At 41.7% G+C, this 72,089-nt stretch overlaps 2 protein-coding genes across 3 annotated transcripts; one reads left to right on the top strand and one right to left on the bottom strand.

Annotated features, from left to right (window-relative positions):
* Positions 1 to 30,380: 30,380 nt before the first annotated feature.
* Positions 30,381 to 33,069, bottom strand: zic3 (zic family member 3 heterotaxy 1 (odd-paired homolog, Drosophila)). 2 transcript variants are annotated; one of them, XM_070913121.1, is made up of 3 exons: positions 32,079 to 33,069; positions 31,127 to 31,299; positions 30,381 to 30,563 (listed from the first exon to the last, which is right to left on the bottom strand). In XM_070913121.1, exons 1-3 carry the CDS (start codon positions 33,067 to 33,069, stop codon positions 30,381 to 30,383), a joined length of 1,347 nt encoding a protein of 448 aa, XP_070769222.1. The 2 variants fall into 2 exon arrangements, with proteins under 2 accessions (XP_070769222.1, XP_070769223.1); XM_070913122.1 differs by having other exon boundaries at positions 31,136 to 31,299.
* A 7,785-nt stretch (positions 33,070 to 40,854) lies between these two features.
* Positions 40,855 to 44,385, top strand: zic6 (zic family member 6). Its single transcript, XM_070913728.1, has 2 exons — positions 40,855 to 41,812; positions 43,760 to 44,385. The coding sequence occupies exons 1-2, from the start codon at positions 40,855 to 40,857 to the stop codon at positions 44,383 to 44,385; spliced, it is 1,584 nt and encodes a 527-aa protein (XP_070769829.1).
* The last annotated feature ends 27,704 nt before the right edge of the window (positions 44,386 to 72,089 follow it).

Here is a 72,089-nt window from a genome sequence, read left to right as displayed (position 1 = left end):
ATTCTCCTCAAGATAAAGTGTTCTAGATCTAGATAGATGTGGTCATTCTTTCCCTGTGAGACTGAGCAAAGTTGCTCCATTTCTGAATCTCAGCAATTACTTTGGAAAATACAATGTCATCCTAGCTAATAAAAATGATGGCCAAAGCTATGCAAAAAAATCTTTTTAAGGTATTTTGTCCTTTACCCTAACAGACACTGGCCGGAGCTGACTAACACATACAGTAGCATTGAAAAGGCCCTCTGTACTCCTGATTAGTCCTGTCCACACTGTAAACGGACCACATCCTGGACAATTTATTCCAGTTTTCCCCATTTCTCCCATGGACGTTGGTAGTTAACCCCACAGGCACTGCCCATCTGCCTTTTCTGTAACATACACCTCTTTATCTCCGATTTGGGACATTTGAGTGACCTCCACGTCACTCCAGCGTACTTCCCAAAAGTTCTTGTGTGTGTTTCTGATCTATTGCTCTGCTAACAGATAGTTCCATTGTCAGAGGTGACTTTGTAGAAGTGGCAGAGAGTCAGAGGAGAATCAGGATACTTCCAAGTCTCTCAGCCGGAGTGTAATCCTCTTCCTTTATCTCTCTGGCTGATCTGGGCCAAAGCGCTGTGTGTGAGAATGATTCAGTGAGCGCCTGCTTTTCCGTAGCTCTCAAGTCACGTGTTCTTATTGTCTTATTGTCTTGTTCTCTAATTCTCACTTGTATGTGTGTTGTTCTGTCATCTTGCAGAGTGACCCGTGCTCTTTCAGTGTTCACCTCCTTTCTGTTTCGCGCGTTGGCAACAATGATCGCTGATATGACGCTGCTCTCTTTTTATGATAGAAGATGATCTCTCTCGCACACACAGCTGCCACCTTCCGCTGCACACCAGACAGGCGACTTGGATTATGTCCAAGACTCACAGCTGGATCGATGTGTGTGCATGTGTGTGTACTGTAGATATTTGTGTGTTTCCGTGGGGGGTTGGGGAGTGGGCTGCATCTGGGGCATCTGATTGGCCCACTGGCACGGGAGCCAGGCAAAATGCTGATTGGATAGATGTATGGAGACTAGCGTGCAGGTTTCTGTGTGCCATGTAGCTTCGCCTCCCAGAGCGCTGGCCAATAGCTCCACGTATTGGATGCATTACCGATTAGAGGCAATGCAACTGTGTGCACATAAATGTGTGCGCGTGCCTGTATGTGCGATTGTGTGTCTACACAGCTCATCTGTGCAAGAGCCCTTTTATCCTCTTTGAACAAATCTGCACCGTCTCTGTTCACCGAAGTGATCACGAAATGCATTTGCCTCTCCCAGACCAATCATTAATTATTAATGGCAGATTTGACTTGGCATCCCAGATCGATGTGGTAGCTACCCGCCGTTAGACAATTAAGACTGCTCTTAAATACAATTTCAAACAATCAAAATGTGAGAATTTGTTGACAATTCCTTATGGCAGCGGTAGGCAATTACTACATGATTAACTGCAGAGTTTGTGGGCTCATCTGGCTCAAAGTGAGCCACATTTTCAACATCACGGTACAATCAGATGAGAAAAGATGCACTGATGCAGGATTTTTTGCCAGTTTGAAATCTGTGCTGGTATTGAATCTGGTCAATAGTCACAGCTTGGATATTCCAAACTAAAAGATATCCCATATTTACTGTTGTTCATGTGATTTTTTTTTGTCTGCACCAGTTTGTCCTTTGATTGAATTATACATCAAAGTGTAGGAATATTTCATATTTTTCTTTACCAAAAAAATAATAAAAATATAAAAATATTTTTTTACCAAATGAAATCCCATTTTTTTTCCATTTTGATATTCAACATCAATGTGAAACATAAAGTGAAATGATTAAAACCCCAACCCACAATCTGTATACACAGAACGTCTTCAGTCTACATGGTTGGTTCCAGATCAGGACTTTAAAAGAGAAAAGTTTGGCTTCATTCTTGACGTTGGGACAATTTGATTTAAACAAATGTGGCAATAGCTTTGACGAGCTCATCAAGCCTTGAATTGAATCCCAATTCTCCACAACAAAAATCTTAATAGGAGCAAAATATGTAATTTGTTTCTTACAGAGACAAAAAAGATGGACACTCAAGTGTCACGACCAAACCATACTGTAGTCGTTTTGAATATGTAGGTATTGAACTTAAATCTGAATGGAGTTGTTCAGTTTAGTACAATCAGGAGTTGCCTCTTCTCCTCTGTTCTCACCAGCTGTGACCTTTCTAACCTGACAACAGAGGAAAAGCAAAAATAGAGGCCTAGAGTGGAAAAGACGAGAGGGATAAGTAAGAATAGCACACAGAGTGCTGAAAACAGTAGCTTATGCTCCTCTCCGTGGCAGGATCTGGCCTATTAGAGGCCCTAACTCTGTCATTACACTTGTCAACACCATCCTCTGTAATTGATGCAAGTGCAGGGCTAAACCACCAAGGCTTACCATACATGAGACACACACACACACACACACACACACACACACACACACACACACACACACACACGCATTACAAAATAAACAAAATGTGACCATACATGCACACATACCGCCCATATGGACACGCAGAAACAGAGTAACAGACACACATACATATTCACATACAAAAACAGTCGCACCATCAGCACGGCTGCACATGCCACACGGTAAGACACACACATACGCAGCACTGCTTATTGAAAACATGGCAGCACAGTCAACCCCAGACGGCTCTTCTCTGCCCACCTGTCAAAAAAAAAAAAAAAATTTGAGAGGAGAAATTCACCTGGCTGGTATCTCAATCTTCTTCGGCGCTTAGCTTAGCTTAGACCAACCATCTGGCTCAGCAGCTCTGCTTCCCTCCCTCCCTCTTCACCAACTCTCACTCGCTCTTAGTCTTTTTAAAGCATGTCAGCAGTTACCCGGCACAGCGGTCTTAGTAAGGCTGCTAACGTGGCTAAGTGTCCCTGGGCCTCTTAGTTAGTGGGTGCCGTTTTTCTTTATATGTGTGCGTGTGTGTGTGCGTGTGTGCTTCACAGATGGCAACGGGAGGGGAGGGGGAGTTGGAGGGGGTGATGGAGAGAGCTGTCTGAGGCTCCGGCAGCTCTCGTGTCTCTCAGGCAAGGCGGTCTGTCTGCGGGCATCTGCACTGGCAGCCCCTCCACTCCTCCCCCCTTCCCCCGTCCACCGTCGCCACGGCCACCTCACCATCCAGCGCCGCGGCCTGGCACGGTGCCCCCACAGCGCAGAGCGGTCCCTGAAAGATGATTCCTCATGACCTCAGATGTGCCACTCCGCCGCCAAGCTTCTGCGTTTGCCCCAGCGGATGATTATTTTGATAAATGATAGGGGTGAATTATACATTATGGTTACGTTGGGAGAAGAACAGGCTGTGACTGAGGCTAAAAGTTGCTCGGGGAGGAGTCTGTGTGCACATCTCCATATGTGTGCGCGTACATGGACACACACGTGGGCTGTCTTGTGTCTGCTTGGTTGTTGGAGATAGTCTTTGATTCAGAGCTGGTCTCAGGGTTTGCATTGGGCTGCGAAACTTTGAAGATGATTAGATGAGTCGTGTTAGTAGTGCACCCTGTGAGATTGCTTCGGCCTTTCTGCTGCTGGCTTATTGATCACAGCGCAGAGTCGCAACATTATATTTAACGACATGGCTCCTCAACATAGGCAGATAAGTCAAGATACATTTTTTTTTTCTTCATACATTTTTTCTTTGAACTTGTAGTTTTAAGTATCTCTCACATTTTCCTGTCCATCTGCTCTTCCTCTGATTTGTTGGATACAAAAGAAGCTGCTTGATGTGGAATTTTCTACAGGAACCTAATGAAATATTTAGGGGGGTTTGACACACGTACAGTTCAGATTTTGTGCATGTTTGACCTCTTTGTCTCCAGGTGGCACTTGCACAAAGACGAGAGAGGTTATGAAGCGATAGCAGACTTTACCTGCTTCGCTGACTGCAGAAAATACTGGAGTTGTCCTTTTTTTGTTTCAACTGACAATCATTTATGCAACCATTCTCTTTGAGTGACGCAGTCCTGATTGTCTCAGACACTGCAGCGGCACAGTGTAGGGGCAGACACAGTTGACACATCTGTTCCTGAGAAATTCATGGAGGTTTGGGCGCTGGAGGTGTTGGTATGCACTGATTAGCGCAAGGCTGTCTTTACCAAACTGCCGGGTTTCCTACTGGGCTTCCATAAACTGTTTACTAAGAAGTCTGTTGCCATGGTTTTCAGCCATGTTCCAATCAGTCTTTTTTTTTTTTTTTGACCATTCAGCTTTATTTATTCCTCAAAAAAGCCCATGCCTTCTGCATCAACCAACTGTTGTTCCCCTCAGACCAATTGTTCTAAATCATGTATATACTGAATTTCATTTATCTGCAGGATAGGAGGCTTGGATGATGATTCGAGCCTGATTGAGCTTTGGAGAGAGAGTCTTTACAAGCTGACACCTTTGGCTCACGGGTGGATTTGAAACAGAGGCTTTGATGAGAGAAAGAGAACACTATCATAATAACCTAATAACACCAAGTCCTGTGCGTGTGCTGGGGTTCTGCTTAGAAACACATGCTAGCCATACCTTTTGACCTCCCTTGATAACATTTTCCAAAAAACCTGGGCAAGATATGATAAAAGTGAGATAAGACAGTTTTTTTACAACCAGAATTGTCTTCTGTGTACCCTTTCTCTTTCATTTCTTCATCCTTTCAACCCCCCCCCCCCCTCTCTCTGTCTCTCTTCCTATTTTCTCTTCTTTAATAACGAGGAAAAACTCTGTCATAGATCTGAAAAAGCTAAAGCAGCACAAACATGAAGCAGCTCCCGGAGGTCAGATCACAGCAGAGGAGTGGACTGCTGCTGAGTGTGCCAGTGAGGTCAGGGGTTTGTCCTCCTATAGGCTGTAGGCTGCATCTTTAGTGTTTAATAGTCTTGTAAGCTGTTTATTTCGACCCTTTGCACCTCTCTTAACAGGAAGCCGTATCCCTCAATTGGATTACAGCTAATTAAATACAACACACGTGTAGAGTAAACAGACAGAGGTGTCATACACCCCCATCCCATGCCTTTGTCTTACCATTCCTCCACAGGAGTTACAGCTCTGCTTTGAGTTGTTCTTTCAACTTAAACATTCTGCCCGAGTATCATTAATTTTTAAACATTTACCCCACTTATCTCTTCAAAGGAGGTTAAATCTTCATCTCTTATTTTTCTCTGTTTTATTAGTAGACTTCTGTGAAGTTTGGTTATGGTCTTCTCAAGGAACAATATATAAAATGTTTGTGGTGTTTTTTAGCCATACAGAAAATAAATAAGGCAAAGTGTCATTTCCAAATCTCACTATGTAGCAGGGCCATGAAATTATGTTAAAGGTGTAGTTCAGCGTTTTGGCAAATGTGCCTGTTCTCTTTCTTGCTTAGAGTTAGATTACGTCGAGCGATGGTTGGCAAGTAATAGATATAGCACTTATGTAATCACACAAAAAAACTAACTTAAAAAGGGGCTAATTAGCGAGCTTTAGAGGTGCAGCATATTTTTTAACTTAGGAGTATGTTGGCCCAGTTGTTTCCTCCTGCTTTCAGTCTTGATGAAAAGCTCCCAATTTAGCTCCATTGTTAACGCACAGACATGAGTGATATCGATCTTCTGAGTCTTGGCAAGAAACTGAATGACCGTATTTCCAAAACTGTTGAACTATTCCTTTAATCTTGATTTACACGGTTCTTTGGGTAACATTAGATTGAGGATTGTTGCCTGGGGTTAAGTAGGTTAGTGTTTACAGTGCAGCCGTTCTACTCTTTGACCTCCTCCTGATCTATAGAGCATCTACTTTCAATCATTGGCTTTATCAAGTTATTTCAGTGACCAACAGAATCTGCATTTTTGTAATCAACCTGCCCCGGCTCCTCCCTTCCAAACCAGCCTTTCATCGGCCACTTTGTCGTCTCTGTGGTGACACAAGGTGACGTGTGACTGTTTGCAGAGTGTAAAGATAATTATTGGGCAATTAATGGGCACCAAAAGGGAGCCATTAGTGAAGTGTTAATTTGCGATACCTGCGTGGTGTATGATGAGGGCCTGGAGGAGGAGAACTCGGAAGAAAAACAAACTTGGAATTTAAATTGCACCATGCAAATGCAATGAATTGAGATATAAAGTTCATTGGCCTCTGGGACATGTTTATTTTACTGTATGACATGTATTTATCTGCTGAATGAGAGCAGCTGTAGACGTCTGTGTGAACTGTGGTGCCAGCTGTTGCACTGATTTGACCATTGTTATTTTTGTGTCTTCAAAATGTGCAAGGTCAAATACAAATGCATGTATTTGAGATGCAGTTTCCCTTTGGAAGCCTCTACTCTCTTCCAGCTTTCCTGCAGCTCACTTGCTCTCCTTTTCTTTTCTCAGCAACATCCCTCTCTCATTATTCAGTCAGTCAGTCAATCAGTCAGCTAACTCATTTGTTCACTGTTTCAACTCCTACTTCTTCCATCTTGGAAAAGGAGAAAATAAAATGACAGGAAAGAGGTGAAATAATGGACTTCAACAATCTGTTTTCCATAGCAACAGGCAGCTGCCACTCCTTAATCTTTGCCCTCCTGTGTGATAACATAGTTGTTGTTGTTGTTGTTGTTGTTGTTGTTATTAGTGGTTTGAATGTAGTAAAATACAAATTTTGCCTGAATGGAGGGAAGAAGTGAGTGACAGTAGGATCCAGTAATCACTGAGGTGGAGCACTGAATATGAGAACTTCAAGGATGCAGGAAGCATAAAGAGTCTTATCATCCTTGCAAAAACCCTCCACTGGATTCAGGACTTGCCTAGAACCATATACGTGCACACAAGTGGTCATGTGATTTCACAAACTTCCTCACTCGCATGCATACACACAGACACACTCTCACAGACAAAGCCTTTGAAAGACTCAAGAGAGTTGTTCTTTTTTAAGTCTTAAATCTTTTTATTTCCATCGCTGTTTCAGTATAGTACTCGTGTGTGTGTGTGTGTGTGTGTGTGTGTGTGTGTGTGTGTGTGTGTGTTCTTCTACAATCAAAGGCCTCTGTTACTACTGCCCTACATATCCTTGCTTAGGTGGAGACCCATCAAGGGGGATGTTCTAATTAACAATGCTGCCATTCTCGCTGACACCTATCCCCGGCAATATCTCTTCAACTTCCAGCATCCTCAACTCAAAAGCATCCATTCAACAGGGAACGCACAAAACACACACACAGAGGATTATGTGTATTCTTTGCTGCGAGGAATATCCTGAACAGTGATCTAGACAGGAGTCATTTTGCTTCAAATAGGACAGTAAGAGGGGGGGTGGGGGGTGCAGGCAGGCAGGTTGCCACGAAGGGGAAATACACACAGATGGCCTGACAGACTGACAGACAGAGGATGAGAAAAAAGTAGACTAACGAAGAGACAGACACAAAGACACATACGTACAGGATGTATATGCATGCAGATACCTGCGTGAAAGTGTGAGCACACCTGTGTGCTGCAATGAATGCACACCAGGATTGTGCATTCACATGTATGCACTTGAGGATTAGACCTGTATGTTGGACCGCTATTGGCTTTTTATTAAATCACTGTCATCCAGATATAATGTCCTGGTCACAATCTGTGTAGTCTGCAATGATATGGTCTCTTCTTTTCTATTAATTTTTAAATTGTCCTCTCTGAGGTAATTTGACATTTATCAAGCAAAAGTCTTGAACATCTGCTGCTTCCAGCTTCTCAAATGTGAGAACTTTTCTACCTTTTCTCTGTTTCATGTCATTGTAAATTGAATATTTTTTTGTTTTGGACTGTCGGTGAGACAAAGCAAGAAGTCACCCTGGGCTCTGGGAATTTTTTTCATTTTATAAACTAAGCAATTAATCAAACAAATAATTTGCAGAATAATGTTCACTGTCAACGTATTTAATTCCTTTTCCTACAATATCTGCTTGTAGCATGTAGAACATGACTAACTTATTTCATGGTTATGTTGAGGCCCTAAAAGCACTTTTCTGAGGTTAGTGAAAGATCCTGGTCTTTGTTAAATATTTAAAAAATCAACAGTGACTTGAAGCACGAGACAGGACTTTGTTGTAACTTATAACTGAAACTACAAGCTCAAGTTTCAAGTTCTATTTGTCACATACTCAACATATTTCTACGTTGTGCAGTGAAATGTTTTGTTGCCCCCTCCAGTGCTGTGCTTGACATTGAAAACGTCAAATATTCAAAGTGCAATTTATACAACTGGAAATATTTCCCTAACCTTAACCAAAGTGCTTTTGTTGCCTAAACCATATGGAGGACTCTGGATGCAAACCCTGGTCTTCGGTGCAAAGCACATTTCCATTAAAATTATATTTTTGCAAGACAAGCAAGTCATATATAAATGTAATTTTCTAGGATACACGGTTGCACTACAATCCCATCTCCATAACAACCAAGCAAGAAATCTCTGGAAAATTTCCAGTTAGTGGATTCATACCTTTTTGTTAAATTGTGTACTTTACCTTAAATGGACACATTTTTCAGGATTTAAATGGAGCCTTTTCTCTGACATAATGTTCTAAATGCAGACATCTTCAGATTGTTTGATATGAATATAAACGTATTGAATATTGACACAAAACATCACCGTTCAGAAGCTTCAGTAGAAAAGCGCCGGTATGAGTTACATCTATGATAACCCAAGGACACATAGACACAGCTTGGTGGAAGCAGACAGGCCTCTGCTTGTGGTGGCTGATGTTGTGTCGGGGTTGGGGGATGCTGGTCTGGATCCTGCTGCGTCTTTTGTCACCCCTGCTAATTGAGTGATCCTGGTGACCCTGTCGCTGCCGCCTGGTAACACGTCAGCAGGAGCCGGTGTCGCTGCCCTCCACTTAAAATCATAACTACATGTCTGGCACCATGATGGGTGGTGGTTGTAGGACTTACTGGTACGTTGACGGATGAAATGATGGACGGATGGATAATAGACGAAGGGTGGATGTACTGGCTATACCACGGGCCCTGTTTACACCTGGCATTAACATGTCTTGGGTGATCCGATCAGAGGTGGACAGCTCCAAGTATGTGAGTTCACACCTGCCATCCTGAACACACCTTGGGTGACCTCTTGTGATCGGATCTTACTTTGCCACTCTATATGCAAATAAACGCGTAAATCATTTCGGTTTGCAAAGACCAAATGCATTGTTGTTGTTTCTAACTTGAATTTGATCAATTTACTGTTCATTTACTGTGCAAGAATTAGGTAGGAAAAGCAATGGATGATAGTGTTTCTGGGGAGAGGGCCTCACCGATTACTGTACAAAAAAATGGTCAGGAAGCAAGGTTACGTGCAGTTCAGTGGCTCAGCATTGACGCTGTTAACGTTTCTGCTTTTTTTCCTTGCAGGGCTGACAGGGCTAGAATTGATTGAAATCACAGAGCTTTAAGGCATATTGAATAAAAGCATCCAACTACTGGCCCGTGACTTTATGAAAGTGTGGGTGGATGCTTACAGGAGGCGTAGGGAGAAATAAATGGTTTATTTTTCCTTGAGGAATTTTTCTTGCTGCAGGTATACAGGCATAATGAAGAGGATGAAGGGATGGAGGGACTGTTGGACCGTTTTGAAATTATGCTACGAACATATGAGAATAACACTTGACAGATGCTCACAGGGTGATATCATGCCCCATCTTATGATTTTTCATTAAGTATGCTATAACAGCTGCACTTGTACATCTCACTCAGTGGCGACAGCCATAGCATGCCAAGTCTTCAAAAAAAAAAAAAAAAATCACTCATATTTCAATGCATGCCTTTGGAATCTCTTTCAGTGAACATGTGACACTTTTCAGATAAGTGTTTTTGTGTTAACAAAATGGAAATCTTAATTTTGCTAAGCTAATTATAGCTTGTAGCTCGTTGCTAAGCAACCTAATGACAGGAGACAGCGGGGAGTCAAGAATCTAACCTTTGGCTGGATAGAGGCAAGAGGTGACATTTCCTTCATATCATCCTCTATTGATGCACTGCGTTCTGACTGTGGCTGGATTGCACTTTACAGTTCAAATAAATGTGCTTTAAAGTAACTGTATTTTTTTAAATATAATAAGGAAGAAAAACTGTTCAAACTCCAGTGAGAAAATTGAAAGCTTTCAATCAATGTCTGGCAGTTTTAACACGATGCTGTTATGAAAATGACAGTCCTTATGTGGATGTGCATGAGTCATTCTGCACTGTAGAAATGTGCATTTAGTTGTGACATCGGTGGCTTTATATTTCTACTCTCAGGGCATAAAACACTTGGTTAATCAGAAAATGTATACATCATGATTTTTCCCGTAATACAAAACGGGAGCGGACTAGTGGGCTGAGTTATGAGGCTGAGGCTCCTCTGTTGTTTTCAACACCAGGTCGTACTGTTGGATTAAATCCCTTCCGTGTGCAATAGTAGCAACAAGATTCTTTACCCTGACTCTGTGTTAGAATAATACAACATTACAAAATCTTCTCTTTTGAAGGAATGGAGCAATAATGCACACAGAATGTAAATAGGGACTACTGTTAGCTTCATATATAGTCATGAGTGTATGTATGTATGTCTTACTAGTATTTTTGATCCATGTATAATGCAACACATGCACAATCTTTCCATCTGAGATCCCCCAAAGACGAGGGCTGTATGCTCTGAAAATTTCTTTGTGGGTGTCTGATTTTTCGAGGGGGAGTATTTGGAGGGGGGGGGTGTCCATGGCTCCGCGCCAAAATAGTTTTGAAGTATCTGTGAAAAGACTTCTCTTAATCCGTTTTATTTGCTCTGCTACCTCCGAACCATTTGTCCACGCAGAGCTCCCAAACCCTCCACTCCACCCAGCCATCCCAGGGATTTAGTGTGGTAGAGCAGAGGTGCAAGAGCCCACAGACAGTTAAAAAAAAAAGCCATCTGGCCGGAGGGGGGTGGGGGTGGGGGGGGGGGGGTGGGGTGTAGCGAGGTGGGGGTGTTGGGAGGTTTGGGGCGGAGGAGTCGTGCTGGGCAATCAAAATGACGGACAGCAGTGAGAAGTGTTTTGCGGGCTCCCATGTACATGCAAAGTAGCCCGACTTGTGAGCTTTCACAGCTCCCTCTGGTCTTCAGGTAAACACTGACCGGCCGAGGTATGCGTGGTCTTTCCCCACCTCAGTGTGAGTGTGTGTATTTTTGTTTGTGTATGGTAATAATGTGTTTGTTGGCTTGCTTGCGAGAGGAAAGAGCGAACTTTCATGTGTTTACGTCCATGTCAGTGGCTCGTGTATTTGTGTGTTTCTACAAGAAGGGCTGCCAAGTTTATTTCTGTACTTTTTCTTCTTTTTTTGCCAGTGATAGTGTTTTGCCAGTGGAAGGTGTTTGACCAGAGAAGTCAGGGTTAGCAGGTGAAATAAACAGCATCCATATTTCATGAACCATCAAAAAAAAAATCCCTTCTTGGATTCGACACAGACTCAGTTCTAAGGACACTGTGAAATGGGCGCACAATTGCTCCTCTTCGCTCTGAGCAAATATTATAATCCTATTCTCTTATGCTTTCCATCTTGCCCTCTCTCCCTAATGTTCACCCCAATGGCGGCCCCTTTGCCTGAGTGAAAACCCCTCCGAATGTGTGGAGGCTTCATTTTTCACTCTCCCTTTGGGGCTCTGTTGTCAGAGAGCAGCCCTTAGGAAGTCTTTATTTCTGCCAGGCAGGGCCTCTTGCGTTCCTCCACCCTCTCCCTCCGTTCTCATGGCTGTCCCCCCCACCTGCTGGGATCCTGATCCCAGCCGGGGCAGGGCTTCAGCGGGGGACAATTACTGCTGCTCCCCAGCTTTGATCATCTGACCACATGGAAGCATAACAGCTGACCACATGTTTCAACAGACAAGAAGAAGAAGTAAAGAGAGAAAAGAAGAAGAGTTAGAATAGGGTGAGAAGAAGAAAAGAAATCCCCTTTTCATTTAAGTTGAGCCCAAAGTTCCATTCCACTTCGGGAGCTTTTCGGAGAGAGTTAGCCAGAATGGTCAAATCTGTGTTTCAGGCCGTCTCCTTTGATGGTGATTATTTATTTGGATCAGGGCAACCATACTTACTGCGGACTATGTCTGGCTACAGCCTCTAATAAAGTTCAGTTTCAATTTGCCACTCTCTCTTTTTTTTGCGAGTGCCGCAGAGAGAGAAAGAGAGAAGCAATTTGAGGCAGCCCTTGTAAAAAGTGAGTGCTAAGTCTGCTGGTATTGTCGGCCAAATTGTCAGGAGGCCAACTGGGCTCTGCTGTCGTGTTCTGAGCACTGTCTGGCTTTTTTGCAACCTAGGCCACATCCACACCACGGATAATAAATAACACAGGGGAAATGGCTACCAAGACAGTGAGAGAAGCGGCAGATAGAAAGGTTGAGAGAAATGTGTGTCAGTCAGCCAAAGACTGATTCAGCTCCATTCAGAATATAAGTTGCTGAACAAAATACAACTTGCTATTCTGAAAGTTTCCATGTGTTTTGTGCCAATGAGTGCATAAAATAAATAAGAGTACTGGTCAAATATTTTTTGTTTGGAAAATTGTTTTTTTTGTTTTTTTTGCTCTATGGACGTTTAAGTCTCCCCTGTTGGGGGATATCTAGTCGCAGGACCGTGCCAAGGGGGTTAGATGGAAACTGACTAGGCTGAGGGAGAGGGGAGGGAGTTTGCTTTGCTCTGGTTGTCAGGGATGGCCTCTTGGAGTGTCCCAATTGTGGAGGAGATCACTTTACCACATTAAGGGTCCCTCAAAAGAACCTCTTCAACAGCACTTTGGCCCAGCCTGGAAGAACAGGGCTTGTTTTGACTGGTCTGCCACCTTTTATTGTCACAGCTCGGCCGACCAACAGCTTGCTCCTGCCTGGGCTATACTGCCACTGTGGCTCTTTGAGAGACTCACACAACATATGCGCGTGCACTTGCGCACAAACACGCGCATGCATCGCAAGCGGTAGTGCAAATGTGCGCTTACACACATGCCCATGGGTATGCGCACACTCCCACATACACTTGTGTGCACAAACCCACACACATGAAAACCCCAGGGCATACTGAAGAGATTGGAATCTGCTTTGATGATAGCACTGGTCAAATAAAGCAGATGAGCATAATAAATGTACTAAGGGTGTGTAAGAGAGGGAGACCCACATGTTAACTTATCCATGTATCAAACAAAAGAATCACAAGTTCATATATCATCAAAAAACTGCAGAGCAAATTTTGAGTATCCCAAAATTTTCCCTCTGATGTGCCTGATTAATGCTTCGTACCAATTACTATTACATGATATCAGCAGAGAGAGACACGTCAGCAGAATAATAGATTGAGATAAGTGTACACAGATCTTTAGCATTTAACAGTCCGTTAGTCAGCAGCAGCTATGATGAATTGTAGATGTCAATGAATATCTGCATTTTCAGTGAGGTGAAAATGGTCAGAGTTAATATTTTTTGACTAGTGGTGACAACTATTTCTAAAAATGTCTTTTGATCAATGCATTTATGCAAGAGAAAAAGCATGAAAACTGTTGCAGCAGGGGCTGCAACACACACACACACACACACACACACACACACACACACACACACACTGATATTTCTCAGAAGCAGTCTCTGTCTGAAGGAGAGAATCACTTAATTAAATGCTTGCTTATTAAATTGAAAAGACAATTGGGATGAATAATTTCACTTTCTGCTGTAATTAATACGACATGTCAGAATAAATTGAAAATATGGTGTGAACTCAATGTAATGCATTTTTCATTACCATCCATTTTTATTCATGTGATTTTTATTTTTTTTTCCAGACACAAGCTTGAAAGATCAGGTGTGCACTCTTGAAGACAAAATACATTTGCTTTACTTTACTTTCTAATCAAACAGGAAAAAAAACTAAGTGAGGTAAAACTAAAGTTAGCTTTCCCTCCAAAGACAGGGGGTCACTTTATGATGTGGCCTCGGCCATTTGTGTATCCTGCCTTACTTCATAATCATTTTTATCCGGCAGTTAAAAATAATTAACAAGTCATGCTCTTTTGTCGTCCACCATTTTAGGTCCTCGCTCCAGCAATGAAAGGCCTTTCCATCAACATGGTCGCGTAATAGTGTCAGGATGCATTTTAAAGTGCAGTAATTCAGTGGTTTACACGGCCTCATAAAATACCGACATGCCCCGATAATGAGAAGCATGAATGGAAACTTGGAGTTCCCTGTGGCCCCTGTGTGTGTGCGTGTGTGTGCGTGTGTGTGCGTGTGTGTGCGTGTGTGTGTGTGTGTGTGTGTGTGTGTGTGTGTTTGTTTGAGTGAGAAGGGAGACGTAGATTGAAGGAAGAAAGAAAGAAAGAAAGAAAAGACATTTTTCAAGCCACACAGCTGCCTCTCTGTCCTTCTTTATGGCAAAAGAAAATGAGATGACTGGAGGACTATGCTCCCTAGATGGATGCATGTGCTTCCCAAAATGCAGATAGTCTGACGTTGGTATGCAGGTTCAGAGTGGCAGGATTGTTCCCTCCTCTGAGTGATATCATATGGACAAACAGCAAAGGTCACAGACAGCTCAAGCACATAACTCCTCAACTTTCAGCCTGCTCTGACACTGTGGTGCCTTGACCTACTGACTGTGTGTGTGTGTGCGCGCGCTTATGTGTACTGTACAAGGATAAATGTGACTAAATCTGAATATTTACAAGCAGTGGGTGTAGAGGCTGAGTGTGCGTGTGTGCTTAAATGTTTATCTACATGTCTTCCTCCACCAGGTGATCAGTGTCAGGTATCTTGCAGAACGCGTCTTAATCTCACAGTCCCAACGTCTCGCTGTCATGGAATAAATCATGATGCAGCGTGGAGGTGGCGGCAGGCAGCGTGAGTCAGAGAAGCAGTCTGCTTGACTTCACACTCGCTGGGGATCTGGTAACTCAGCAGGTAGTCCGAGTACAGATTGAAACTAACTCTGCCTTTCTGCGCTCAACACACACCCCGAGAGCTCTATTCAAGAGCACGACTGTTCCTTTATTGTAGAATAAATTGCAGAAGTTCCTTTTTTTTTTTTTTTATTGTGTACAGATGGGATAGGTTCAGGGTTGCTCAGTTCCCAGTCATTTTCTCACAAGGTGAGAGTGTGTCAAAGACTTGATGTAATTCAGATTTTACTGGAATAACCTGTGAGACTTTGTGCGATTTCATGATTAAAAGAAAAAGAAATGCCTGTGTTTAAGTGATACTTGTTTAAAGGGATCAAGAAGGAGAACTGAAGTCAAGGCCGGGCCAGTGATTTGTTAGTCTCAGATGGTCGCCGGGCACTAGTGAGTTAAATCCTTGAATCAGCCTACGACCTCTCGGTGAGGTTACCACCACAAGGGCTGTTTTTCATCTCCCTTGTGTTTTTGTTAGCTCTAACAAGATTGACTTATAGCAGATTTGCACTACTGTGCATGCCGTAACCGCTTACTAACTAGCAGTTATTCATACGCCAGGCAGTATAGTACTGTCACAAATGGGGATGTCTGATTTATATTAACAGCTCAGCAGTCACATCTGTGTTTATCAGGCAACGAACGTGACTCAGCCAATCAAAACTATCTGTTTTCTAAGATCTTCTATTGCTGAGGTAGTGTGTAAATCAGTATTTCTGTATAGCAAGGCAGTTGCTGGGGCCGGTGCCAATGAGTGTGTGAATTACACCCATGCATAAAGCTGTCCTTGTGTCCCGCTGGCCAAGAGCTACAGGGAAGCTGGAAATGATCGTAAATTAAGCAGCACTTGGCTGAAGAAATCATACAAAATCTGGGATTGAAAGGAACATTTGGAAAGATTACTGGAGGACCATAAGAGGAGTTCCCAATAAAGGGAGGAAGGCCGACAGAGGTGGGGCACGGGATGTACAGTACTAGGGTGCTAGACTACATAACAGACTGGTGGAAGAGATGGAGGACAGGTCAGATTTGGGATGCGTCTCTCATAGTAACAGTAGTAGTCGTAAACGGCCATCCCAGCTGATGCCTGCCACAAGAGATGAATTATTCACTCACTTGTCAAATCAATAATGACCCGGTCTTTAGTGGCCTTCTCTCCCCATGCCCTACTTATCGGTTTTGGGGGGAGAGGACACATCATTTTGATATTTTAGCGGTTTGCATTCTTTGTAGTGGACACGCGGCCCCTCGCTGAGGTAAATTGGCTGTCATTTGTTGTCATTTTAAGGATTGTTTCTGGAAAATTGGAACTTTGAGCAGCGTTTTACAAAAAAACCCCGCTGAAGCTGTATTGAAGTGAGCACACATGATTAATATGGCAGTTTCGTTGAAATGGAATGTGGCAAATGGAGTTGGGGGGGGGGGGGGCTGGAGGGAGGGGGGGTCTGGCAGGATGGGGGGATGTTGCCATGGCTTTTAAGGGCATGGGCATGTTTGGATGGCACGGCCCACCCCCTGCCCCTCTGCCTCTGTTCATGTGTCACTCACTGTCTTCCAGCCTGTAATTTTCCATCTACTGTAACAGTCTGGGCACATCGCCACCCAGGGAACTTTTAAAATAAATAAAGAATTCATTAAATAATTAGTATCTCCACAACAATCTCTTTTGTTCTGTCAATCTCGGAGCGCTCAAAAGTCACCCTGAGAGATGGAGAGAGAAAGAGGGTGAGCAGACGAGAGAGTGAGAAAGAGAGAGAGAGAAATTAGTGGAAAAATCAATTCAAAAAAATTAAAAGCATTGAATTTTTTGAAATGCTCTTTACTTATCTGCCATTGATTACATCTAATTGGACCTCATTTCCTGAAAAAAAATAGTCTGTGTGTGTGTGTGTGTGTGTGTGTGTGTGTGTGTGCGTGCGTGCGTGTGCGTGCGTGTGTGTGTGTGTGTCAGCTTGTGTGTTTGTGACATTTTCTAATGGTTGGGTGCATAGATGATAACCACTTGGCTTGGAGACAGACAGATATGAAAGTCTGTCACTCTGAGCAGAGACAGCTATAATGGCCCCATGTGTGTGTGTGTGTGTGTGTGTGTGTGTGTGTGTGTGTGTGTGTATTCATGAAAGGGTGATGATAGGGGCCCACACTTGGGGCCTGGCCATGCTTCCTAATCAAAACCCATCCGCTCGCTGGGTGCTCGTGCACCAGTGTACTTGCTGTATGGTGTTTACATTGGGAGAGATGGAGCAGAACCACCTCTTTGTCCCCTCAGAGATTTGACATTGCCCCCCCACCCCCCCACCTCTACCCCCACCTCCTGCCTGGCACCCTGCTGTATGAGAGGTTAGCAGCCTGAACATCCTTGTATTCATAAACATCTTGCACAGGGGCTACAAAGAATAACGTAAAGCTGTCATAGAAACAGGACTTTAACTCTTGAGGTAACTTAATCACAAAGTCTCCTCCATGGTGCGTCATAACAGGCTGATTTTCATATTGTTTATCACATTAGCAAAATAATAAGTCTGGCCATTAGCACTTTTAATATTTGAGACTTCAAAGGAATATGACATAACTTTGAATCACCTGTGCCCATGCTGCAGGTGAATTGGTGACAAAAACCTGTCACTAAAATGACTTAATGTGTCCAGAGGAGCAGTCACCAACATCACATGACAAACACAGACAAACTGCACTGACAGAAAAACACAAGTAGCCAACAGGGTGGCCTCAACAAACGTGATAGAAACAGGAGTAAGCAGCTGAATGTGGTCAGAGTCAGAGTTAAAGACCTTTTTACATTATTTGGTTTACTCTCTGAAAAATGGGACATGCTTGTTGGCTTGTGTTTGAATATAAATGTATGCATCAAACCAAGTGTGATTATGCACTTGGTGTCATCCTTTTCCAAACTTAAAAGTTGCTGCATTGTGGGACTACACTTACTGACCTCTGAAGTATCTTTATGTATCGGCCCCAAACAGACACTACACCTCCTTAAGTGCTTCAATAAAAAAGTGCCTTTTTAAATGCAATTTTTAAAAGAAAATCTATTTGTCGAGCATTGTTACGAAACTAATGAACGTTCCCTAAAACCCAGAAAGATATCAGCTTTTATCAAATTGGTTAAAATCACAAGTCGTGTTCCTGTTCACCCATGAATGAGACTTCTACAGCCTGCATTTTCTGTATTCTAGTTAAATTGAATGTGAAACTTCACATTATGGTGTTTTTCTTTCTAAACAGATATGCAGAGTTTTGGAATGTAGCCCTTCAACACTTCTTGGGCAACCAAAAGCACTTGTCGCTCCTGTCTGTCATTTTGTCGAAGACACTACATCGAGTCGACATTTAGTTTTTTTTCTGAAATTAATGGGGAATTAATGATTCCGTTATTCCCCCGCTGTGCGAGGAAGGGGGGGTTTGGGATTCTTTTTTTAATCGCCCAACCTCTAGAAACTGATTGGAGCAGAAAAAATACGCCCAGTCCCCTTCTGCCAGGCCTCACAATGGAGGCGCTGATTTTTTTGATAGGGTTCTATGCTGCCAGGGGGCCAGCTGGAATTAGAAGTGGATTAATAATTTTAAACAAGGCTAAACCGCTTGGACTGTCTGTCTGTCTGCTCTTTCCAATGCTTAGCCAATGGTCCGTCTGCTCCCCGACCACATCAAAACAATCTAAAAACACTATATCTTCCTAATGAAGAGGGGCTGGGTTTAGTTTATGGGCTTGAGAGTACATGAAAACATGCTTATTTAGACAGATTTCATGAGGTTCTGAGTCTGAGAACAAGCCCGGATTACCGTGAACATTTTTACATCACCAGAACAACATCCTTAAAAGAAGCATTACTTTGACTTTACTGTGAGCGTATGAGCTCTGTTTACACAAGTTTTCTTCTTCTTTCTGCTTTTGATTAAGCAAATATTCAGGCTTTTAGCATTATTACTTTTACTACTAGTTTGTGGTGAAATACGTGATAAATCCTCACACTCATCTCCCTGATCGCTGCGCTTCTGACGCCCTGCCTTGTTAATACATGTATGAAAACAAATGAGTACTGTCCGATGTGTGCTTTGATGTGAGACAGACTGTGGACTGAGTTGGTAGGAGTTGGTCCAGTGGCTGGAAGGCTAAGACCACCAGAATGGTGACCCCAGTCAGAGGAAAGATTAGGTTTAGCACCAGTGGGAGTGTTAAATGGTGAGTCGCAGGGATTTGGGGGGCTATTTGGAATGATCTAAAAGCAGACGTATTACCAGCCGAATTTGGGTATAGTAAAGCCAGACAAATCAGGCCCTGCTGGTGACATCTCTCCCAGAACAGAACCATGTCTCAATAATCCCCCATGTAATTTATGTGTGTGTTGGAGTACAAGTCTGTGTGCGTCTGTGTGTGTGTGTGTGTGTGTGTGTGTTACATGGGCAGACAGAGAAGGAAGAGGTTTGAAAGTGTATGTGTGCCCTCCCTGTGGTCGTGTATGAGCGTCTTTGGAGGGACGAGGGAGCAGAAACAGCCCTCAATCATATTAATTCTTCCAACTGGTCGTCCTTTGACAAAGGAGGATGAGAGAGAGGAGGGTCCTAAAGGGCCCAGATGAGAGCCAGGAAAGGCCAGACTGCACTGCACAGGTTATTTCCATTTTACAAATGAGCATTTTGGATCTAAATCTATTTACAGGCTTAATCCAAACAGGACAAATGCACCTACATAAAGCTAAAGCACAGATCAAGATGGAAAAAAAACAGACTATAGCATAAATCTATACTTTCTTCCCTTTTAATTCAGTCATTATAAAAATGTCCTGTGAATGTAGCAGGGACATTAGCCCCCTTCTGAGCTATTATCCTGGCTGTCTAGTGTTACAATTTCACACTCCACTGACTCCGACAAGCAGTAGAGAGTCTGCATGCCCCAGATTTCACCTTATTTAGGTAATACAGACAAAATCATTCCCAAGACAAGGTAAATTAAACTGGGTACTGGGCTGACACACTGTCGCCAGTTTCAACAGAATATCAAGTGTCACACAGTGAGGGGAGAGCTCTACCACATAAAGTTTGACTGTAAAACGCTGGAAATGAATTTGAGCTCCACACGGATTTTTTTCCACTTCATAAACCTGCAGGTTTTGAGTTATTTTACTACTGAAACGATCTGTTGTAAAAATCCACTCTCTCAGAAACTTCCAAGTTTGTTTGTTCACTTATTTATTAATATTGTATTTTTTTTTTCCTCTGTCAAGTTCTTTATCTCCTCGAGGTGTGAACTTTGTCGTTGAAGGTTGAGCCAGTTCCCAATGTCACGTCTTATAATATCACCTTTTTACAACAGCTTCCACCGCCTTCATGTCTAATGCATGAACGACGGCAGATTAAATGTAACTGACAGACAGGAGAGGTTATACATTATTTATGCCCCGCAAGAATGAAAACAAACTGCCTGCGTGGTAACGTTTCTCAGTATTAAACTGTATCCTGACCTGCGCACAGCGTGAGTTACAGCCCCTCAGCCTTTTGTTTTATTTAGGGGAGACATCTATCTAAATTGGGCCACGTTATCTTTATTTGGCAGAGAATAAAAACATCGCGCTGAAACGATCCATTAACTGTACAAATACAAATTAAAGAGCCGATGGTGGTCGAGTTTTCAAACCCTGATATTTTTTTTTTCCAAGAAAAGTCGAGTGAGTTTCGTTTCTGCCGACGCAACACGGTTATTAATTCAACGTAAAAAGGGATTTCCTCACTGCTGCACCGGCACTTAAAGAGTTCCCCTCTTTAGAAACTGGCCCTGTTTGGATTGAACTCTGTTTCCTTGACTTCATTGCGCCCAAAACCTTTTCAAGGACAAGACAAGTGGGTCGTTAATAATTAGAAGGAGCGCACGTTTTCTTTTTCTGTTATTTTGAGTTGTGCGAGGCGGCGAGAGGAAGGTTACTGCTGCTGGAAATACTGGGGCCTTGTAGGTTTCTTTTAACTTTAAATGCGCCACATCAAGCCATGAAATTAACAAGAATTTGAAAAAAAATATATTGAATTAAAAGAAGAATAAATAAAAGAATAAAGTTGACTTCAGCAGGATTTTTACAAACATCTGATTTCAAAAGAAAAAGTAATAATAATGGTAATAATATGCAAATGTTATCAACTTGAAAATAGCAGTATTAATATTTGTCTAATTACTATATAATATTTTAATTAGTAAATATGTTCATATCATAGAGGTTAGGCAGCTGGGCACTGAGGGAAAAAAATGAAAAAATAAAGGGGGAACAGCTTATTTAGAAAAATGAGAAGACTTTTTAAATTTTAAATCTGTTATTGTTAGAGCAACAACAAAGTCAAACTTTCCACTGACTCTTTGGGGGGGGCGGTGGAGAGAGGTTTTAGGTTTCACCGGCCCGCCGAGCCTCCACTCCCTCCATCAGGAGAGAAATATGTCATCGGTCATCATAGCAGAGGATGGATAGAGTGTCTCAGGGATGCAAATGAAAATATTTGACTATGTTACTTTTTAACAAACAGAAGATTAGTTACAACCTCCGAAGGTCTCCTGAAGGAAAATGTGCAGCACATTAGGGAGAGATCTGCCAATCACGCAGCCATGTACAAACTTTGAAAGCAAACACTCTCAGTCCTGCTGGATGTGTCTTTTGTGGTATTATTTAAAATTCAAAGCCAGTGCTCATGGTGTTTTTACATAACGCACTAAGATAAATTCCTCTTTAGAACTATATGGTGACTAAGAATGGGTCTGAATACAATACACCACGCACTCTTGCAATGGTTGTGAGAAACAAAGTCCCTTCTCTTTTGTTACTGGCCCTCAGAACAGAATTGAAACAGGAAAAGCAATTATTGGAGAGATTGTCCCACAGGCATTGAAAAGCTATCAGCATGAGGGTTGGGATTGGCTTGGGGGACACCTATGGCCCCATGCATTATCCTGGCATGAGGTCGCTTTGGCAATCGGCTGCCAATTTCCACCAGCACCTGGCTTTCCAACCCCCCCCCTCCGTCGCCAGGCCCTCCTACCTGGTTCCCCTTTTCTCCTCCTACACCTCCTCCTCCCTCTCCAAACCCTGCTCGCCTGTAATTGTCCCAGGATGGTGACCATTAATGGAAAGAAAAAAAAAATCTGTACTGTCCAGTGAGTGTGGCACAAAGTTGAGCGTGTGCAATCACACTGTATTGTTTCCCATCATGATGGAACTGATTGTTGATCCTTCGAGGGGAGAAAATGTCTTTGACGCTGCTCTGTTGGTCTGGTTGAAGACAGAATCGTAAACCCAAAGACTGAAAGCCGCAGAATAATAGTATGTCTAATGCTGTGAAAATGTGAGCCGGCCGTGTGCTGTTTGGGCCAAAAGGCACAGTGGGAGAGTCGAGTCTAGATTAGTGGAAAAGTGGGAAGAAAATAACTGGTGCTATGTCTAACACTTTTTATTATGGCTGTTGAAAACCTGTATAACACAGCTGTTGAATATCACTCTCCTTTAGCAGCAGAACCCCCGCCACCCATCCACAAACCTGGTCCTTTATCTAAACCATTTTATTACAGGATCACCTCTGATCACGGGCTGACAAGAGTACAACCAGGCATTTCATAGGGAAAATCCAGGCTGCGTTGTTGTTGTTGTTGTTGTTGTTGTTGTTGTTGTTGTTGTTGTTGTGATGGATTTGGGCTCCTGTTTGCTATTATGTGTCATGCTTCCGCACTACTCATAGTCATCCATACAGTGGTGCCTGAGGCCATTTAGTGCAGATGTTAACTCACACAGAAATATTTCTTAAGTGGTTCCTAGCCTTGGTAATCCCATCAAAAGATGCTGAAAATGCTCAAAGGGACACTCGTTTGTTTAAAAAGAAATTATTCTTTAAGGGTTTTCAGCGGTTCTTTAAATTACAGAGGAACACTGAGAAATGTTGTCAATGAACTAGGAAATGTCCCCATGAAACAAAAAAAGATTATATAAGGAAACATTTTCATTGAATGTCACTTATGTTTGTCAAGGTATTTTCAAAGTCAAAGTAACACAAAGTCCTGCATAAAGTAAATGTGAACAACAAAACATGTATTTATTTATATGTTTTTCACACATGTACAGGAAAGTAAAGATGCGTCATTTCACCTAAATCATACTTCAATTTTTTTATTTGACATTCTGATGAGCAACTGCATCGCCAAGTGTGTCTGCGGCAATGTGTTGCACAATGCAGCTCTTGTAAAAGTTTATCATGCATGAATAATATTTAGCTTCACAGAAGGCGCCAATATATCACCACGTTAGTCTGAATCATCACAGGTCTGTTCATCTTTCAGAACTGTTAATGTTTTTGGAAATAATGACTCCAGTGTTCTTAGAGAAGGTGGCTATCAGCCGGAAATGTTGTATCTATCTGTTGATTACTTTTGAAGCAAGTGTTATTAATCTGGGATGGAGGCGTAGAGGTGAATAACAAGGAGGGTACAGAATGACAGGAAGTCATCACACAACAAACTCATCTAAAAATATCTACATTTCCAATTAAGTCCTAATGTATGCCTACTGGCCCTCTATTATCATCACTGTGACACCATTTTACTGTGATGTGTTCCGTAAATTTACATCACAAAGATTATTGTCACTCTATGAAGGTGCGTGAACTATCGTGTGAACTGTCTTTTTTTAAATACCAGTAAACTACATCTATGCGGTTCAACCCCCACCACCCGCCTGAATGGCGAGTTTTACATATATTCATGTCGAAAAACTTTCAGAGGAATAAGCTCTCATTGTTTCTTTCTGTGTTTGTGTGACGCCAGGAATCTCGCGCGCGCACGTGCTGAGGCTGTGGCAGGATCAGGCGGATTGTCATTCACAGTGCTATCCCTGTCTCATGCATATCCATAATGGATTAAAGATTGCGCAAACATTATGCAACCAGAGCGAGCCTTTTTTTCTCCTTGATTGGCATTTCTGGGACACAAATCGGAATTGTGCAAGAGATATAGGCTACTTTGTTTCTCGTTGTGTTGCAGTAGTGACATGGTTTTATTTTTGTAAGGAACACATGCTATAGACAGTTTATTTATTTATTTATTTATTTATTGCTGGTTCATTCATGCACTTGATCTATCTGTCTACCTATATATATATATATATATATATACACATCTATATTCATTCATCTGCCTCCGGGGAAATGTGCGCCACCACTGTGCAACATGTGGGTGGTGATTTCATTCCAAACTTGGAGCTTTGCAGAACTCGACTCGGAGCATTGCGCAAGCGCGGAAAAATCACCACGAGAGAGGCAATGAATGAAATGTTTAAATAATGGGAAGGCACTCTCCAATTCTAATTCATTGTCTCCAGAAAAAAGGGGGACATTAACGAGCATTGTCCTCTTTACTTTGGAAGGCTGATGAATATGTGAGCGCTGCTGTCCGGCCCCTCGGGGGAGAAGCCGTCCCGTGAGCTGGAGGCTGTCCCGGGAAGAGGCTGCCTCTCAGGTGAAAAGTTAGTTCAAAGTGCTGAATCACGCTTTTCATGCAATCCGAAACAAACGCAACTTGGTGTTGACTTGATATAAAAGCCAAACGCACAGTTGTGCTGTGTTTTTAATTAAAGGTTTAATCACAGATGGTGGTCGTTGAGGGTGCACATTATCTAACAGTTTAAATCTCAACGTTACACATTCTCCAATAACCTGCAGCTCAGTGACTCAAAAAACTAGTCCTCGCTCCTCAGGGAGACTTCTTGTTATTGCGCCGGCTCTGGGGGGAAAGCATCAGCGTGCAGGGCAGAGCAACGGGCAATTAAAAGGATGTCAATTGCTCATTTGCCCATTTACCACCTCTCAGAAGTGTTGAAAATGTATCTGTCAAAAGACAAACGCAAAGCACAATTGCCGAACATCTGCTTTGCTGAATGAGCGTTTGCCGGAGCCCTCGCTCGGGACCTATTAGCGTTGATTCCTGCGCCTGCTCTGATAAGGAATTCATCAAGTTTCTGACACCCCGCCAGATGTTGGGGAATTAGCGCTGTCTCCTGTTGGACATCCTACTAATAGTTTGTCTTTCAGCCCAAAGCATAATAGAAATGTCATTTGAGAGATGATGCTGCGCTGTGACACCATTAACTATAAACCTGATGATGCAGGCCCCCTGGTATTTGTTTTTATTTATTGTGCATTTAGCCACTAAATATGGCAGCTTATGCTTACTTCTGCCAAATACAGTAGGAATGCTTCAGGATCTGACCTCATTGAATAACTTCCTATCATTTTATAATGCTTCACAATTGGTAGGCCGATCACTTTCACTCATTTCCTCACCAGCAGAAGTGCCTGCAGGCTACAGTATACAGTATGATGGGGTGTGTGAATGTCTCTTAGGAGTCAATTGAAGAATAATTGAACTCAAAGACAAAGCCATTGTGTTAAGCAGTTTGCATCTCAAAAGCCATGAAACACACCGTGGATTAAGGTACTTTGTGAATGCATATTCAACACCCTGCTGGAGGTGAAATAAGCATCGATAATTGGCAAGCACATCAACTTCCGCGCAAATGGAAGCTCTCGGTTAAGCAGTTATCAGATGTAGCCTATGTTAGCTCTTATGCAATTATTTGTTTATCAAGCCAGATTTTTTTTCCTTATGATGTCACAAATTAATCTCACTTCAATCTAATTGTCATGGTGCGTTCAGTGACAGAATATTCTAGTTACCCGTGCAGGCTTAATGTCTCGATTTAAAGAAACGACTTCCATAAATATCTACAGTAATCCACCATGTTAACTTGTTCTGTTACTACACGCCGAGAGATAAACCCTGACTGAATTAATTCATAATGATTCAGTTTTGGCAGAATCTTGTCTATTTAAAGCGGTGATGGGAGGGGATCTGAACACCCTGGCGGGTTTGATCATGCGCATGGTGTGTGTGTGTGTGTGCAAGGGCCACCCCATATCCAAAAAGTCACAGATCCAGATCGAGGGCCAAGTGCCCTGCTAAAGTGCCCTTGAGCAAGACATTGCACCCTGCACGGGCTCAGTCACTGCAAAGCTGTAATGGTGCCAATTAAAATAACAAGTCTTGCATGTGCTGCTGTAGTTTATACACGCGGGTTCTTTTTTTAATTCATTGAGATAAAGTCTGTGAATATTGCATCTAATAATTGTTCCATTATTAATGAGTGATAAATTAGCCTCTGGGTTTATTAAGATCACAGCCTCCGTTGCGTGACAAAAGGCGTTTGGAACCTGCTTGTGTCAGTTTATCCTCTTAGAGCGCTTAGCCAGCAAATGCTCTGCGACTGAGAGGATGGCGGAAGGTAAGGTTGGGGTTGACCAATCAATCCGATATCAAACTTCAGCGACAGGCGCGAGCCAGGAGTACAACTCAGTCCTGTTTTCTTCCTGCAGAATACCCCCCCCCCCCCCCCCCCAGCCTGCCTTCCTCCCTCGGATACCACAAGCAGACCCTATAGGCAGGGAGAGATTACGGGCTACTGCACGCTGCCAGCAGTCAACTGCCGTCCTCCGGGTCCGCACACACCGCAGCCAAGTCGAGCAATCCATAAAATAACTTGAGATGAATGAGCGCTAACGTGATTGAGAGCCAGTAGTAGTGTGCTGCAGAGGGGCATTGTTGTGATACAGCCGCTAGTCTTCACACAACTGCATCCACGTGACCGTCACTGCTTTCTAATCCATTGAGAATCCACCAGAAAGGAGCCTTTCATGTTTTTTTCTTCTTCTCCCTCTGGATTGAATTGCCTGCTCTGGGTTCTCATATAATCTGGAAACGATGACTTGTATTGGGCGTCAGCATAAAGCGCATACATGGGCAGTAACGCGGGGCTATTCCCGGTGGAGGGTAAACATACCTAAAAGACAGAAAACCCGCTGTGTTATTTGCAGAGTTGCAGTTGACCCACCCGGTTTCAAATTACCTTGATGACTGATGTAATCTGATGTAATGCCAAAAGAAAAACAGATGTAAAAATGTAGAAAGTTTTATTTATTTCATGATCATATTTTCCTTCTTCCCGCATGATGATCATCTACTGCAGGCCAGAGCGCAGCCTCCTTGAATGTTTAGCACATCCCAGATGCATGCGTGAAAGATGCAGCCTCCATGTGAGCACGCCGCGTTTCAAAGCCGGGTCTCGGTTATTTGACGTCACGCTGTCTGAGAGGGGGAACTTGAAATGTGCGACTAGACGAGCCGGGGAGGAAGGGAGGGAGGGAGGAGGGTGGGATGGGGAAGAGGGGAGGGGGGGGGGGGGGTGAAAAGAAATGAAATCAAACGGAATGTAAGGGGTGCGCTTGCGCAAAAGTCAAAAGCAGAATTTGAATCAATATTCCTAAATCTGTTTATAGCTAGTTGAGGGATATTTGGGGGTGGGGGGTGCCGGGGTTTGAAGTACCTTGTGGGGGGTTGGTGTAAAAATGCTCCTCTGCTTTAGACACCAAAGGGAGTAAAACAGCAAAGTCTTCACGTTGCAGCAGTCTGTCAAATTATATACGGTGTGTATGTGTTATTTTTCCTGCATTTAAACGGGCATCGCTTTATAAAACATTGGGTAAATCACACTTTATAATATTAGAGATATCAGGCCCGTGCATGCGCTGTTGTTGTGACTCAAACTGATTTTTTTCGCCGTGTAAATGCTTATTATGGCGTCCATTGATGTGTGGTAACTCCTTTGGTTGTTTTTATGAAGCGGCTCCTTGTTAATCGGGTAGTGGGAGACGCTGAGGCAGCGCCACATTTGGCAACATATCCCTCTTCACTTTCACGGTCACACAGTGTCCTCAGTTGCCCGTTGCAGTCTGCACGTTAGGATTATTATTTGTAAGCGCTCGTTTAAAAAAAACAAAAAAAACTTTGCATGTGCAACTTTTGCAGCCATAGACGGATGACCCACATCCCCCTCTACCCCCCCCCCCCACACACACACACACACACACTCTCTGCCAAGAAGTGGTTCTTTGACTTGCTCCCCCCAATATTCCCATTCACACGCACACACACATACACACACACACACACACACACACACACACAGCCAAGATACTAAGATGGCGCCTTAATCAGTGTCAAGTTCAAGTGACTCCTACTAGTCTGATACAAACAGCATGGCAAACAGTGTCGGCTATATGCGTAGAGATGCAGGGAGCAGGGACAACATGGTGATAATAATCAACGTCGCAGTCTGAAAGTCGCTTTTCATAATGTTTTTTTAATTTCAGTCAAAATTTCCGTTCACATTTCTTCATAAATAGTTGGTAAAACAAATCAACCAACATACAGTAGCCTAAAAAGTACAAGGAACCTTTGCCTCTGGTAGCTAAATAGGCTAACGCATAGGCCTGCTGTTGTAACAGGGTTTGCCTCAATGTGGCACAGTGACACAGTTCATCAGTAAAACATTTTTGCTCTTCAGGAATAACTTGGAGTGTGACCCATTTCTCCCAGAAAGTGTTACAACATCACATTCTAGCTGTGTTTATACATCAGATATTTTTCTCTGACCTCTGGACATGGGGCAAAAAGGTGGTGGGAATAAGAAAAAAGTACTTCTTTTAAATTAAGGTATAGAAAATAGCATATAAAACATATATTCCTTAAATTATTTAAATAAACTTATTTCATATATCACTGTCACGAGGTACCGTTTTTTTACATTTTATTTTAAAAGTAGTGCTGGTGGTCTGAAATTGTTCTCATACGAGTACAATATACTTTGTGTATGCATAATATTTAATTCTTGAGAATAGGTTACAATGCAATGCTGTAACTCTTTGCCACTGAACGTATTCTCCCCCCAACCCACATAGACCTAGAATTCCTTCCACTAAATTTTGTTAAACACAAAAAAATGTCATCTTGACATGTTATTCACACAAAACAAGCAAATGTGTAATCAAACTGCTCTATATGCAACACCACAACAAATAACACGCTTAGTTTCACAGAAGAATTACATTTAAAACAATGCAAGCTGACAGACAAAAAACTTTTTTTATTTTTGAAGATACTGTGTTGTGACAGTTCCATTGTTGCCGATGCACACATTTAAACATACTTGCACAAAGACATTGCTGGAACTATAAAGACTGCCATACTGGCGCATATATTTGGGCGCTTGACCCGAATTTGAAAATACTCAAAATGCTGTCACCTTGATTTGGAAATCATGAACTTCGCACACTCGTCTAAGACCTGTATAGGAGTGCAATAGGCTGATGGGTTTCCTCTTCCCCCCCCCCGCCCCCCTCCCCCAATACTGAGTTTATGCTACGAATTGACATCTATTTCTGATTCTATCAAAGTAAAATACACAAAAAAGTTTAAATTGAACCAAAAATAAAGATATCAACAGAACCGTTTTATAGCTTCTCAGCTCAACTGAACTCAGTTCTACAAAGTCAATGATTTACATGTCAATGGTCTCATAAAGAAAATAAAAGTGACGGAAATATCTGCATTATATATAGACAAATCCATAATATTCATATAGATGATTTCTTCGATCCAAATAAGACACATGTAGGCCTATTGGTTAAAAAGGAAAAAATAAAAACAGAAGGATACAATCGCGATGTTGGAGCTTTAGAGTTTATCATTTGTTCAATGTTAAGCTGGTTATGACCAAAACTGTACAGTTCTTGTTAGAAAACATTTCCATAAATATCATTTAAGTTTCAGAACTTATACCCATAATTAAATTACAAATTGATAAATATGGCATCATGGATATGTATTTACAACGGTATTAACAAAAGGCAACGTTATATTCAACGGTAACAATCGTAACCTAATACCACATTTCTCCACCTGAAAACGGACGTTGACAATAGATTCGACCCCATCAAACAAGGAAATACATTCACGAGTATAATATTTATTTAGGATTTTTTTTTCTGTGTTCAAGTTCATGACAAAGACTTTGGCACGTTTCTTAAGACTGTTTGAAGTTCCAACAATCAATTGAAGAGGCGACAATAGCGCGTCACCGTCATATAAAACAGCGTGAAATAAGCTTCCTTTTTTATTCTTTTTTTTAAATAAAAATTTGAGAAAATACATAAAATGAAAAATAAAACAATTTTTTTCTGAAATCTGTAAACTAAAAGATAAAAAAAACATTTATTTATACTGAGAAAGTATTACGTTTTTTTATTCATTCGTGATTTTGTTTGATTTCCTCAAAACTGCGGAATAAAAGTCAAATTTCGTGATCCTGAGAACGGACGTGGCCTGCTTGGTGCTGGCTTTTGCTCTCATCTCCTGTTGTTGTTGTTGTCCCAATCCCATTTGTGTGTGTGAGTGTGAGACTGTGGTGTGTGTGTGTGTGTGTGTGTGTGTGTGTAGTGAGCAGGAATAGTTTTTTAAGGTTTTTATCCTCATCCTCGTGGTCCACATTGAGAGACGGTTTGTTCTTCTGACTTCAAACGTACCATTCGTTAAAGTTGGGTGCCAGTCCTTCGCTGTGGCCTGACGTGTTTTGTACGGCTAACGGCGGTGTTTTGGTCGGGTCTTCAGTGCTGGCTGAGACCAGCACTGGCGGCGTGGACGACTCGTATCCAGAGCTTGCTGCTGGAGACGATTCAGATCCTTGAGACTCATGTACCTGCAAAAAAAACCAACCCAAAACAAGAGCGATGAGTGACTGAGAGTGACTTATAATATTCATTTATACCCCAACAGTGCATCTAAAGTGGCTCGGCAGAAGGGTGTTGAACTTGCGGATTAACTCTGGGTTTTATAGAGCAACAACAACAGTAAACACAACAAACTTAAAACAGGCACGGCAACTTCTACACAGCAAAAATATCCACATCAATGCACCGTTCATGTGTATCTTAAAATGTAGTTTTTATGTATGTGACTTAAAAAAGGCTTATTAAAGGCTTTTCTTTAAAACAACGTTTTTAAACAAGGCAGTTGTGACTAGCATCAAAGAATGACAGACACGTGAAATATTCACAACTCATTCACTGCTACATTTCAATAGTTTAATTGAACAAGAGTTGAAGTGTCACTAATAGACTGAGTGACATCTTAAATGTTGTTTTTGCAGTGTAACAGTGCTTTAACATCTTAAGAAATGCCTGAAGTTGTGATAGTCGAGGGGGATGGGGGGGTGGAGTGGAGTGTGTGTGTGTGTTAATGTGTTTAAGGAGTAATGAAGACATTAATTACCTTCATGTGTTTCCTGAGAGAGCTGGGGTGTGTGTATGACTTGTCGCACACTTTGCAGATGTATGGCTTGTCTGATGTGTGCACATGCATGTGCTTTTTCCTGTCGCTGCTGTTGGCGAAGCGTCTGTCACAGCCATCAAATTCACACTTAAACGGCTTCTCACCTGCAGGATTAAACACACACACATACACACCGTGAATTACCCCCGCACAAACAAACTCCCATTCTTCTAAACACCACCTGTAAACCCGCAGCCCCGGCGACGTAAATTGTCTGCAGCCTATTATATAACAGAGTAACCTACATTTTCGGGGCGAGATGCAGCCCCACTACTACACACTGCTCTGTCAGGCTTTATTTATTCAAGAGGCCTGCTCCTTCATGCTACTACTGGCCTGCTCTGTGCGTCTGCTCTTATATAGTAAACACTGAATCAACAGGGCATTTCTGCTCTACGCGATAGCTGAGCAAGGGCGAGAATTATAAACACAGACAGAAACGGATTCATTGTGATATATATCACGTTCAGAAAGCACACGAGCCCCGAGTCTATGTATCTATCTATCTGATGCAGCTAATGCACCCAAACTTTGACTAGTGAGTGAAGTATCTGTGTTTGTGCAGCACACACAACTTCTTAGCATACACGCTACAAAGAATGAATGAGGCTGCTGCTGAACACAACCACATTTCCTGCATTGTTGATCCAACACTAACTCGTCACTGCATTTAGAAATATTTCAGAAAATAAACTGCACTAACAACAATTTGGGAAGTGTTCGGCATGTTAAATGTGGGCCCAAGTTCTCAAATGGTTCTTGTAAACAACAAAAACATGCGCTCTGAAATAGTGTCTAAGACACGCCAGTCCTGCTCGGAATAGCCTCACTTTCTAAACGGTATTTGACGCACGCCATGCCCTGGATGTTGGTGGTGCCTTACCTGTATGTGTTCTTTTGTGGATTTTCAAATTTTCCGATCGGGCGAATATTTTCCCACATCCGGGGAACGGGCATGGGAACGGCTTCTCGCCCGTGTGCACACGGATGTGGTTGACGAGTTTGTACTTGGCCTTAAAAGATTTCCCTTCTCTCGGGCAGTCCTCCCAGAAGCAGATGTGGTTGCTCTGCTCGGGGCCGCCGACGTGCTCCATGGACACATGAGTGACCATCTCGTGCATGGTGCTGAAAGTCCTGTCGCAAGTCTTTTTGGGTCTGTTCATCTGGTTCTCGTCTATCCATTTGCAGGATAATTCTTGTTTAATCGGTTGCCTCATGTATCTAAAGAAGGCCCCCGGACCGTGGTGTGTCGGCACATTCATCCCCATGTTCATGTTGATAGGATGGCTGTAGTTGTGGAGCTGAGCCCCGTAGGGGTCCGTCCGAGGGCTTGCGACCGGACGATACGGATCAGGTCTTCCGAAAATGTCCCCGCGTAAGCCAAGATGCATTTGGCTGTTAACTACATGTCCACTCGGTGAAGTGTGGCTCACCCCCTGGTCGTGAAGTCCTGGAAACAACAGATGTCCGGGGTTATCGGTGATCCCGGGCGGCCCGTGGAGGCTCCCCGCCGAAGCTGCAAAGATCCCATGCTGGGCGCTCGGCGCTGTGGACTCTCCAACGCTCCGGTTCCGGAAGAGAAAGTCCCGTGTTGAATTGAACGCTCCTCCGCCGTACGAGCCCACCTGCCCGCCGTGAGTGTGCCCCAGCGCAGCTGCATATCCAGTGGCTTGCGGGGTGAAAGCTGATGTCTGACTGGAGGCGATATCGTGAGCCACGGGGCTGATTTTGAAAGCTGCGGAGTGGGAGGAATCAGTGAAGGGATTCAGTCCCAGACCCGGGTCTCTGTTCCCGATTTCGTGGTGCCGTGGTGTCCCGAAACCCCCCACTCCTAACGATGCAAATTGCGGACCGCTATCAAGAAGCATAGTCATGAGCTTGAAGCAAACTTAGGAGACGGGAAGAAAACAGAAAATAAAATTAAAATCCAGTTTAGCGGAGCGCGCAAGCTGCAGACACCGCGCCGAGATTTAGCGAAAGATCCTAAAATAAAAAAACACACCAAGCCAAAACGGGGAAAAATCCTGTGCGTAAAGAGTTGGGAGAAAAAAACTCCCGTTGACTGCGATCCGTGAGAAAGAGGATCAAACTTCCCCCCCTTTCCAGGCGGATGATGTCCTTGGACTGATAAAGTCAATCACTCACTCCCAGAACATAAATGAACTCGGGAGGCAGTGCTACGACAGCCAATCGGCGCTCAGCTACCCCTCTGACACGTGATTGCGAAGGAGGGTGTTAATTGGCTAGATTTCTGGTGATTGGCACAGTTTGGTATTGAAGATGGCAGGTCGTCTCAATTGGTTTCATTTGATTGGCTCTTACAGGCATTATTTTGCAGGTATAACGGAGCACTCTAGCGCAGATCCTGTGTGTGTGTTGTGCGTAGCGCTTGTCTTGTGCAGCCTTACGTGATTTACAGGCTACTCTCCGAGAAACTCCCGAGCAGTTGTATAAATAAAAAAATATATATAATCGGCGCAGGCTACACTGCTGATTTTCAACAACCAGATTCCGCTCAAACTTGTAGTGTACAACTTATGTTACTTTAAAGAAACAGCTGGTATTAAAGAAGTTGTTCTGCAACGTAAAATGAATTTAGTTTGTCATATTTAGTGAGTAAAAAAAACGTTCAATACATGTTGAAGGCAAGTTTAACTTTTATTAGACGCCCTATATATTAGATAGATAAGTTAGTAGTTTTATTTTATCTATCTATCTGTCTATCTAATATAGTTTATATATCATTGACTTATGTGTGTTATTTCTCTCCTTCATGTGACTAGTTTTGCTTTGCTCTTATTAACTGAAAACTTGAATGTACTTGGCACAGCTCCAAACTGTGGCTTTCTTGAAGCCGCTTGAAAAGGGAGGGGGGTATTTTTTTTTTTTTTTTTTTTGCAAAAGCTCTATAGGGTGTAAGACGGAGGAATAAAGGACAGAAAGAAAGATGGCAGTAATTGTAATATCCTGAGATTTTTTCGCTCAGCCAAAAATTCGTGCCATTGAGCAAGTTTCACAGGGCTGCCGCTGACTCGCTGCAGGACACATAAAATCTGATCAAGTTCAGAGACGCGCTGAGTGCTTCAAGCGGCGCTTTTTAACTCCCAAGCCTTTCACATCCTTTCCCCCTCAATCTGTCGCAGGAAGGAGCTCACATTCTTTATTTTAGGGGATCTGGACCACAAAAAAAAAAAAAAAAAAAAAAATTCTTCAAATCAGTCCTTCATTCTGCTTTCGCCCTCATCCCACCGCATTCACTCCAGCACATTTCCTCGAGAAAGAGTTATAGATTGAAAAGGTGAGTTTTCTTACTTCTCCGTCGTCTGTCTGTGTCAGTTAGAGGGGCCACGAGGTGGTGTGTACTGAGGAGGTGTGTAAATCTACAGTTTATTATATTCAGCCTGTAGAGGTTGCACAGGATTTAGTTCTCTTGAAGTGAACGTAGCCCGCTCAGCGCGTGGGCCTGTTACTCATATAGTAATTTAATTGTTGCACAGATCTGCATACCTCTGTTTTTATGGCCGTCGTGCACATTAGTACAACACTTGCGCTTTTTGTACATAACCTCAGCAACTTATCTTGAAGCAAGACGACGAATGAGATTCACTTCATCTCTTTTTCCTCCGTAAGCTGCTCGCTCTCTCTCTCTCTCTCTCTCTCTCTCTCTCTCTCTCTCTCTCTCTCTCTCTCTCTCTCTCTCTCTCTCTCTCTCTCCCCCCCCTCTCTCACCAAGAAGACATAGCCTCTCACAGTTTACTCCCCCCTTCACTCTCACACACTCGTCTTCTCACAAACCATGCGCGTGCACGAACACACACACACACACACACACACACACACACACACACACATACATAAAAACACGTAGCCTACACGGACACACACGCGGTTAACGGAGTTTGCCTTTGCAGTTTTGCAATATGAGATTTATGGCGACCTTTGAGAACTTCCACAATTGACAAGCAGCCTGTTAAGTTTTCCTGTATTCCCTCCATATTTTATTGGCTTGTTGAAACGTCAAAGGCTCCATACGCCACTTAAGGTTATGTGCCGTGTATTTGCAGCCACATTATCACTATGAAATAATTAAGTAACATGGTTTAGATGAGTCACAAATGTTTGTGTGCGACAGAGCAGCAGCGTAGGCACCGAGCTCTCGCTGAGAAAAAGGGGAGCTGTCATCAACTAAGGCCTAATGTAAAGCAACTGTTGCTGGAGAGTTAAATTTAAAACTACTTCAGATCTCTTCTGGTGTACTGTTTTTTTTATTATTTAATTCATCCTACAAATGTGGAATTTGACGATTGAGGGCTTCAAACACGCATTTTTCTAATAATGTGTCTTTCCTCAGCAGCAAAACAAACCTAGAGAGGCAGGATTGTAAGAATATTAGGTAATATGTTTTTTATTTTAATTTCTTTCTTTCTTTTCTTTTCTTCTTCTTCTTGCCTGATAGGAGCAGACTGCCATGGCACATTAATGATATTTTTTTTACTGGACAATAGAAAACAGGGGAACTTTAAAAGAGGGGGAAAGACAGCTTTGTAGACCTCTTAGAGCTGCACTTTTGTTAACCGTTTGTCTCACTCACACCAGCCATTTTCCCCCCAAAATATTTTATACCGCTCCTCCAGCATGCCGCCCACCGCTCACGGACATTTTCACTTTCATTTTTTGACATATCTATTTCATTTAATTCTGGTAAAAATGTGTTCTATTTCCTAGTTTTGCAATCACAGGATTTCATTTTGTTTCGATAGTTAAATAGTATGAAATGATTAGATGAATATGCCTCCATGACTACTTCAGGCCTGTTGTCTTTGGGTCAAATGTTCAGACACAGTTTAAAATCCTTTAATAACAATTTAAACGTAGGCGTTTAATGCAACGTGCTAAATTATAGCAGGATATTCTGCAGGACTTTGTATAATTTGATGATTTAGTTATCTCTGCTAGGATTACCTCATTGGGCGTTGGGATAGCCCATTGGTTATAATATAATCTCCTTCTGACTGAGCATGCGCGTTACTTTAAAATATCACAATATTGTAGTGTGCATACCTCTGACGGTAGGCCCATGCTGTTGGAAAAGAGCAGAACATAAGCATCAGTCTGACTGGTAAACAACTCACATTTATACATTTATTGTAACTAGATGTGTCAGTCAGCAGCTGTAAAGGTTATTTCACAGCATCATTTGATAAATGACCTAGATGCATGATAATTATTTTCGTATATAAACAAATTGGCCAATGGCAGCCCAATTTTCTGGATTTTTTTCCTAACAGAAAAGTTGAGTAATTTTTTTTTTTTTAAGTCCACGTTGTCTGGCCTGAAGCCTACACTATGCTTGGCTGGCTCTGCTTGCGCTATAGACAAGTTTGTGGACTTGAAGTTAACTCAATAGTGACCAGGCAAAAGAGAAATCTCCATCTCCCTAAAACAATGGTAAAACCATAGCCCAGTATTACCTCCATGTATCAAATACTGCTGGATATGAATGTGTTTTCCTTATTTACATTTTAAACAGAGAGAAAATGGCCAATGCATCCCTACGGCACAGTTAACTGAATGATACAGTGATTCACTGCTTTGCTGAAATTTACATTGTGCTGAATGAACTTGTGCTGTGGTATAATGTGGCACAACTCTCAGACTATGTTTGCGCCTTGATTTAACAAGAAAATGAGTTGCTGTATTCTGTGAGCTACACTGGGTGCATTCTCCTCGACACCTTTCCCAGTTCCCGTTCATTCTGCAGAGCCCACAACAGCATAAAGGCTCAGGTTCTGGTCTGCATTCATACCATAATCCAGTAGATTTCATACATTCTCAGAATAAAATAAATTACCATTTTGGCTCACATTTTTTTCAGCGAGAATACTGTTTATGCATGCAACATTTGCATCCATTTATTTTCAGAGCGCATAGTGTTTTTCGCAAAACAAATATTTACAGTATATGCGTTGTGTCTTCAAATGCATGTAGCCTATATCAAATGTTGTTTTAAATTTCTGTGCAAGTTTAGCAGCTGATAATGACAAGGATTTTGTCACCACAGATGCTAGAGCTTCACATGACGAATGACAATTTAACTGTCTTGTAATTTGTAATTTCACAATGGTAATGCTTGACTGTATTGCATCGCTGTTGGGCATGTTTTTGTGCTGTGTATGTGTTTGTTTTTTGTTTGTCATTGGAGAAACACAGCCTCAGAAAGGTTTTATCAATCCGTATGTGTTTCCTGTTCTTCAGCACAGGTTTATACTTGTATACTGCACAGATCATCATCTATATTTCATAGATTATATGGTCAGTTGGGTCTTGAGTGACTGCTGCAGTACTTGGTGTTTGCCTTCATATGGCTGATGGAGAGGGCTAATTGACTTCTTGCTGTGATTTACTGGAGCATCTGTCTGCAAATGGACTCATCCCAAACCTGTTAATTCATCTAAATTTCATAAAGTCATGGCAAGACGGTGCACTGCCATCCCGAATCAATTATAATATCTCATCACACTCCATGTACGCAGTTGTTTAAACGTACACACACAAACACCCACACATAGGCATTCTTGTTTGTACCACATATATGAACACACACTAAGTTTCTCTATTTATCCTTTTTTGCAATGTCTTTTGTAACACTGACAAGTGTAACACCTGGTGATTCTTATACGGACTGGGAATAGTTTATTGTGGATAAACGTGCATATTTACATGTATATTCATATGTTTGTGGGTTCATGTTTGTCGCCTTTTGTGCGAATAGTTTTCCCAATAAGGTGATGTGCATTATTTTAAAAGAATTCTTCTCATCGCCATCCCGGCTTCAAAAAGACTAAAATTAGCTAAATTTCCAGTCCAGTCTGCAACATGGCGTTTTTGCTGTAGCTCTGATCTTCTAACTGGCATTTGTGTTGTTTAATTTCATCTCTGCATATCGCCCTTTGCCATTCATTTGGTCCTCATTCACTGTGCTGGGAGTGACCTGGACCTCATGGATGTAAAGAGTATTCCCTGACATGAATGTTTTGATTATTGGGAGTGATATTTTGTGTGCAACAGTCACTAGGATTTTGTCTGGCCTGTCAAGCAACCAACATAAATGACCGGACTCATAACGCTGGAGGGTTGGATGTTGGACTGCAGATGTCAAAAATGCTCAAATGTGTTACGATGCAGATATTTTAAACTGAAGTTATATACATTCATGTGAAGTCTCCAAATTTAAAATGCTAAACTGACACAAATTTGGCATATTTGGTCAAATTTAACAAAAATACTGTAAAGATGTTTTAGTAACACAACAAAGTCCAAAACTAAGTAATGAATAATTGCAGTACTTATTTGCAAGCTTCTATTTTCATTGTTTATCAGTGTGAAGCTAAACATTCACCACTCCGACATTAATCCTGTGCAATTAAAATTTTGTTCAACTTATTTGGCAAATTTTAAACACATGAATTTACTCATTAAATACTTATTAGTTATTATGACCACATTAAGGGCCACTTTGAACATTTAAGCAAATTTAGATGTTATGAGCATTTAAATAATCTCAGTCCTTTGTACAAAATATTAAAGTATAATCTGCAGTCATCAAACAGGCCTAAACAGGAGCACGCTTCACTTGCTGTGACTCTGTGTTATTGGAAAGGTGAGCCCAAACAGCCTCACAGAATCATATTGAATCATAAAAGTGACGTTGTTCCAGATAGATATCCTCTTTCTGCTTGCAAATGAGGGCCTGGATCTTTTGGGGCGCAGGTCTGTCAGTCCTCCTTTTGCTTTCTGAATGACGGATTGGAGACTTTCGGTTTGTATGCCTTCAACCCTCGATCATTTTCGGAAATGCATCGGGTTAAAGGTTGGCAAACATGACCGTCCTTTACAATCATCACGGAATTAGGCCAGTTCTGGGCCTGTCTGCTATTTTGCGGCATTTAATGTCAAGTGGGCCCCCTTGCTTTGCCTCTGCAGGTGACGTCAGCATAACAATGTGGAAAAGGACATTTTTTCTTTTTCTTTTTCTTTTTTAAAGAAAAAGTTGAAAATTCAAACAGCTACAGTCTCTTTGGAAATAAGAGGGTTTTCACCTTAAACCTGTAAGCTGCAGTCGGGAGCCCACGCCACGTCGTGCAGATTTAATTAAAAGCAACAGATAAAAGAATTTGGCTAAACTGGTCCAGGTAGAAGAGAGTGCGTTAATTGAGTCAGAGCCACGTCAAAGCGACGCAGACGTGCAGAAATATGTGCAGCAGCAGAGGAGAGTGGAGAGCGTGGAGCTGCTGTCCTCACAGCACCCCAAAGTGAGAAAGTTTATCTGAGTTTCCCAGGAACCGTGGAGCCCATCCACTGCGGTTTGTCACGTTTCATAATTTACATTTTATGTAACCAAATGTTTCTTTTACATCTGCGCTATAGCCTGCAAGACGCGTGGTGCACTCCTGATGAGTATTCATTTATTTCAGCTTGATTAGAAACGGGTTTATGTAAAGAGATTGTTCACATTGGCTTCAAAGGTAAAATAGTACATCATGTTCTTTAGTATTCCCCAGTGACGCTGCTGGAAAAACGTCTGTGTGAAATAAGTTTTTTCCAAAAAGATGATTTATGATATTTTGGTGGCCCGGTGCGTCATGTAGAGCTACTTGTTGCTTTATCAAAGTTTTATTTTTCTTTCTTTCATGATGAGACCAACAAGTAAGTCTGTGCCCTCGTGAAAGTGCATGTACTATAAAATAAAAGTGCATCACGCAAAGACACTCTAACCTTCATGAGAGCTCAGTAACCTGTATAATACAGAAAAATACGACCTAAAACTCTGTGGACACACAGGCTAATGATGCACAGAGGCATGAGTAGTATTTTAAATCATTTCAAATAAGTGATTTTAATTGTTAGATTTAGCTTCCTGGAACTTTCACTGTTTTCAGATGTGCCACTCCACTCATAATGCAAGTCTTGACAATAATTGGCCTGGACACGCAATGGCCGGTCTCTCTATTATTCTTGCAGGGCAGGAGTGGGACATTTGCTTTGGCAAGATTTCCAGTGAAATAGATGGGCTGTGGGTTGTGTTGTGTTCTGTGCTCATGTCTGCATTTAATCACTTGGCTTTTATCTGCTGATTAGTACTATACGCATTAACCTTTACATTTTTCATATGATTTAGAGAAGGGGTCTTTGTGAGAAGGCGCCTGAAGTTAAAGAGGCAGCAATATTTGCAAGTATCGCGGCACATTTCAAAGCATTTTCACTGCGATATTTGAAAACGGAGTCGTGCAGTGAACGCCTGCGTGTCCCTTTTAAAACAAACCCAGCGCCTGTCAATCACAGCGCATTCCAACCAATCCCAAAGCTCCCTTTTTAAAAGCAGGTTTGCCTGCTGTGCTTTTATATTGCACCATGGCCTGTTTCGAAGCATTTTTACTACCACGGTTATTGCCACAAATCAAGAGGGCAAAGTGAACGGCATGGGACTCACACCAACTTTAACGAAATTGAGTCTGTTTCCTACTTCTGCGAAGTTCACGGCCAAGAATTTCACATGCAGATGATATACAAACAAGGAAAATGGAAACTGAATTTCTAGGTGAATCCTGAGTGCCGAATTGGTTGATTTTGCAAACTCATAGCCAAAATCACAACAAAACATGACCAGCCTTTCGAGGTTTAGTGGCTGCCCTCTCTCTTGCGTCAACCCCGGGGAGAGCAATACTGAACCCAGCGTGGTGCTGCCACCTTTGGCAGGAGAGCACATGGGACACCCCACTGGCAGTTCCTTAAAACTCTGCCCCTCGCACAATTTGCGAGACTACCCCGAGACGAGGTCCAGTGCATATGTTGACCATTCGGTTCCCAATTTTGCAGACTCTGGATACCCCAGCCACCGGCTAGAGCACAGCCCTAGGGGCATTATCATTGGAGCCAATCTTTCTGGAGCCGGCATGCCACCCGTCACTGATCAACTGGCATCAAGAGCTAACCAACATGGCGGGATGGGAAGGTATCGTGACTTTCCTGGCTGCAGAGACAACAGAAGCCATGCTTTTTTCACAAGTTATCAGGAGCAGGCCCATGCCTCCACCGACGCATCTCGAGATTTCGGCAGCCAGATGATGCTGGGTCTACCTGGCGACCTCCTCACCCGGACTCACCACTATGGACAGACTATCAGCCCCAAGGGAAACAGCCAGCAACTTGTCACACAATTCCTGGGTCTGTACAAGCCCCTCAACATGGCAATTCAGCGTGGAGGAGGCGACGCTTTCCTCAGGTGCTCCAGACAAACAGTGAAGCATGAGCTGGTGTGTAAGTGGAGTGACGGCCAAGAGGGGGCTGGGAAGCTGCCTTGCTCCAGAGCCTTCGGGACCATGTATGAACTTGTCACCCATGTGACAGTGGAGCATGTCGGAGGACCAGAGCACTCCGAATATGTTTGTCACTGGGAGAATTGTGCGAGAGACAGGAAGCCTTTCAAAGCCAAATACAAGCTGGTGAACCACGTCAGAGTCCACACAGGGGAAAAGCCCTTTCCCTGCCCCTTTCACGGCTGTGAGAAAGTTTTTGCAAGATCTGAAAATCTTAAGATCCACAAGAGGACTCACACAGGTTAGTCAATAATCATGCGGAAACACACAATTTGATGCTAATAATAATAATAATAATGATACTAATAATACATTTTGATAGGTAAAATTGTAACAAAAATGTGGGCAGTATTTTCAACTTGACAAACACTTATAATTACTATTTATCATTTTTGCAATGTTTGTGTGTGAACATCTATTTTTTATATTTCATTATTTAACTGACTGTTTGCTAATTCTGTCACATTATTATTACATGCATTATTATTAGGCTATTACATTTATGTTTTATTATTATCACATTTACAATAATAATAATAATAATAATAATAGTGATGATGATTATATTGTTAAATGGCATATTGTTATTATTGTTATTATAATTATTATTAGAGGGTGCTGATGTTATTTAGGCCTACATCGTCATAAACATTGTGTTGTGCAAAGCTTCGCTCGCTGTTCCTGGTTTTATGTACAGGCTCCATGCAGGAACCACAGACGAGTAGTACAGTTACAAACCGTTATAGTCTGCAGGCCTAGCGGTATGGGTGCCTCTCCCACTTCATTCAGTGAAATTATTAAATAAATGCCGGGACACCGGAGAGCTGTGACGTAGCCGTTACGCTGTCTCTGCCTCCCAGGAACTCATCTGCTGTGCTCAGGAACACTAGCAGAGCACATCACACAGTCATGTAGTAGGAAATAAAAAGGGGAGTAAACGATCAGTCAGCAAAAGCAAATAATTATCAATATAAGCAAAATGAGTCACATTCAAAAAAGATGGTTTATTTATGGCCTTGTCCTCCTTTAATTTCCAGCACTTTGAAGGGCCTGTTACTTCTCACGGAGCACTGTGAAATGATGTCATAAAATGCCATTTCATTTTAAAACGGTGACTTTCTTGAGGCTTTTCCTTCTATGGCCCTCACGAGAGCCCATATTCTATTAAAAAAAGAGGATTTACTGTGCAATCTTACTTTATTCTTATTTCAACACACATCAGGTTATTATAGTAGAAACGTGAGCTCACGAGGACTCATCACACTGACATGTGGGCTTTTAAATTGAAAATATAATTAACGAATGAAGTGAATGGCCCTCAGAAAAAAAGAGAGGCTGGAGAAAAAAATATATTAGGCGCCCCCTTTTACTTCTCTTGTAAATTGTTTTACTAATGAAGGCAAAGAGAATAGAGACAGAGAAGGGACGCCGCTTAATGGTATTTGTTACTGCACAACTGCACATGCGTAGTGTGGTGTTAATTAGACATAATTTATGTCAGAAACATTTTTTTTTAATTCCGACAGACAGAAATCCATTAAGATGTAGGCCTACAAAACGACAATTTCACAGAAACTATTAAAGTTTTATTTATGAGTCCAGCTCTTCCTGGTTTGTCCGCTATACGTCAGTGTGTGTGTGTGTGTGTGTGTGTGTGTGTGTGTGTGTGCAGGAGGAACAGTGCGCAGCTGCAGGCAATTCTGTGCTGAATGATCCATTAGCATCTTGATAGCCATAATTCATTCAATGCATGATAACTCCATTTAAACAAATCTTTGCATTTGCTATCGCAGGTTCATCACAATCTAATGCATGTTTAACTACAGCCGTGTTGATTCAGCCCGCACATGAACTGCCTCACTTGTTGCGACCAGGGCTGCACCAAAGTTTCAGCAACTAGGTTGAACTCTGCAATTGAAAGAATCATGGCAGGTTTTTGCACATTAGTAAGAGTTTATTATATAAATGGGGCATTTTTAAACGTTTATAGTCAGGACTGGTATGGCCTGAAGAGGCTCACTGTCACAGTCACAGTGTCGAGTGAAGCCCGGATGTGAAGGGTCACTTTTCTTAACATGCAGTGCACTCAGTTGACTACATCAGTATTTGCATACATGGCCAGGGAGAGCATGCACGGGCCTGTAAGCATGTTCGTAACTCGCCGTCATTTCTCTCTTTGCACGTTTAGGTGAAAAACCTTTTAAGTGTGATTTCGAGGGCTGCAACCGGAGGTTTGCGAACAGCAGCGACAGAAAGAAGCACTCTCACGTGCACTCCAGTGATAAACCCTACATGTGCAAGGTCAGGGGCTGCGACAAGTGTTACACCCACCCAAGCTCCCTGCGAAAGCATATGAAGCTCCACTGCAACAAGGCCCACGACACCAAAAGCTGTGACGCGCGTCCTGGTGACGGGGGTCACATTGCGGAGGCCAGGTCAACCCGAATCCCGGATGGAGCCCAGATCAGTCCCCCTCATCCCCCCACCTCAACTCAAGATGTCCCCCTGTCCCCAGAGAGTCGAGACGAGTCGACCCCGAGGTCACGTTTCCATCACTCGTTTGACAGCAGTTTGGACTACTCCGCACACAGGTCACAGCCCCTTTTGGACCCTTTGTTGCTACAGAGGGGCGGCTACAGGTCCCAGTCCTCCCAGTACCCCTGCGGCCAGACAGGTCACACTTTAGCCCAGAGCTCAAGGACTTTCCCCTCCACTTCTCCCTTTCAGAAAAGTATTGTCAATGGATGGTACACATGCCACAGCGGCGTGGACTCCTTCCCACCAAAGCAGTGTAACAACATCCCGTCTCTCTGAGGTCCTGTTGGGACACATGCGGGCGACTTATACTTTTTTTGGCCGATTTCTTTTCCATGTTATAGCCTAAACCTTACAGCTGTATCTCTATTAGTCTGTATTTTTGTCAGTGTTGTATCAGATATTTTGTGACACGTCCTGAGTCATCAGTATTGAAATCTTGCGTTGCGAAATGTGGCGAGCTTTATTTGTCGTCGTGAGGCCTGTTTGGTCGGGTCTCCCCCACAGAGGGTTATATGAACTCTAACAAAGTGTGTATGCCTAATTGTTCGCTGTGTTGCATAATTATTAAAGATATCTATCTTAAGTGAGACAAAAAAAATGACAAAGGATTTTATGGTTTCCTGCGTGTTGAGTCTTCTGAACTTATAAGCTGTTACTGGGAAGTCAAAGGAAACGTCTTGCTGAATGTAGCCCTACGTGTAGGGCTTTTTGTTGAATGTAAACTTGCTGTAATGTATGTCGGGAGGATATAAACATTATTCATGTCTTTATGTATGTCGCAAGACGAAATAAATATCTGAAAGATCTTTTTTCAAGTAAAATCTTTTAGACCTAACAAGCCTGCGTGATGGCCTGCAGCATGATCAGTCTGTAATTAAAATACTGCGAGGCTCAGTAGGTTTACCCCCCCCCCCCCCCGACTAAGTTCCACTTTTCGCCTCCTTTTCATTACACATTCGTATTCTTGTTTGTATTATATGTATATTTCACATTTCTGTGCAAAGTAAGACCAGTGTGAGCATAAACCAGTGTTCGTGATACTGTTAAAACGTTTAATTAGCATACAATTCTACTGTACATAAGCCCTCTGTATAATTAATTATGTATTCTATATTTTATTAAAGTGTCTATATTCTCTTTGATCGGGCGTGTGTGGTTAAACCCAATCAGAGCATTTTCATCGTGAACTCAAACTTCTTTTTTTTTTGGATTTTATAATGTCTAGAAGTCCACGCCATATTTGCAGATTTGCAGATTTGCAGTTTTGTGCAAACCAACGTACCGCCTGGATACGGAGGGTATTCTCACGTACACATAGAATAAAGCTATATTCAGTGTTGATGGTTGTCAGGAACTGGCCAGGCCTTCAACACAAAGGTATTTCACTGGTTTGGTTGAGGTAAATCTCCTGGGAGTGAACGGTAACACGTGATGAACTAAAATTGCTTAAATGTGGCTAAAATGTGATCGTCACTCTGCTTCTCTTAACCAAAGAGCGTTCGCTTTTTACTAGTTTTAAGAACTGCGCCATGAATGCGCGCTTTTTAGGGGAAACAGGTGTATTTGCCACAAGGTCACGCGCATTCTTTATTTCAATGAGGCACGTCCTCGTGACCTTTTTACTTCCGCGAGTCAGTTGTGGTTTTATATGATGATGATTTTATGTCTTATTAATCCATGTTTCATATTTTCATTCGATTTTTTGTATCTCTCATCTCTCTCTCGCACGCAGGCACGCACGCGCACACACCCTATAAGGTCTCACCTTGCTGCAAACACAAATAAGACCCATGTAGCCTCAAAAGATTGTTTTGTCCAAATACTAATAACTAAGCAGTCCATCATTATTCTTATTGTTGTATTCACACTACAGAAAGCTTTAATTCAGGCTTTAACATTCAGATCATTTTGAGCTCCTCACTTTCAGTCTGGATTAATAGACTTTCTGGATTTCACTGTTCAAAAATTACAGGAGCACTCAGAGAGGACTGACATGTGGTGTTTGGTTTCATTTGGCTACTGATAGAAGTTGAAAAAGTTGGGGAAAAAAGCATAACAGAGATGTTGGCCTTTTTCGATGGTTAATAGTAATATCTTTGCTTAATTTCACCACAGTTTTCCTGATATATTAGTTCATGTTTGCTTGTTTTCTTGTACTTTCTGGAACGTAAATTTAACACCTCCATTATTTTAGAGAGATAAACTGGGAAGATTTCTGTTTCTGTCTTTTTTTTCTCTGCAGAGCTTGAATTCAGTTTCACTACTAATCCTGGTGCTAATCCTGGTGCAGAGCTAAACTCATCTGTAGTGAGTTATTATTGTCATTCAGCTCATTCTTATAGTTTGCACTCCCTGTTTCCTGTGTAAGTATACCCCTCTTTAACAATATTACCCACTTGAAAGGGAGAGTGATTGGAAACTGAGTGACCAGGTTGAAGTACAGTTAATGGGACATTTAATGGTGTGTAGCTAAAGATGATGTACATAGTGAGTGTCTGTCCTCGTCTCGCTCAGGATGGTACTGCAATAGCTTGATTATTGTGGAGGTCGAGTGGGTCACAATTATGATGAATAAGGTAATGGAGAAACTGCCAGAAGCAAAGTTTTATACTTTGAACCTGTATGTATGGATGAATGTCAGCGTTTTATACCATTAAACATGTGGATGATGACTGCCATTATATATACCAGTTTGCTTCACACATATCAAGAGGAAATCAGGTCAAAAGTGCATTAATTTAGCATTTCTTTGAAATATATTCTTACAGTGATCTGACAGCTAACTAGCTGTAATAACGATGTTCTTTATTCCAGTGAAGGGATTTGATGGAAGGGCAGTTGTCTGGATGGCCACAAAAATACATGGGGTGATTGCTCCAAGACTGTATTAGAAGATGTTTTCCCTCCAGTGTCGACCACATTAACACGCTTTAGGTTCTTTGAAAGTTCAGAGGACTTGGGTTATGGTGCTGTTATTTGGATGTTAGTTGTAAGAGAAAATACAAGCGGGATAGGCCTATAAGCCTCTCAAATTATTTTTGTTACAACATTCATCTTTCCATATTCATAAAAATGTAAAAGAAAAAAAACTGTTTTAATCCTCTGTCATATTTTTGAGTGAACCAAGCAACGTAAGCACCCACATTTTATGCGCTGACAGTGTAATTGTTCTCGAGATGGTGCAGAGCTGTGATTAACTTTTGTTTGTGCATTCTGTGTGCTGGTTAAAAGTGTATGTTGCACATGAGACTCAAGGGGATGCATCTTTAGGGAGAGTCAGATAGTTTTGATGATGCATTTTTGCAAATCCCACTTGAGTTTGATCGCAGTTCATTTTAGTTTTTATCTTTACATGAGACATTTCTCTGAAAACTCTCAACAAGTTGCTGTATCTGGATTTCAGTTTTGATAAGATGACAGCCAGTTTGAATTGCATAAATCATCCATCCGTTCATTGGCTGTACGAAGGAGGTCATGGGCTGCTGGAGCCAAACCCAGCTGACATTGGACGAGAGGTGGGGTACAGCAGGTCCTGCTTACACCATTTTCTTTTTCAAATTGGTTTTTGCTAATGAGGCGCGAATGTGTACCTGATGACTGCTGCATCTGTGCTACTCAGGTTCATAATCTTTTTGTGCTAAGTAGCATGATATGGTCTAAAATAGATCATTTCAAGTGGTTGATGTTGCAACATATTTCAATTGTGAAGTGCTTCTTTCTACAAGTAAATTGAGGTGAACTGAGTTGGCTTTGATCAGTGTACTTTAATGATCTGATGATTGAAGTTTATGTATTGCAACCTTATCAATAGCTTGCATCAAATTCTTTTGGTTTTACTGTTGTCAATGATTTTTAAAGAAAACTCCAGATATTCTGTATTTCTGTCTCAGAGCTTATCGCCTAAAACCCCAACTGTTGTATGCTCCGCCACATTCTGCCCTTTCCTCCTCTGTTTCTAAAAATAGTCAATCTCTTCACAGAAAACATAATAGAGGTGATCAAACATTATTTTGTGCTCAAAGAAGCCTCTGTATTTTCATATGGAACACTGATCTTCCATTTGTTGTGTGAGGACGTGTATGAAGCCAAAAGGCAGAAGCCTAATCTGTGAACTACAGTTTGTACGCCTTTCATCGTATTCGGACCAAGCTGTGGTAATATTCCATAATCATTGAACCCCGCCACACCCTTCCCCCCCAGTAATCACAACTGATTAGACCTCCGCTTCCCAGTTTGCCACTTGTCCGCCGCCATCTTTACTCTTGTGCTCTCTGCCTAGCAACAAGCACAGACGCCATTTTGGACAGGGTATACAGGGTATACATCAATTTAATGTAAATAAATCCATTTCACCTTGGGATCTACTGAATTGTTATCTCCCCCCCTCCCGCGTTGCTGTTATGCCATACTTGGGCTGAGCCCCAGCTGTGTACCAGGGGGTGGGCTGCTTTGTCACACCAGGTCTTTGGTTTTATGCATCATCATAACCATTTATGACATCTTGCGTAACTTACACTGTGCGGCTGCCATACTTTTCCAAGTACGGTTTAAGCACGGGGCTCAGGCTGTGTCAGCGTTGACTCTGACTGACCAAGTGTGATTTTAATTGGATCTCTGGCTTTTTCCCCATCCTCCCCAGGTCAAGCCAGTGGTGCTGTTGCTCCCCAACTTGCTTTCTTTTCATCCACCCCTCTGTGCCCCCTCCCCCTTTTTTTTTACCAGGTCCTCTTGTTCCTCCGTCTCATCTATCTCTATCCCTGCAGCTCCTGGCTATCTTCACCCTCTATGGCTCCTTCATGATGGCCCCCTAATCTCTGCCAGTGTGGTTCCATGGTAAGTAGGTGTCCTACGCCAGATTTTCCCCCCAAACATGCATGGAACTTGACTCATAGCTGCTTTTTTCTGTACACTGCCCCTCTCTTTGTGGAAAATTGCAACCCCACATGTTAAACTGGATGCAGCTGCACTGCTGCTTTATTTTTTTGTTCACATTCTCCTTCCAGTTGAAGAAGAGTAGCTACTGAGGGGCTTGAAATCAAGGCAATGATGCTAACAATGCATAATGAGGGCAGTTCTAACAATGAAGAGAGATTGATTCTAAAGTAAAAGATTGAAGAATTTACAATACGACTGTCAATAAGATGAAACAGTGGAGTGAAATGATTATGTAGCTCATGTCACTTGTTCCTCTCTGAGAACATAAGTAAAGTAATCTGTTTCATGTCTAAGCCTGTGTTAATTTGACAGCTTGACAATTAATAAGATTTTAAAACAAACCATCAGAAGCAGCGCTCTAATGTAAGACAATGCAATCATATGCACATGTTTAGTGTGTTTACAAACCATTAAATGGTGAATAGGAATGCAGAGTCCCCACGCTGTGTTCGTATGATTTAACCAGACTGATCCTTTAGATCTTCATCTGCACTGCAGTTTTCTGATTTCAGCGGTGCCAGCCCCCCGTGTAGTCCAGCCTGTACCAGGGCTTATTAAACTAGGCTCCTATTCACTCTTCCCAACGGTCGCTCCACTGTCAACTTAAGCCGAAGCCCCTCGAACGCTCAGCTCTCCGACTATTGTTGCAGAATTCGCCAAAAAATGTGTATCGCTGAACAGCCAATATGCAGCGGGTTAGAGAGAAAGGCACCGCCTACCCTCATATCTAATGCATATTTGTCTTTTGATGCTTTGCAATTTACCCCTGTGGATGGTCTCCTTTTTAATTTTTTTTTCATTTATTATCCATGCCTTACATAACAGATATTTTGACAGCTTCTCATCAACCAGTTTCAGAGATATCATGGAGACTTTAATATGAGCTTGTAAGCTCTGGAGGTAATCATATGACTGGCAACGATTATCTCATGCGATGAATAAACAACAAACTCAAGGCAGACGGTTTTAGATGTGACCTGCAGTATTTTGATGTGGCTTGTCACAATGCAGAAGGAAAATAAATAATATAAGTCCACATCTTTCAAAATTCATACTTCCAAGGTTTTTTGGGAGTTAGAGTAGGTTGTGTGGGGTGAGCAGACCTTTGAAGATCTTTCAAGCCCTGCAAGCTCCAGGCCTATGAGATGCAATGCCATCCTTTTAAGGGAATGACCATAACTCTGGTCCCCTTGCTTCTAATCCCTCCTCCAGACCCTTGTCATCAGAGATCAACCAGGCTGTGCCTTAATGTCCTCCACTCGCTGGCAAGGGCAGCTGGTAGCTTTCATGTATGTGAAGAGCCGGATGAATATGCCTAAATCTGCACATCGGAGCAGGAATTGATGCCTTCATCTTCATCTGTGCTTCTTCACAGTTCTACAGTATATGATCTTTGAGAAATTATCAGTTACATTCTCGAGCTGCTTAATGATTCACATTTTACAGAATCTATTTGAAGCGTTTGTTAGAAAATGTTAAAAAGGCTTTGATCATGATGCCTAAAGAACACAATGCCTTAGATTTTACAAAAACAGTGCAAAGAGACCCTAAGTGCCTGTTGTCTTTGCTGCCTCTCAAAACTATCACATTTCATTAGCAACAATTCGGTTCTGTTGTGAGATGCAGCATTTGAATACTTTTTGTATGATTTCTCAAATCTGTCGTTTGAGGTTGAACTTAAAAAAGGGATCACATTGATCACGGTCCAGGGTGTTTCAAAGCGGTGAGTAATCGCGAGTGTTTAATTTTATCTGTTGCAGTATGCATTGCAAGGCGGCTGTGTAATCAAGCCTGTGAACTCGACATCTGAAGGAAGGATTCTGTTTCTGATCACATCCCTATTGAAGTCCGTCCATTTACTGAACATGGATGTGTTGACGCGCTCAAGCTTGCACTCTGTATGTGGCTGTCAAATTTATATGCACTTGACACGATGCTGTATTTCTAGTGTTTTTTAGCAGTACTGAGGGCCCACGGGGCCACATTTTAGAAAACTGTAAGTGAGGACTCACGGCGATCTCGCTGTTAACCTTCAGCGTTACAAGAACACCCCAGGGCCTAACTCTACAATGATGGATGTAGGGTGGCGGGGGTTAGGGGGCCCCACACACAACCCAGGAATTCCCCTTGGGCCTTTTCAATTACAGTTAGACCAAGCTCCACACTGTGATGATATGTTGCTTTAAGGCCTGGACATTAATGGAGGGGACAAATGTGATTTGGTGTGGTGTTGACCCCGAAGTGCATGACGCAGACGGAGGCAACAGGAAGAAATGCAAGGTAACCTATTGTTTGCTTTATTTATTTACAGTCATCAATGATATGATCCAAACAGACCACAGCATCATTTAGGCTCTTAAGTCGAAGAACTATTGATGGAAATCGTTTATCATTAGCCACCGGCTAAAGGGAGCACAAGGAGCATGAGAGAGAGTAATTAGCCACTAGTGTGGCTTTGAGGAGCCCAGGTAACGGATTTAAGAGAGGCAAAGGGAAAGTGATGGACTGTCCCTTCATCTTTTTCATGATCAATACAGCTGCCTAACCTTGTATTGGGCGTATGCTATGATATGGTAATGGGATGGACAATGTGTGTGTGTATCTGTCTGCGTAGGTGTGTGTGTGCAAGCCAAACCAGCTGCAGTGATTTTGTCCCAGGATCAGTACCTTGCCAGCATCACTGCTGACTTAAACCTGTGAAGTTTGCACCCTTCCACAGATGACTTTCAAAAAGAACAAGGCAGAACTGAGAACTGCATCTATTTCAGGCTCCAGGGAATAATCTGTACCTGGAAGAGGCAGGGGATCACAAATCCATCCCATATGCACCCGAGAGTGTTTCATATACAGGTCCATTATACAGGTAATCAGCCCTTGTCCTCAGCTCCACTCCAGCATTGCTGTTGTGAATGCTGTAGTATTCCTTCAGTTATGTAATTGACAGAATTATGCAACCCATCTATGTAACTGGGGTGTGTCTCGGAAATATTAATCTGCAACAAAAAGAACATATTCCCTTGGAAATGCAATGCCTTCAGTAAAACAAACGTTTTGACAGATATCAGGTCAATCCCCAAACAAAATCTGATTTCTGGGTGAAAAAAAGTTTTGTGTTGAGGAGAAGAGAGAAGTATGTAGTATGAATTTGTACATTATTTGAAACTTTTAAGAGCACCAGCATAACAAGCCCAGCTATAAATTAATCACGTACCCATGTATAGTATTTGACTTATATTATTACCACTTGATCAAAGACGTCATTAACTAGGCTCTGTCCGTTAACTTAATTCACAGAGTACACCACGTCCGAGGGGCCATGAATAATGCTGAGGAGCCCAAGAGAGAAAATCCCCACTCCCTCCCTCCTGCTTATTAATGCACAGCTGTACTCTTAACTACTAAACTGTGCTCTTTTTCTTCATGGTTTTTGAAATGTTGTTCATGTAGTTCCTTTTTATCAACACATAAAGTAAACATACCAGCCACTTGCATAAAAAAAAAAACATGGTGAACGGATCAGGAGCCAGCGTGGGCTGTTGGTAATACACACATGTGAACAAGATGCCAGAGGCAACAAGAAGTCACTGTGACATAATTATCTAAACACGGTTTATTATTCATCTCCATAACAAAACAGAGTTTGCTGTTGTAGATCCATCACAGTATAGATCTGATCAGATCAGATTATCAGATCAGATCATAAGTATTGACATTAATTGATTCTGTTTTTTCTATTAGTTCAGTTTAATTTGTGGGCAGCCTGAGCAAAGATGGAAGCTAATAAATGTTTTTTATTGTCCCCTGAGAAAGCCAGATTTTGGGTGGAGTACTGGTGTGTGTGTGTGTGTGTGTGTGTGTGTGTGTGTGTGTGTGTGTGTGTGTGTGTGCGTGTGCGTGTGTCTCCTCCAAAGTTAATATGAAACCTAGGCCGCAGCAGCGTGGAGGACTCGAGTCCCCATGTATTCCAGTTCTCACAGATCACAGAAGTTATGAAAGACTGCTCTTTGATCATTTCCATTTCTAAAATAATTTCCTTTGAACATTTCAAGTCACTTGTGCTTTTATTTATAAAGCCTATTTAGACAATCAAGGGGTTGAAAATAATTAGGCTCGCATGCTCATGCTCGCATGTGCGTGGACACGTATTCCCTTTCAATCAGTTAAAACCAGCTCTGTTAATTAAAGTTCTGAGCTGTTACTCTGCCCAAATAATTTTCTTATTAGCTACTGCATTCCTTAGATCTGTTGTCAGCAGAGCATATTTTCTTTTGGTTGTTCCTTTCTATTTTTTTCCCCTCATAGAAATCCTACTGACCCATATAGTTGATCTCATTTTTGAAGCGTATAATATAGATTCCCAGTTAAGAGAATGGAGGCTCTATTATTAGTCCCATTTGAGGTGCACAGCCTCCTTCTAGGTGCTGCTGTGTGTTGCTGAATTCCCTGAGTGAAGGCATTACCATCTCATTTGGGTAAGGGTGAGATTACCTCATGCATCCTATCTGTTTCATCACGGCAAATGCAGGGGAGCTGAGCTGTCGCTGCTGACTGTTTATACAGGCGGCTGAAGGTAGAGACATTCCAGATACATTTCACAAACATCACACGTGACAACTTGTGATGCCACCTTACTGATGTTTCCCTTGAAAGGTCTCTCACTAACAACAACATCCCATTGATCCTCAGCACCATTTTAACAGCCTCCTCACACCCTCTCACACATACACACCTGAGTGGGTTTGGATTGAAAAAAGTTAGCAGTTAACGGCTAGCTTTGCCAACACATCCATTGGTGTGGTGTCAATTAGGGCCCAGTCATCGTGGGATCGGCCCTGGAGGAGTCCTGCGCGGGGAGAGAGTGACGAAGATCAGCGGTGTAAATAACGGCTCATCCCTCAGTGCTGAATTAATATGCAATACTCACATTTTTGTGCTGATTAAAAGGCTGTGGCACGTGATGAACTATCAAAACAAGAAATAAACTACTTGGATTAAAATTCTGCTTTTAATTGGATAGATGAAAGGAGCAATTAGTTGCAGATGAGTTAAGTTCTTTTCAAGTCAGCTCGTCCTCATTTAGGAAAGGGAATAAATAATAATGCATTTTAACCATACTTTTGTTTCTTTCTTCAATTTTAGCATTTTTGGCCTAAAAGACTTTATTTACAGTGGCCACTTTATTAGATACACATGTACAATCTATTGCAATGCTTAAATTCTACTTTTGTAAAGTTTATCATGCTCAGTTTTTGTTGACACTGTCAGAAATGTGCAAATTCAACTTTATTCCTGAGGTCATAGTAGCATGTGGTGTTGTCCTGGGCTGAATTACATTGAGAGGCGTTGAGAGATCTAATACTTTATGGCAGTATGGTTGTATTGGATTGCATTCGATCATACAGGTGTATCTTATAAAGTGGCCACTGAGTGTGTTTCTACTTCTTGTGAAGATGGGTCTCCGTGCGGTTGACGTATAAAACAGTGCTGAAGAGGCCAGAGGGTCAAACAATACTGAATCCAACACAAAGTTGCACCTGCAATTAGGCTCAGTCTTTTTTTAGATTTTAAAGAGATATGCACATGCCACCCATTGGCCAGTTTATTAGGTACATGTAGCTAAAGCTATTTAGCATTTATGTGCAGTATATAAACTTTTAATAAATGGTTTAAAACACATGATGTTGGTTTAAAACACATGATGTTTAGGAAGCAGATCAAAGAACATGCTGTGTTAATCTATGTTCAGTATTTGCCAGCAATTATAACGTCTCCTATGAAGACATATTTTATATTATTACAACTGTGTTTTACTATATAGTCATACTTTATCTGCTTATACAAGAGCCTCCAGGTATGGAGCACATAGGAGGAGTTATAGTTGTTGATAAACACATTAATAAACAGCTGTATCTGTTGGTGGTGCTGTTTAATTATGTTGCATTTCACTGAGAGATGTTTCGATGTGATTGACAATTAGAAACACATCTCAGTATAACACAATACAACTCAACAGCACCACAAACTACAGCCTCCTCTTTAGAACAGTTTCAGTGAAAACTGAACACTATAACCTTCATGAGGGCAGCATTATTTACTGCAGGGCTGTTGCATTTGACTGCAGTAGTTCTGGCTGTGTATACTTTGCTCATTTTATATTTATTTGAAATCACAAAAAGTAAAGTTTTAGTGAGAACTCATTCTCAGAGATCTCAGGAGGACTCGTGCAAGGTTGATGATGCTGTAGATAAACTTAACACTTCTCAATGTCTCTCTCTCTTTCATCCTGGATAGAAAAAGAAAACTTTTTCCCACGTGTCAATGTATGTTACATGTATTCTGAATCTTCTGTACATTTGCAGCCGTGAGAAACTTATTTTTACAGATATACAGTTTCAAACGGGTGATGTGGTAGCTGTTGGAGTCTGAGGGGCAGCGCTGCATTGCAGTGTTAAAGGACATGTTTCCTGTTGTGGAAAGCGGGGCGAGATGACCAGTAGTGTCATTCTGTTATTGCACCAACCTTACTCATCAATCAGAAATCAAAGCTTTGACAGTTTCCAACATTAAAGGGCTGCTGCTGGCGTGTCCTGTGCCAAGAGGCTTCTTTCTGCTGAGCATATTAATACACTGTAGGTCACAAGGAGGCTCATCACTGATCATGAAGGGAAGGATAGATGCTCCGGAGCCACACCAGGCACAGTTCCAGTCAATATTCATACTGGAATAGACAGTCATCAAAGACAGTTCACTGGTCCACCACTGGTCCACCACTTGTGGACCAGTGAAATGATTGAAGTGGTATGGCACTTTTTTTTTTTTAAATTCAAAAAGGAATTTACAGAATTCTATAAAAACAAGACTCGGATAGTAAAAAGTAAAGACAACGTGAGTTTAATTAAGAGATCTGTTCCAGAAATAAATATTTAAACAAAAGAATAATTTTACATTTTACAAGTTTCCTTATTTTTTACAGATTATTTGTTTGAAAAGTAAAGCTTTACTTATTGTTGGTAGACTGTTTGCATGTTGCCTAAAGGCCTGCCGACATGTTTGTATTCCAGGCTGATTTGGGGATTCAGCTTCAGAAATAAACCTCACATTAAAAGAAGAAAAACCCCCCCCAGAAAAATCCAATAAAAGTAACCAGGATGTCACAGCTGCCAGTTGCAGGCAGCATCAAGAAAAAACTTTTCATCCTGATCCCACTCATCTGCGTTTAGGTGTGTTCACTATGTTTTTCTCCGCCCCTTTTGGGATTTTGAGTCAGGCGAGATGTCTGTTTATCTGAACAACCAGCAGAACTTCCACTGAGCCTCTTTTGCATTCAACATCGTGTCTTTAACATCTCAAGGAAGTTGGGTTAACAATCAAGCTAACTGCTGTAACTCTCTTTGATCTGCTGCTTTAACCACACAGTAATAATCACATTAAGTTGAATGTAATTTGCACCAAACATTATTTAAGTTGATTATGCAATCAACTTTTTTTTTTTACATTTTTAATTTTAGTATGTCATTTGACATGTAAATTTAAAGTGTGCAAAGTATGTTAATTTTATTCAAAGATTACAACTTTCAGCTGTTACAATGAGTCCATCAATGTGACTGGCCCATGCTGCTTATCAGGAGTGAACAAGCAAAATCCATTCATTCTTCATGTGCGCCAGAAAGCGTCCAGCACACTGCTGCTTCACAGCATCACCAGTGACTAGTGCTGTTTTCATTCTCTCTCAAAATTGAGATGGAGCCCCATAACAAATCCCCAGTTTGAAAAAAAAATATGTGCAACATAACATGCATGTTTCATGATGTCAGTGAAAAGACATTCAGAGTTGGTACCACATCCCCAGCAATGTAGTTTATGCCTTTACCAGCATTTAGAGTATCTTAATTCTTATGCAGAGACTGTGATTTAGCCTTTTTTGTGTGTACCAGGACATGTTTATGGGCTAATAGGCCTTTGTTAGTCGTACTCTATTTATTTAATACAATTGTAGTGTGAACAGAAGGAATAATAAACAGGCTGACTAAACATACGATTCTTCTTTTGGGCTGAGAAAACCCTGTGTAAGGACACAAAAGGGGGACGTTTCCACCGCGGAAAGTAAATTCTTTTGAAGTGGAACTAATCATCTGAGGGATGGTTCTCGTTGTCCTAACAACGCAGCTGAATTGGAATGAGCCTTCTTTTTTGTGGAAGATATGTTTTCTTTTTTTCATTCAGAACTGATGATGATAGTAGTTTCACGCCCTGTCCACCCACATTGTCCGTCCAAACTTCTTTGCAGATAAGTCTTTACTTGGAGACGCCGAACACACGGCGGGTGACTCTTGGACTGTGACGTCAGCCTCACTCCTCTGTCTTCCAGTCTTTACGCTTTTTAATGCCGTTAGAATGAAAAGGGAATCTTACAGCAAATCCTTCCAATAACAGTTCTTTCTTAGAGTGTGAAAAGATCAAGACTTTTAAACTACTCCTATATCATAATGTGTCATTCTAATGTTTGCTCTAATGTTTTTAAGTTGTGATTACGTTTAAGAAAATTAAGACTTAAATATGTTCAGTGTACATCTTTATGTTAATTTATAAAATGTGTCCATATTTAACTTGAAGTAAACAAATATGTTAACATTTTCCATCTCAGAATACTTAAATATGTTTTCTTTGTGTAGAAATGTGTTTGGATAGGAGGCTAAATATTCTGCAATAAGTAGCTTTAATGCTCTTGTTTCTTTTTTTAAATTTTACAATATCTTGAAAGCAGCAATTAAAGCTACTGTTACAGGAATGTTTCTACTTTATTTACATTTCTCTAGTGAGAAAATCAGATCTCTTTCTAGCATCTCTTCCACATTTTTTAAAAACTATGCAACTTTAAGTTGTGTTAATTACATACTTCTAACTAATGAAGATCTGTGCTGTTTGTTGACATTAATGGACTGAACATGGTTGAAGGTGTTTGTAATTAACCTCTTCAGATTAAGATTAAATTAGAAAAAATGAAATTAAAGACCTGTTGACATTTGCATACTTTGTACTCGTTCTATTAGGTGGTAAAAGTGAATGCAGGAGACCGACTGTAGTGTTCTTCTTACCAAAGATAGTACATCTCATTTACAAACCAAGTAAGCAATTATTGGCTGGAATGATGAGGTCTCTGATTCACTGCGACGGCTCCTTTTGTTTAGAGCTGAAGGGATGTAACTGTGTGCTCCAGCTTGTGTCCAGGGTCTCCACATAACGCCCTCGGGGGAATTGAGAAAGGTAACTTTGGCCGTCTGACCTCGGACTGAGAGAATTCCAATCTCTCACCGTTACTAAATCTTTATCTTCACACAGGCTGTATAGCTTCGCCTCTCTTGAGTTATAAACTGTCAGCCTTTCTGCTAGTCCTATAGTCATCCAGCCGTTTTATTGTCTCAGTGGGGGTACAGAGTTCAGGCAGCAGTCATCCCCAAAACAGAGGTGAACTGTTCAGGGAAGCGTCTTGGCTACTGTGCTAACTTATCATTCAGACCTGTCGAGGCTTTGAACGAGCACAAAAAAAACAACAACACAGGGTGGATTCTTCATTGTGAACTAGTTGTGGATTTTAGTGCACAGACAGTTTGTCATGTGAATAAGCAAAAGCTCTTGTACAAAGTTTAAAATACTCACTTCTTTATCTTAAATAAACAGATCTACCATTTGAAACGCCATCTTGACTGTGAAAAGATGATCATTGGAGTGGAAATGTTGGCATCAATTATCAATCAAATCTAAATGAACCAGAAATTAAGATCTAACCATCATCAGATCAGAACCTAAGAGACATATTTTTTACTATTCATACTTTTTCATGGCTCTATTCAAAGCCTTCCTACTGTGTTTTCATGCTTATTATATATGCAAACTTCTGGTGGATATATGAGTCTACATTATTCATAAATGCTCCCATAGATGATTTATTAATTTCAATGTTGTACTTTGCAGAGAAGGACACCCAAAGAACAATAGGTGGTCAGATATATATTATGTTGTAAAATGGTAAAAAAAAAAAAAATGTTTTAAATCAAACTATTTTTCAACCCTCCAGAATAGCAGCATGTTGGCAGTGAAGTCATGAATGTAGCCAGAGATCTGGCAAACAAATTAGACCCAATATGAGTCTGTGTTGATAACTAAAGTGAAGTATTTGTATTACTGAGAGGCAGGTGGCAGCCAAATGAACAAAGTCACTCTCAGTCAAAAAAAGCACAGATTTGTACTCAGCAGTCATAAAATCGACGTGATGTTCAGTTAATGCAACTGCTTTTCACACACCAATTAAAGTGTATTTAGACTGCTGATGCGGGATTTGGCAGCAGTGTGTTCACAGTGATGTCACGTAGGGGTAGATCTGTGCTTGCAGTGACAGGAGAAGACAACTCTGTCTTCCTCAGCTGAAGACAATAACAGCCTTGACTCTTTCTCTTTTTTTAATGGTGAAACAAATGTTCGGATGTTGAATCTGTTTGGTCTTGTCACTGTCTGCCTGCTGTACACTGCCTGCTCTCTGCTGAAGCGTCACTAGCACGCACACTACTACTGACTGGAGCAGGTTAAGGCAGGACACGGCGGATAAGCTCGTGGCACACTTGAATGTAGGCCATTTTTAGTTCTTTTTGGTTAGAAGAAATTCAGCCCTTCAGAGGATACAAACTTAGAAACCCAAAATAACCTAATTTTTTTCTTTCCAGCTAGAAATTGCCTCTTTTAGAGCCTGTATTCAAAGCACGCTGTATTCTAAACATGGAAGAAGAGGCTGATGTCCTAGAAATGCAAAATGGTCAGCGATAGCAATGCCCAGGAATACGTGTCCTTGACAGAACGATTGATCAATTGTGTCGTATTATCTTCACGTCTTCCAAATATCCCTTGGCTTGCTTTGTCATTTTTACATGCCATGCGGTAGCTGGTTGCCATTGTCATCATGGCAGACTGGGAGCCGGGGAGAGGACGCCAGCGCTGTGCCAGTTGGCTCAAGTAGTGAAAACACAAGGCAGACACAGCACGATTCTAATCTTCAGCGTTCCAGACACGAAGGTCACTTTTGTGGCGATTGCAGTTTTTATGTGTCCCCTTCGTCACAAGACAGACTCCATATACTATGTATGGATCTATAAAACTTCCTACAGTAGACCATAACTTCCTGCTTTTAGTCACGTGTGTATTTACCTGAGTTACGTACAAGATTTAGCTCATATACGCTATTAAAATTTTGAGTTTTCCTCTTAAATTAAAGGGGGGAAACAGATTGAGGTCAAGTTATTCAGACAAGGTTATGTAACACTGGGTGAGCCAGAGCCACTCCAGTAATCGGGCAAACGGGAATTGCACAAGTCTATTATTAGGATGTAAGCTAACATCAGAAATGGTAAATAGGAAATTGCATATATTACTTTCTTTTTTTCCCAGAATTGTATAACAGCATCATATTTACAGATAGTAGGAATGTTTCTTCACAAGAGGCTCATCATGACTTTTTATTTAATGAGCTACAACTATTCCCCTCTCATGCTAAAAAACAAACAAATGCTGCTTTCGTCTTCGCTGTGCTGCATTCACTGCAGCTTTCAACAAATAAGAAGCGTGTGTACCTTCACTTATTGTATAGCTTTATCAGTTTTCATGCAGCTCTCCAGCCTGTAGACCTATCCTCCTGGTGGTGCTTTGCCTGGTAGACAATAGTCCTGCAAATATCAGGGGCCAAGTCATTATCTTCTGCTCAGCAGGTGTAGACATTATTGGAGTGTTGAACTAATGATATGTAATGAGCTCTCTGTGACACATGTCTAGCCACTCTTACTATCATGGGGCCCATTAATAGATAACAGCATCATAATTAGCTTTGTTGGGAAGCCAAGCCTAAGCTTATAAATATATCAAACTATATTTAAGTTGTGTGTGCAGTTTCACATGCTGTGTGTTCCTGCACAGCGCCAAAAAAAAGTGTTTTAATCTTGCTTTTATGGTTGTTTGGTGAATTTAGTTTGTGCATCAACATGGCGTTGAGTACATGCTATCAAAGCTCTGATGCTATGCATAGTATTCATGCTACTGACAAAGTGTGCACATGTACAAATGTCTGTATCGACTTTTCTTTTTTAAAGAAACGGCAAGAAAATGGTTCCATAACTAACACAGGGATGAGCCATTATTTGTCAGTGTTTTCAGTGTAATTTGAAAGCCCGGGACACAAATACATGGCTGTCTTAAAAATTTATATTGGAAATGGTTTTGATGTTGTACCCCACTGCAAACACTTTCAGCCTTCTGCAGGTCTCCTAGCAACAGCAAACAAAGGCAGGACCCATCTCAAGTTTCCCGTGGAGCGGCCAGTCCGGCGTGCCTTTGATCTTGACTGGGAAAATAGCTGAGTGGGCACTACTCGCATTTGTCTTTCATTTACTCCAGCCCCCCCCCCTCCCTTCCAAAATGTTCCCTGAAACAGCCAAATCTTCATCTGTCCCCAGCAACCAACACCCCTCCTGGTAATCAACCATAGCAAGGGAAGTCATTGAGGCACTACAAAGTTTAGCTGAAATTGGACGCTTTCGTTTTGCAGCAGAGTTTGCTACCTTTAGTAGGCTATCATTTGTGGTTCTTCTGTGCAGGAAAGTGAGTGTGAGAACCAAGGTGGTATTTTATCCTTTTGTTTCCATTGTCTCAATGTAGTCTTACTGCAGAATTTATAAACCTGTGTCCCAGGACTATGAAATAAAAGCCTTAATAAACACACAAAGTGCCTTCAATGCTGCCTTTGCAGGTGTTTTCAGCTATATGATCTTAGACCAAATTGAAAGTACTACTTTTATTCCATAGAAGTCCCGGTGCCCACAGAAAACTGGACACACAATGGAGCCTGTGTGGATTTTAAACGTCATGGGGCTGCCACAGAGTGCTCATATTTTGAATTCTACTTTTTAAAAGTAGGCTGAACACAGGAAAAAAACCCAATATTTTTAACTTGTTTCTCCCTGTTCAATAATGCTTTCGAAGTAAGTCCCAGGAATCAAAATATAAATAACTCCCTCATTCTATGTATAAACACGACCGAGGATAGATAGGGTAATGTATCTTAGGCTACTGAATGTTATCTAACTCCACTGCTCTGCTCTGCTTTCATCCAAAACAGCTCAGACAGCTCAGGAGATTTAACAAATTGAAGTGTTACACACTGTTTTGGTGTAATTTACTGTAATTGATGTTTCTATCTAGTGCAGAGGCCTTCTAAAGCAATTGCTTGTGTTTGTAGGAAGACATGCAGCACAGTGGGGTGTATTGACTCAGGCTGTTGACTAATACTGCTCTATTGGCATGTTTTAATGCTCTCCCATTGTTTGACTAACACACTCCTCTGTAAAGCTAAAAGCACACCTTGCACACTGCTTAAGATGGGGATCAGTTTAATACTTTTTATACTGCACTGTAGCAATGAACAGGAAATAAACAAGTTTCCTTTTTGGTGTGAATGGGTCAACATTGTCTAACCTGGGTCTGTAACCTTATGGTCTGGGTCTAAGGCACATCTTACACTGCTCTGCAAATTCTCCAGCTTTCTCTTGTTGATCTCAGTGATGATTGTAGTTCTTATAAGAAAAGTTACAATGTCTGTTAGGTAGTACATATTGACTTTGAAATGCAATGCAACAGCAGTGGCTGGCATGTTTTTCTTTTTATATTTACCAATGAGAGAAGCCTGGTGTGAGTGTTTCAGCATAAGTTGATTCAACAGATATACACAGTGGAAGATGTATTCCCATCCTTTACTTAAGTAAAAGTAGCAATACCACAATGTAAAAATACTCCATTTATTCCATCAAGTCCAGGAATATTATCCGCTAAATGTAGCTAGTTATCCAGAAAAATGCGCCCTGTGTGTGTTATATGATTATATTTCATATTAATAGATAGTTAATACTGATGCAATAATGTGTAAGATGCATTTTAATATTGTAGCTAGTCAAGGTGGAGCTGATGTTGGGTAGTTTATCTATTGTTTTTTGTAGTTAATCTATAACAAAGCATCATATTTAATAAGATCTTCATATGTTTTATATGTAAAATCTTAATCTGGTAAGTAACCACTAACTATAGTAATTAAAAATGAAATATGAATATAAATACAAGTACCTGTAAATTGTACTTGAGTAAATGTACTCAAGTTACTTTCCACCTCTGCATATGCATTATCTTGTATCACTCATGGGATTTATGTGAGGTCTGTATATAAAAAGGTAGACTGGTGTAGTGGTGTAAAAATAAACTGAGTGATGATAAACAGACAAAAGTCGTATCAGAAAGAGACAACAAGGCACCTAATACAGAGCTTTAGGGACGAATAAAAGTGAATCTCATGCAACATAAGAGGAATCATGAGAATTTATAATTTAATATCTTATGTGGTGAAATATTTCTGATTGAAAGCTGCGTTTAAAAGCTCAGGAAAAAGCTAGTAAGTGAACTTTGAGTTGAGATTATTTTGTGAAACTATCGTTTTCAAGGTCAAGAATGAACTTTCATGCTCAGTATATTTCAGTGATGCACATATCATATTTATACGCAGTACTCTCTCAGAGCTACTTTGGCTTTGTTGCTCCTGTCTGTGCACCAGCTACAGACACTTATCAACAAAATGTCAGCTGCAATTTAACAACTATATATAATATAGTCACATTTTTATAAAGGTGCATGTAAACACACATACACACACTCTGCAATTAATCAAAATACTGCAAAACATTTTACACGACAGTGTTTTGATAACTTTATTCTGCATGAGTGCTATTTGTGTATTTTGCAGCACCCTTTAGAGAGAAGAAAAGCCACATTTCATCTGTTGTACTGATGCTTGTTTGTGTGGAACACTCGTTCCTAGCTGGATCCTATTTTGGTTTGTCAAAGCAAAGCTGCCGAAGAGCAGGTTTTTACATTCCTTCATGATCCTTTTATGGAAGTGAGTACGGTTTGGGATGTTACATGTGAAAGAACTATGAAAAAACAGTCCCACCTCTGCCGTCGACTGCCTGTATTCTCCCCAGCATACACTTTACACACTGAGAAGTCGCACATTCATTACCTCACAGTAGTCAATGCTATATAGTCGCATTGCTCAGCACTAGACCTGAAGCAGAAAGGAACACTGTTACCAGCATGACACAGGGTGATAAACAAAAGGTTGTGATCTACTAAAGAGAAGTTGAAGTGCTCAGATAAGCAGATCCTTACCTTTCAAGCAGTCTTGTGACCTGGAAAGGCCAAGAAAGGTTTGCTTTTACCTCTCACCTTCAAGAACTCTTTTCTAACTAAAAGGGTTCTTCTGGGAAGAAGAAAAAAAAGAGGAGAAACATTTGAAGCAGATGTTTTTATTTTCTCTCACAAAAAAGAAACATTGGAACCCATTTTAGCATATTTATTTATAGCATGTTTCTGATTCAGAATCCTGCCCGAAAAAAAGACCGTTATAGCATCAAGTATCATCACATTACCCCTGACAAAAAATAAAGCATGTCTTCATGCTTGTCTGCACCAAACCCCACACAGAGTTATACCCCTCTGATAACTGCATGTGCCATCTGACTCTGACAACAATGTTGGGGTGGAGAATGTATTAATATCTTCCTGAGCCCTCAGCATGCACATTTGCTGTCACCTTAATTCATCCGTTTACATGCTTACCAAATATAGGTGTCCTAAGAGGTACTTTATACTGGAGCCATTTCAATATTCAGCCTTACTACAGCGAGAGGGTGAGGCTCTTAGTCATTTCCTCTGAAAGCATCATCTCAACATTTGTTCAGTCAAGTATATTTGCCAATCTGCCAATTTGCCATTTTAGATTTTCTAAAGGCAGAAGCCAACTTACAGTGGGCTTCCATGCAAGTCCTACTGTTAAGAGCACGTTAATGTTGCCTCTGCTCAGAACTGCCTTATGTGACTAATTTTGGAAATACTCTTTTTATGAAACGAGGACTGGTTAATGGCACCACAAGTTGAGTTGTGGTGATGTGTGGTCTAACCAAGTAGTAAAAATATTACTTTAAAGATCGTTTAAATCACTGTATTAGAAGGTGCATGATTACTGTGAAGAGTGCTGCTCCACAGTATTTCCCTTACTGCTGCCATCAGTAGCTGTGAGTTATGGAGCTTCATAATAACACCCTTATAAATAATGCAAGTAAACAATTACATGAGGATATTGTACAAGGTTGTGTTATTTGCCTGTGTATATCAGTAAAATTTCATCATATGAATACAGACATGTTTGTTTTCTTTTCTCTCATTAGATCTTGATATTATTTTCTAAACATTTGTGTTGCAATGTAACTTTCAACCACCAGCAGCACTGAGGTCAATGCAGTGCACCAAGCAGTGAGCAAAGAACTGCCATTTAATACACCTGCACACTATCTTCTTAATTTTTGCTTGGTCTAAAGTGTTGCGAACACGTACTTGTTCTAGTATAAGACACTGCTTGAGCTGCAGTAGCTGCATAAATGGCAGGAACCACATGGGACCACCTTCTGATTCAATGCTACTCCCTTAGATTCCATTTTAAATGGTCTGCAGTTAAAATAAACAAACATATTTTTGCATTTGCCTCTAGTGGTAAGTAGCCATGCATGATTGCTTTTATTCAGCCAGGTTTTGAGATATTCATCTCTGACGATTTGGCCTCCGTGCCAATAGAATGAAGTGCAATGTGATTTAATTTACATCTTAAAAAATCAAACGCAATGTCTCTTTTCCCAGAAACAATGTCCTCTTTACTGCAAGAGAGTTTAATTTTCTTCTGTGAGAGAGGATGTTTCAGGGTGGAGGTGTTTAAGAAGAATTTTGCTCATTTTACTGGTTTTACAATTCACTTTAATATGAGTTTAGACCATTGTAGTGGCAGCTAGAGTTTTGCATCTCATGTTTACACGGTGGCCCTGAGAACTGCAATTTAAGAAAACACATCCAAAAAGACAAAACCCAAGCAAATTAAGAAACATCTTCGTCAATTTGACAACACATTTAGGAAATGCGCTGGAAGTTCAGACAACACAACCAAATACACAAAACAACAACGGAAGTGTTTCCAGATGACACTAAAAAGGGGCGAACGCGGCTTGGACACGTTTATTGTTGCCACAGTTTGTGAGTCATTAAGTTATTGAAGTTATTGAAGTCGGGTCCGTGTATCATCCATTTATGTTCTGGATTTCTGACTTCTGCTTCTTGTCTATTTTGCGCATGCGCTGAAAGTGGCCGCTGCACACACCTCGCGTCGCTGCCATTTAAATGATTTCTGAGGAGATTCATGACAGATATTAACCTTTACTAACATACCACCAGTGTTGACAGACGGCCTCCTTCAGCAAGTAATGCAGTACTTATCTTACAGATATTAAATTACTAATGAAGCTGCTTCAGCGACGGTGGCCACAAAATGTCCAAATCAAAGAGCGTTATTGTCGCCTATTAAACTATTCATAGTGCAGCACTGATCAACTGTCTATACTCCCACGCTTAAAAACGTATCGGGGGGGACGAACATTTTCACCGTTGGGGTTTAATGCCGGAAACCTTGCTCACTGTAGGAAACACCATTTATCCTATGTTCATAACAGGCTACAGTCCGTCTGTTATCACTAATGAACCTGGTTATTATCTCTGATTAAGTCATTTTCCAATTTTTGTTTTAAATCTACCTCAATTTTCAATTTCAAAAATGATCTACAAACATTTCCTTTAAATCTGCATGTGCAAAGTGGAGAAGCAAATGACAATGCTTTGTTTGAAATAATTGAATGAATGGATGATACACGGACCCAACTTGAATATCTCTATGAGTCACAATTCATGGCAACAACAAGCGTGTCCAAGCTGTGTTCATCCTAAATTCTAGTTGGGTGTGACATGACATAAATCTGGAAAGAGATTCTCTTTAAATTGTTGGAAGTAAAAAATGCATCAGTAGATTTACTGAATCTGACATCAATCAGCATGTTTTAAATATGCATTTAACATATGATCTGTTGGCTGTTGCTCTTACCAAACTGAATATGTTAACACCAACTCTCCGGGCATTTAGTATGCTGTTTATCAATGCAGTTCTCTGCATTTCTGGGGTTTTCTGGAATGTAGGCTACTGCACAGAAACAGGCGTACTATAGATTTTCGCTCATCACTGACATACGTTTGAGTTCCTCTTCCATTTCAAAAAGTTTCCACTGGAATCTCTGCATATATGAAGAAAGAGTAAAGCCCTCATGGCTATTTAGAGTGATGCAAAGACATGTTACACCATCTCAATCTGTGTCAGCCTATATGCTATGTACACTTGGAAGAAGTCAGTATCTGTTTGTGCCATATAGAATTATCACCTCTTAAGTATATGACATTTCTGGAGAGCAAAAACAATCATGGCACAGACGGAGTGGGGGTGGGGTGGCATTTGTCAGTGCTCTCATTGGGGTTCAAAAGTAGAATGTAAAATGTCTGTCTTTGTCTAATCCAACACATTTTATTTTTGTAACTGAGAAATCTGTTCAGGGACCCCAACATTTTTTCCAACTGTCAGGGTGTCATTTGTCAGAAAAAAGAAAAAAGTGAAACTGAATTCCCACCCCCAGTCCGTCTGTATGTTGTGAGGTTATAGCGGTTTCAAACACACAAGGTGGGGGTGTGTAAGGGACACACACGAGGACATGGGGACCTGTTACCTCAAACACACACACTTCATGGTCATTTTGCCCATCAGAGAGCACTTTGGCTGATCTCCTGCCTTCCTCTTTGACACTGTAATGTCCTCCATCAGTGAACGATGACTTTTATGGAGCCAAAGCCATTGGACTAGAGAGTATTGTCCCTCATGATTGAGATGTTAACCTTCAGGGCAGCCCCTTGCTCTTTAGCGTCTCATTTTTTTTCTTCCCTCTTCTCCTTGTTCTCCTCCTCCTGCTTCTTCCTCTTTTCCTTCTCCCCCCGGTTCCTCTCTGCCAGCAGCCTGCAGTGAGGCCGCCGAGCCATTAGTGAGTCCCAGGCACTGATAATGAAGCCTCAGAGGTGGTCTGAGCCAGTGTGGCACAGGAGCTGGAGCACAGGAGGAAGGTAGATTAGGATAATTACCTGGCCATGGGGGGATGAGGAGAAAGACGTCTCACTTCCTGCAGGACCAAGTGCAATATAATCAGGTGCGGCACCCTTTGCTCAGAAAGGAAAGAATAAAGAAAAAATGAGTCCCAATCATTTCTAATGATCAAAATGTGAAATTATGCATTTTTGTGATTTTGTTGTGACAGTGATTGCTCATTCTCTGTTTTTGCAGGTGTCTTCCACATCCCTCTCATGTATCTGTGTATTTATTTGTTGTTTACGTAGCTGTGGTTTAGGTCTCTCACACATACTGTACGTAAATCCTAAATATCCACACTCACGGAGACTTTGAAGAGCCTGTGAGGTCAGGTTTTAAATTATGGTCTGCACCCACACCAGGCTTTCTCTCCCCACTCCTGTAAATCCATTTTCCACACAATGCATTTCAAATCAAAGCAGCGTCACCATAACACGCCTTAGGAAACATTAAGCCATAGTGCATTGCTTTCATGTATGATAGCATAGCCCCTGTATGCTTTGATGTGCTCACTTTTTTTTTTTTTTAATGCTTTATTAATAATAACACACGGGCTACTTCTCACACCAACATCTGCTTCTGGTGCTCCTTTCTCTCCTCCTGAACTACATCCCTCGTTCCTACCATGCCTCAGCTCCTTCATCCCTCCCCAGCCCCTGAGCCTTGTCTCGGGATTGGCCTGTTTGTGTTTGGGAGGGGGGATTAGAGGGAATGACATGGGCCTCGAGATGAAGCGAGTGACAAAGGCCTATCAGAGGGCAGAGAGTGCGGAGCGCTGCATCACCATTGGTTGCTGTGGAAATCAGACACGTCTTCATTTCTTGCAGCCATCCTCTCCAAGTGCCCAGCTTTCATTTCCACGCCTGGGGAGGGAAGCAGGGATAGGAAGAGGGGGGAGGGAGGTCAGGATTAGAGTTTCTGTTTGTGCGTTTAAGTGTGTGTGCACGTGAATGTTTGTTTGCATGTTGTGTGCGGTAAACATCTTAAGAGATACAGAGGGATGAGCGTGTAGACACTGATAGCACTCACCTCCTCCAAAGCTGGCCAAAATACAAATGCTGGAGCAGCCTGCAGATTCCTTGTGTCGTTTTAGCTGAACACATTCCCTGTGAATGGGATGCCTGATTCATGCACATGTAAAACCTACTTTGGATACAGATTTGTCACTGGTTTCTCTCATCGCTTCAGCTTTATCACTGGATATTTTGTATTAGTGTTACAGGCAAAGGTATCCCAGAGCACACAATGGCTGTTCAGTATTTGCTGATATTTTCTTTCTGATAATTTCGAAGCAATTTTCCGGATCACTTAGCAGCTCCCCACATTCACATGTGTGGGCACGTGTGCACAAACATCTGCTGATTTAATTTTCTGCTTTTGTGTTTTGTTTGTGTTCCTTTTTGATGTTTCTTTTTCTCTTTCTGATATTGTACCATTATTGAATCTGGATTTTTGTTGCTGTATTATAATTTCAGCCCACAACTCCTGCAGCAGTCATTTAAATGCAATGCTGTGGTTGTGTTCTGTGAAAAAATAAATACATGAATATACTAAAGTAACTCATTTCCATTTCTTTCAAAATGCTACTCTATGCAGCTATGTTTCCAAAAGCCGTTCATTGACCTGCATGTGTTTACTTTGTTGTACACGTACCATACGCACGCTCACACCAATTATTCAGTGTTATGCCATGTTGTATACACAGATTTGACAGCATTCTGCAGTGGAAACCCTTCCTAAAGTTTTCATATGAAGGCCGTGCCTGCTTGTTGTGCACCAGACTGTTGTCAGTATTTGCCTGCTTGTTAGGATGCAGCCAGTTGACTCTGGCTGTCTGAGCAGTGATATGACTGGGAGCAGTGGGGCTGGGCCCCAGCCGACTACGCTCTCCTCCTCGCCCATCATAGATCTGCGTGGTCTGCAGGCCCTCTGGGGGCACCTGGCTCCCCTCCCTGCCTTCTCTGGCTGGATCGATCGCAGAGGCCATCCCAGCACAGGGACCAGGGGTCATCTTCAAAGGCCTCCTGCCCACTTCCTGCCACCTGGTGTTTCATTTCAGACAAAGGGTACATTTCCTTTCCATTCTCTCCACCCTCCGTTGCCCTTCTACGAACAGGTTAAGGACAAGGAGCCAGTACAGCTCGACCCTGTGATCTCCTTCGGCCTCCTCCTCAGTCGCCCACATGGGGAGCGAGGGTGAGAGATCGGTCCCATCCAGACACCACATAATCACACACCCATTTGATGTGAAAATCTGCTTTTGATTTAATTATGGCCCCAGAAAGCGTATCTCTCTACATGGAAGTGATATGTTTTTTTTTTGGTTAGGTTACATTCTCATTTTCATGGACTGGAAGGTGTCGAGTGGACTTCAATCTCTAATGAAGATTTTTATTTTGTAAGTATAGTGCATCCATCAAATGTTTCACTTCAGTGACTGATAAAATAACCACATCAGCATTGAACATTATCATTCATTCATTGTATATATTTGAATCAGACATTATTATTATCATAATACAGTACGATACAAAAGTTAATTAAGGTAAGGCTTGTTTATAATGGTTGATAATGATGCATTAAATTAATTGAACTTTTTGGCTCTCACTTGAAACATGTTTCATTATTAACTGATCAACAGATCTGCTATGGTATGACTATCTCTATCTCTCTTTCCCTGTTGGTCAAGTCACAAATGGCAGGGCCATTGAACACACATTTCATCTCCATGAGGGCTGTCGGACAATCAGCTCCAAGAATACATACTAATCAATCGAGATTTTTGAATCTGTTTACTAAGCCCAGCCATTTTTTCCCCTCCAATACATTAGCAGATCTCAGTATGTCCGCTACTCTTGTGAACAGGGATGAGAAGGAGATAGAGGGAGAGGAAATAAAGGTCTGATGAGTTTGGCAAAGAGAGGATGGAGGCTGAGACAGATGGCATGAAGTCTGCAGCACTCTGGCGTGGCTCGCCTGGTGCTAAAATCCTCCTCTCTCACATTCCAACAAATCCTACCAGGAGGCTGGGGAGTCTGTCACACCACTCCAAGGATCCACACGGCGCTCTTCACCCCCCCTCCCTCTCTCCTCCTCCTCTGTCGCCCCGGCCCAACCGAGCCTCTGACCACTCTGTATCGCATTCCCGCTATTTTATCCTCACATATGTATACATTCACACATCAGCATGCGTAGAGGTGGGTCATTTGGACCTTTACGGGCCTGGTAAGATAAGAAGCACGGGGGGGTTGCAGATATGAAGAGACGCCGTCTGACTGCTCTTATGGAAAAGGAGCCAGGGGGGCTTAATTGAGAGAGGTGGCCTTTACTGTCACTCCAGTGTAAAAAATCTTATTCAGTAAACACTGGGCCAAATCACGGGGGAAAGACTGTACAATCCATTTATATCAGAGGAAGAAGACATAAGAAGCTTTTTGATTAGTCTCACTACAGCCCACAGAAACACTTTGGCCCAATCTCAGTCCAAACATACACTGCTCAGACCCATATGTCAAGGCTCCCTGCGGGTCTTACAATTCAAAATGGACAGTAAGTGTAACTGTGATTACACACATAGCTCAAGACCAACAACTGGATCACGGGCATCACATGACATCTTCATCTCCAGACACCGTACTATTAGATACCCTTTGAATTTCTGAAGCATGCTTTCTTTCACCATCTCAAAGTTGTTCATCTACTGTAATAAGAACAATCTAATTTATTTTACACTGTGCTCTCTCCCCATGTCTCTTTCTCGCCGTCTTTCTGCCTGCCTTCTGTTTGTTCTAATGAATGACTTCTGAGATGAGGTGCTGCTGTGAGAGGGTCACAGGGGGCTTCAGAATCGCATTACTGTTAATGATAATAAAAAGAACAATCTGTGCTAAACCTCTTGGATGTCTTC

Source organism: Enoplosus armatus, chromosome 10, assembly GCF_043641665.1.
Source record: "Enoplosus armatus isolate fEnoArm2 chromosome 10, fEnoArm2.hap1, whole genome shotgun sequence".
Lineage (NCBI taxonomy): Eukaryota > Metazoa > Chordata > Actinopteri > Centrarchiformes > Enoplosidae > Enoplosus > Enoplosus armatus.
This window is presented reverse-complemented; position numbering and strand designations above follow the sequence as displayed.

What these genes read in the sequence shown, in the direction of transcription:
- zic3 (XM_070913121.1), bottom strand. Translation starts at nt 33,069, where the DNA reads ATGACTATGCTTCTTGATAGCGGTCCGCAATTTGCATCGTTAGGAGTG. An exon ending in CCACAAAAGAACACATACAG is followed by an intron (nt 31,300 to 32,078) that starts GTAAGGCACCAC and finishes TTAATCCTGCAG; the next exon opens with GTGAGAAGCCGTTTAAGTGT. An exon ending in AACACATGAAGGTAATTAAT is followed by an intron (nt 30,564 to 31,126) that starts GTCTTCATTACT and finishes TTTTTTTTGCAG; the next exon opens with GTACATGAGTCTCAAGGATC.
- zic6 (XM_070913728.1), top strand. Translation starts at nt 40,855, where the DNA reads ATGACCAGCCTTTCGAGGTTTAGTGGCTGCCCTCTCTCTTGCGTCAAC. An exon ending in CCACAAGAGGACTCACACAG is followed by an intron (nt 41,813 to 43,759) that starts GTTAGTCAATAA and finishes TTGCACGTTTAG; the next exon opens with GTGAAAAACCTTTTAAGTGT.